Source organism: Helianthus annuus, chromosome 11 (genome assembly GCF_002127325.2).
Source record: "Helianthus annuus cultivar XRQ/B chromosome 11, HanXRQr2.0-SUNRISE, whole genome shotgun sequence".
NCBI classification, from domain to species: Eukaryota; Viridiplantae; Streptophyta; class Magnoliopsida; order Asterales; family Asteraceae; genus Helianthus; species Helianthus annuus.
In genome coordinates, this window is record NC_035443.2 from 173,449,381 (window position 1) to 173,521,469 (window position 72,089).

The window sequence follows — 72,089 nt, forward strand, 5'->3', positions numbered from 1 at the left end:
GTATAGTGACGTAGTTGGCATCATCATAGACAACAACACAAGATATAAATGCACAGCGGAAGCAAAGATAGATTCATTTCAACTTTAATAGAGTGTAATATCAAATATCACTAATTAGTTGAAACGGATCCACAGGCGGATCAAAATAAAAATAAGATATTGTTCAACAGATTTATTGTCATCCAAGCTTGCGAGACTTATTGTGGACGCTCTAGAAGACAGCCAGCCTATTACGTGTAGTACCTGCACTTAACCTTTTGGGAAAATACGTCAGTTTACACTGGTAAATACAATTTAACTGACTCATTTTGAAAAGGTTGAAAATTAATATAAATGCACATGGCATAAAACATTTTATAACTTGGAATAATTATGCAATATAATCTTGTAAGGGATTTACATGTTACTTATGCGTTCAGTAGCCCGATCCGTAGACCGGGTTAAAGATTAATAGACACACCACAATATAGAGTTATACACTGACGGGTGTACGCCTACACCCCGTGCTCAGGTCGTGGCCATCTCGTAAGATGATGCCAAGGATATCCGGGACATGGTCATTAACCCCCCAAAGGCTTTAAGCAATAAAACACATTCAAAACAAGGCATCTCAATAAATTTAACCTCTATTCGATTAAAGAATTCGATGCCGGACCAAGCGGTATTTTATATACCGTATCCCAAGCCCGTATAGGGAAAATAAGTTAAAAGTATTTACCTTGGTAAGTATAAATCACAACTAGCAAGTGAAGGTAGCTTTTACTGGTTCTTCTATTCTGGAACAAAGGTTTATAATAACCTATTAGACTCCTAACGGATCTTTATTTAAGCCTAAGCTTAGACCGGTTAGTTTTAAGGACGATACGGTTCAAACGCACGATTAAGCGAAGACCGGATAGAACTTGATTTAGACCCGACAAGTTTGAATACTTGTATAATATGGGTATGCTAAATACATTATGGATTTTGAGACAAAACTGATAATGTTTGACCCGTTTCGGTCAATTTATGCAAACTAGTTACATAAACCGAACCGAACGCTAAAAGTGCGTTACGGGTCTCCATAAGAGTCATATGCAAGTTCCCTGAGATAATATGCTCTAAATATGTCATAATATCAGTAAGTTATGTTCTATTATGCCCCGAATGAATTTAAACTCAACTTATGCCTTATAAGGGCATTTTGGTTTTTTAAAGATTATAAAAGAGTTAAATTTGTGATCTGAGTTGTAGGTCTGATTCTTACAGTAAAAATACTTAATTTAACATATTATAACAGTAGGGTATGATCCATATATGAAACTTATCATTTAAATTCAAACTATGCACCTTAGGGGTATTTTGGTAATTTCACAAGGGCTAAAAGTGTCAAAACTGGAAACCTGAGTTCAAAAACATATACTTACTGTTATTTTATAAAAATATACTAAGAATATCAGTAGGTATCAACCTTATATGTTTAATATAGTTATAGTGCATACTAGGCGTTAAAAACGCTTAAATAGGCGATTTAGAGCCGTTTCCGGATTTTCAAAAGAAAGCTGATATTTTTATATTTCCAGAATGCTCAAAATAATTTATTTAACAAATGAAATCAGTGGAAAAAGGTTTGGGGTCAAAAAGATTTATAAAACTCATTTTATGGCTTAAAAGGGTAAATTCGGTATTTACCGAATTAAACTTAGAGACCTATGATACGATCAGCCAAAAATTAAACAAAAATCTCCAAAAATCCCAAAATATTATATAACATCAGTGGGTAAAAAGTTTTATATCAAAAAGTGGGTTTAAATAGGCTATACGCTAATTATGCCGTTTACTTAACATAAAGCTTTCAAATTACGATATTGAGCATAACTCTAAATCTGGACCTCAAACTGATATCAAATTTTTGGTGCAAGTTTTAAATCAGTAACAAACGTTTCTACTCTTTCACTTTTTCAAAAATCGCGTTTTATAGCAAAAAAGGGCAAAATAGTCATATTTAAGCATAAACCGGTAACATGCATATGAATCGGACAAGTGTAGAACTAAGTTGTAAAATCTCAGAGAGTTGTACATATATAAAGATGGTCCAAAATAAGCTCTAAGGCAGATCTCAAACATGCATGCACGGATCCGAATCGAGAGTCAAAGAAAAAGTCATTTTATAAGACTTTCGGTTCCGATCCGGGTTTAAACTGAAAATTGCCGAGTTGATCATGATGAAACATGTTCTTACATTAATTACAAAGTTATTTTGATGATCAAGCAGGTTGCATGTGACCTACATTACTGTTTGCTAAATTTTGCAAAAACACATTCTGTTGACTTTTTAAGAAAAGCTTTGACTCGACAATCATCATGCTTAGAGTGAGAATCTGAAAATACCCTTTTGAGGGTTTGTTACCTACATAAATACCAACTTGTAGGTACCTTCAATTCGAGAAATGACTGAGCCATTTTCGTTTAATCGAAAAGTCAAACTAAATCTACGACGGATTGACTTTCGGTTGATTAACTAAGCTAGAACGAATTTGAAAGAGTTATGAATACTTACAAGAGTCCTAATAACAAGTAGAAAGCCCTATGAACCCTTGATGATGACCAGAGAGCTCCAGAATTGCTCTTGTGAATTTTTGAAGATGAAAGTGTTCTTGGTTTTACTACTTCAAGACCCTTATATGCAGAATTTGATCTCATTAAAGGGTGCCACAGAAGTCTAGAGGTGTTGTAAGAAGGTTACAAGTGCCCCTAGATGCATGTAAGTTGATTGGTGAGGCTTTAGAGTGGGTAACAGCTGGTTACAACTCGGAATCAGGCCCTTAACTGCAATAATCCGTTTTCTGTCGCTGGGCAGGCCTCGCGTCACGCCTAGGGCCCTAGGTGTGACACCTAGCCCCATCTGATCCTCAAATCTCTTTTAATGTTGAAGTTTTGGTCCTTGGTCCTTTATTACGTGGTTTTGGCTATCAATCTTGCTCATTAGACCCTCAAACTTGATTTTTATGGACCTTGGGACATTTACAAACATGGTAAAGTCCTCGGTTAACTTTGCGCTCACCCGAAAAGTCATGAAATTCGATGTTGACGCATTTAGCCCTTCGTGCACGGTTTTGATCATAACTTTCTCATACGATCACGAAACTTCATGAAATTTTTACCACATATTCTAGTGAGTATATTTTAGCATTACAAAGCTTCGAGTTTGCCAAAAGATCACTCAGAGGTATAATTTCAACATGTTGACACGTTTAGCCCCTGTAGTTTGTAATTCCTCACTTTCTTACATTTTCCGCTTTGTATGATCCATGATTTAACCGTTTGAGACTATAAACATTATGTAGGGTTATTTTAGAGCCTATCTTTCCATTGTTGACACTTTGGACCCTTATAATTCCATAGTTTCACTGTTTGTCAACTCTAGTCCCTCTAAAGTATGTTTTCACATATCCAAAGGCTATGCCACGTGTCTATGCATTATTGGACGTAAATTTCCGAGGTGTTACACGAAGGCATGAGTGATTGTACCCATGATATTGCTAGATTCTCTTGTAGTGTACTACTACTGGGGTTTGAATTTGGATCCCAACCCTAAGGATTTGTACTCATTTTAATGTGTAAGAATGAAGATAAAAAGATTTGAAAACTTTTTAAGTGTTGCTACAATGGATAACACTAGTGTTCAAATTGTTCACTATTTCAACAAAGGTTGATTTAAAATGAGCGAAAGTAAATGTCTGGTGCGAAGATTAAATTTTGAAGGTTGTTTAACGAAGGTGGTTTCTGCATGCGAAGTGAATCCTACGAAGGTCACAATGAAGGTTAAAGTATGCTCCCACTCTCTGAAAATTTGCTCTCACAAGCATATATTACAAATGACATTTGACCTCTATATATACTAACAGACATTGTCTCAACGAAGGTGACCACGATCTATGCGAATGTCACCACGATCTATACGAAGGTCACTGTGATGGTCACTTATACCATGCGAAAGTCTTCATGTGTAATACCTCATATCAAGGAAAGCCGTGTGCATGGATTCCAAGCATAAGTGAATATTGTTTTGTTATAGGAGCCATACGAAGGTGACCTTTGAACTTCAAGGAAAGTGACTTCAAAACCAAGCGAAAGTGATGAGCTCCATTCCAAATGATAGATATGCATGTTGTATATTTCAAACAATGGTTCCATGCATAGTCTATATAATATTCACTTGTAGCTTGATCCTTGTTACTTGAGTCGAACTACGAGTCGGACCACGAATCGAACCGAGAGGCGAACTAAGAGTCGAACCGACGGTGGAGCGTCCTTCAACTATGGTCGCATATGAGCGGTTGCGAGCAAACGGTCATAACTGAACCGTCACTAGCGACATACAAAATATGCATCAACACATTCACTGGGCATTGCCCCTCTTCCCTACTCACACCCATAGGGCTTTGCCCCTTGCCCTTGCTTCACACCATGTAGTCTTATATTATATTATGTCAATGAATGTATAATTTGATCTAACGCATTTACTCAAATAGATAGCTATAAAAAACTACACTTTCTTGATTTTTTAGACCACACCTGCTAAACCATTTCAATGAAGTAGATTCCATTTATGATAAGTGTATCCACTTGGTGGCTATGATTATTTGACCATCTCGTGTTGTGTTGTAGTCACTTGGAAGCTGGACCAAGGGGTGTTGCGCCACTTTCATATATTACAAATGGTATTCTTCGTAAAATGATTGGTGAAATGTTACTTTAAAAGGCAGAATCTTATCCCTGCAACTTGGAAAGTTGTTTGGTGAAGGACTCAAAATGCTTAACAGACAAACATTCAAAAATTCAACTTTTAGAGAAAGTACAAAAATATCCTTCAACAAAAGGAATATTCCGGTGACTTCTCCGGTCAAACCCTTTGCCGAAAAAGTTGTCGAGCCAAAGTTTTGAAAGAAATTTCAAGAAAAACCGTATTTTAGCATGTTTCCATGTATTCTAACAAGGATTTTGTAAAAAATTTCAGCAAAACAACAAGATTTCTTAAGTTTTCAAACCATTTTCTAACAAAAACTCAAATATCTTGTTTCAAGCTCAAGAACACTTCCAAGATGCTTCACAACTTGTTCAAACAAACTACTATGCCTGGTTTTCAACAAGAAAGAGAGTCAAAGCTCTGATACCACTTGGAGGTCCACTTACAGGATCAAGAAACCTAGTTTCTTGTAGTTAGAACACAATTACAAGTGCGGAATCCTTGTAAGAATGCAACCAAAGCAAAGTAGAAAAGCACACAAGTAACCAAAGATGAGTACACTATCTTGATTAAATGGAAGAGAACAATTACAAACACATACACACAGTGTTTACAGACTCACCAAGCTCTCTTGTCTGTTCTGCAAAACATAAGCTGTCTTATATAGACCCCCCAGCCCAGTAACATCACATCACGAAGAATATTACTAGGCCCACGAAGAACCAAAGCCCACGAAGAACTAGGTTCTTCGTGAACCAAACTGTGCACGAAGAAGGTTCTTCGTGAAGGTCCTATCCCACAAAGAATAGGTTCTTTGTGGGAGACTGCAAGCAGCAAACATATGACAGACACAAGTGCAGAAACAGAAAGATAAGCCAAACAAACTTGCAGACATTCAAACATGCACTACATTACAACCAATACTATGTAACTATCGTACCAAGTCAAGATAGAAGGATATCTTGACTTGGTCGACTCGACCAAAAACGTACAGACTCGATAAACCAAAAGACCGTTCATTACATTACATCGTAAACATAATAATAACAAGCGACAGACACAAAAACTGCATCAACAGGTTCAGCCAGGGTTCAATACGCCTCTAGAAACACCAGGATTGAGCTCACTTGTCGTGCCCTTCGAAATCACGGGCTTTATGCGGAGTTCCTCCCCACACACCATCAAAGCAGCCACATTAACCATCAACGAAAGTAAACTAAATTATTACTTGATACTATAGCCCAGTGGTGTTGGTGAATTAGAAAAAGTTTGGGGTAGTAGGAAGTCATAGTCACTCCTCTTGATATGCAAATTTAGCTGTTAAAAAAAAAGGATTGGAACCCTTTTTAAGGAAGGGAATATGCATTAACGTGTGAACTAAAGTTAACTAGAACCGACTGGTTACTATAACTCTATAGGTTATGTGTTTGATTTAAGTCAATTTAACTTATCAACTTATTACTGAACTCTTCTTTCATGTCCCTTTTTGTCACACGCAATTCACTTTGCATGATAAAACGAATCTAACTTGCCATAAATTTAGCTATTAAACAAGTTATGTCACTTCTTTCATGTACTTTTTTGTCACACGCAATTCACTTTGCATGATAAAATGAATCTAACTTGCCATAAATTTAGCTATTAAACAAGTTATGTCACACAGGTGTCTTTACGGTAGCCTCGTGTAGAACTCTCCTATCCATTTCGGCTGTCCCATATTACCCGTTCCAGTGGGTTAAGTGGGTCCCGAAGAAGATAAACATCTTCGGTTGGCGCGCCGAACAAGATAGACTACCAACTCTTGTTGGCCTACAGAGGAGAAACATTTATTCCGGGTCCGCGTCATGCAGGTTATGTGGCGTCCATGAAGAAACTGCGGACCATTTGTTTACATCATGTTATGTTTCGGCAGTCGTTTGGAACAAAGTAAGCGAGTGGTGTAAAGTACCTCCTATTTTTGCTTTCTCTTTCAAGGACCTACTCAACATCCACAACAGTCTCGGGGTTCATCGTATAAAAAAAAAACTGATTCAGGCGATAATACTAGTAACTGTTTGGATCATTTGGAAGACCCGAAATGAGCTAATTTTTGCGGGTAAGCGGGTTCACTTGGATCGCATTGTCGGTGAAGTACAGGCCACTTCTTTTCTGTGGGTTAAAAATCGGGCGAAACAACATAATTTGGTGTGGGAGAATTGGCTTTCGTTTAGTGTTTAAATGCAATCTCTGTAATGGTAATCTGGGCGAGTAACAATGGGTGATCTTGTATGCATGCTGTGCTAATCGCTTTGATTGGTCTGCTGCACTGTATATATTTCTTGGTGTGATATGATAATTTGCCTTCCAAAAAAAAAAACAAGTTATGTCACAAATATAGATATCATCATCAAACAAGTTACATTTTGTCAACATTAATAAAACAATTAGGGACATCACTAGATAACGTAGAAAACATTAGAAATCAATATATAAATACGTTTAATAAGCATGAATGATGTATTGTTAAACATCACTCGATCAATTACGATATGTAAAACACATACACATCTTTAATAGTTTTTAAATCAGATTCCTATTTAAAAAGGTTCATTGTCAACTAGCTAGTTGGATTTATTTATTGTAGATCCAAATAGATGAGCCAATGAGCTAGTGGTGGAGTGGTAAGGGAGAGACCTTGTGTTCTAAGTGACCCAAGTTCAATTCCTACCCCTAGCATTTAGTTTCTGCGGCACCTGGTGATGATGGGAGACTAGGCGAGTAGGCGGCGATCGCTAGTTCGATCCTTGAACTGAGCGGGTTTTACCTCACCGCACTGTCGTGCCTTCGGGCGAGTGTTCACGGGCTTCGGCCCTAGGTGAGGGTTTTCCCCGGTTCGGAAGGCGAGTGTATCCCGATGTGGTGAATTTCGCCAGTAGCCCATTTGGAGGATTCGTTGGCCGTTCAAAAAAAAAGATCCAAATAGATGCGAACACTTTTAAACAACCAGATTAACTATATATATCATTAAATTAAGCAAATTCTATATTCATTCAATAATTCTCATTAAACTACACATTATATAACTATATATATATGACACGTCCATTGTTTATAGCCTTTTAAAGTAATAAAAAAAAGTTTCTTAAACAGTAACCATCTTGACAAGACTCGTTCAATTAACATTAAATAAGTCACCTATATTGAATTGAATCCATTGTTAATTAATTCGTTATAACCCATATGCCATATTTTAGTTTACGGATAATATTACATTTTGTCAACGTCCATAAAATAACAAGAAAGAAAAGATTAAATTTTTATTAACACACGTAATGGTGATGGATGGTTATATTGACTTGCAAGTTGGGTATTTTTATATAATAATGATCATAATTGCCAATCAAATAAAAAATAAAAAGATGTTTACTAAAAATTATTTATAATGTTTGTTCACCTGTAGCAGGTATATGAAATTTATTTTACGAACACGTAAAACTTGTTTTGTTTTTCTTTGATTGAACAAGTTACCTTTTGTTAACGTTAAGATATTTAGACCAAGTGGATTTAAACAGAAAAAAAAAGGAAACGAAAAGAAAAGAAAAGACTACAAAGAATTGTTTCTAAAACTTAGTTTTCGATTACTTAATATCTTAACCAAACAATCATTTAATTGCCTGGTTCAGGTAACATGGTTGCGGTTCAATTAATTTAAATTGGTTATTTGCCAACCCCTAGCTAGAAGGGTAAAAAATTTCACCCAAACCGATCTATTTTGTATATTATATAACGTATAATAGAAATATTTAATATGGGCAAAGCTTATTCGCTAAGCATTTGTTCCTGATCTCTATAGATATACAGTACAAAGTTTCCTTACCATCCATGATATAGGGCGAATAAACACTTGGCCATGATGTATCATAGTTGATACATAGATGTATCTTGTAAATATTACCAGACATAACATTCTAAACACATGTGCTAGCGAAAGATAACTGAAATCCAACACTTTACACTTTTTCTTTATTACGTTTTTACTTTGAGGTTTTTTTAATAAGGTTTTTCTTCAACGAGATAATTGATCTAGGAGCATCAATTTTTGTATTAGAGACCTCCGGCTATCGACTTCACCATGAAGAGAGTTGTTAACTGTGTAAAATAATATCAAATGATATATTTTGCGGGATGAAGAGTGTTGTTAACTGTTTAAAATAATATCAATGATATATTTCGCAGGAGAAAATCCGATCTACGTTCCTTTTCTCTTAGTTATGTTTTTGTCATACCGGGTTTTCTTGGAACGGATTTTAACGATGCAACATCACCATCGTATTTTTTCAGTCTTTTTTTTTTTTTTTGGTAATCACAACCATAAGGCTGGGGTATGTTTCTTTCTTAGTTCTTACATTGTAGTGCAAACACTTATGTCAGCGTTACATTAGATTTCTTTTAACAATGAGTCTTAGATTTTTTAAGATAAATACACTACGACCTGCATCCGGTAGAATTTAAACCCTTAACCTTTTGGTTGTGATACACAGATCTTAACAATCAGGATGTCTCATTAAGGTCTTTCACCAGAGACACGTTAGATGGGGCTTTGTGTTCACTAGAGAGGAGCGTGGTTCCAGATGACAATAATACATGCATCTATATTTTGAAGAGGAGGTGGTTGTATCTATATGCCATGCTTTGGTATGTTGCTGACACTTACTTTGCACTTTGTACAAGTGAGTGAAGCATTGGGTTCGTTCATATGCCAAGTTTTTGGAAAGCTAATATAGAAAGGTGTAACTGATGCATTACAAGGAGTAAAAATAGATTTTTGAGTGTGTCTCACTTGAGCCCGGCCTTGGTTTGTAATTTGAGAATGAACTTTGGTCTACTGGGCTCTTTAAGTAAAGATGGTCTCTTGAGCTTCGTTACATGTCTTTGCTTTAGGTTAGGCGATGTATTCTTGGCGTGACAACTATAATGCTTGGAAACACGCAACTAAAATTGCAGCCATGAATACTAGCCTGAGACTGACCATTACGCTTTAGTATTTATTTTAAAACTTTCACGCTTCCACCGCCACACAGAGGTCTTAATCATAATACTGGTTATGGGTTAAAAATATTTATAATAATATTTTTTTCGTTCGACTACTTCCTAACTGTACATTTCCAAAAGATATATTGATTTTTTAGCTTGTATATGGCTTCACATCATTTCCACACATGTGGAATTCCCCATGCATGCCATGGCCACGCCATAGGCGACATGGTTTGACATGTCGTTGCTCAAGGCCACGTCGGACCACACCCCACACCTCACTGTCTAAACTATAAGTTATTTAAAAAAAATAAATAAAGTCGAGACGTTTGAGCTCTTGGTATACTAAAAAAATTACCATAGTTTTTTTTTAATATGAAACGAGTTGTGAAGTAAAGAAAAGGTGTCACGCGGGATATTGGGATATTGGGATGAACCCAGTTCGACCCGACCCGACTAGCTTGTTCAATTTGCATTAAGCATTTCCATTTTATATATTTGAACAAATCAGACTTGCCATGATTTTAGCGATTAAACAAGTTATCTTTTTGTCAACGATATTAAAATAACTTGGGACTTAAATGAGAGCAGACGATGTATTAACATTTAATAAGTCACACTCTAATTAATGAGCAAAGAACGATTATATTTTATTGCAACTTGGCTAATTTCAATGATTCAATATGAAGCTTTCAGGGTGTGAAGGGGCACCCCAAAACCAACCCATGAAAACCTAATTAATCAACCATACACTTTATTCTAACCAAAAGTACCTAAGACTAGAAGGTATGGTTTGGCTCATCCCCATGGGGATGAGTCTCCACGTAGGCGCCACATATGCGGCTAGCATGGGATGAGCCAAAATTACATAACCTAAAAAATAAAAAATTACGCTACCTAAAATTTGAAAAAAAAAGACTAGATTTAAAAATTTAAAACAAACACACTACTCGTCTTCGTCTTCGTCTTCGGCTCCGTCATCGTCCACCATGTTAACGTTGTTACAAATATGTTCTACCAAATCTTGTTGAAGGTTTGCATGCGTGAAGTCGTTTGTTAGCGAGAACGAGTTTAAGTCCTGTTGTGGGGGATCAACCGGGACAGTGTTCCCCCAAGCTGCATTCTCATCATACTCACAAATCGCCCGGCCTTCGTCTTCAATAATCATGTTATGGAGCAAAATGCAAGCGTACATACAAAGACGCAGCCTTTTTGGGGTGAACGCACGTGCCGGTTGTGCAACGATGGCCCATTTTTTTTTGTAAGACACCAAAAGCACGTTCGATGTCTTTTCTTGCAGCTTCTTGACGCTTGGCAAATTTTTTCCGTTTTTCGTCCTCGGGATATGGAATAGTCTTCACAATTGTAGACCAAGACGGATATATCCCGTCAGCAAGATAATACCCACGTCTATACTCTACCCCAGAAACTGTAAAACGTGTGTCCGGTCCCGTTCCATTAACGACATCGGTAAAGATGGCCGATTGGTATAACACGTTGAGGTCGTTGAGTGAACCAGGGAGACCAAAGAAAGAATGCCATATCCACAAATCTTGTGATGCCACAACTTCAAGTATCACGGTTGGATATCCGTGATCACCTCGCGTATATTGGCCGCGCCACGCAGTCGGGCAATTATGCCACCCCCAATGCATACAATCAATGCTACCAAGCATTCCCGGAAACCCGTGCCTTGCTTCATGAGCTTGGTACAACTGTTGAACATCATACGCGTTTGGTTTCCGCAAATATTTTTTGCTATACAGTTTCACCACATTATGGCAAAACCGATACAAACATTCCCGCGTAGTTCTTGCCGACAAATAATCGTTCACCAATTTGTCGTGCGCTCCTGTCGTATATAATATATAAGTACGAGTTAAAAAAAATAAGAACAATGAAATTTTGTAATGAAAACCTTGGCGGTCTCTGTTAATGCGTATTCGTGTGGTAATAACATTTTCAGACGAGAATGTTGGTGCACTTGTGTCTGTACTTTGTCTGTATTCGGTCTGTATGTAAACGATGTCCTAAATCAGTCTGTAAGTTGACCAAGTCAACTATCCTCCTAGTTTGACTTGGACAACATGATGTTTGTCTGGATCGAAGGATAGCCTCGAAGGATACGCATCATCCTTCGAGGTGCTCGAAAGATATGGTTCGACCATTAGACATCGAAGGATGATCCTTCGATGTCCACGCTGATCGTTCGAGCTCCCTGTCATCGATAGATGATCCTTCGGACCATCTATCGATCCTTCGACCAAGACCTGCTGTGTATGGGTATAAATACCCATGCAGTGTGTTAGTGTTAGACAGATGCACATTTGGAGAGTTAGAGAAACTCTGCTGGAAAACACACACACACACACACTTTAGAGAGTTTGCAAACAGATTGTAAACCTTGTGCTTGTAACCGTAAACCTTCATACGTATTAATACAGTGGTGTTAATCGGTGAACTTTGTGTGTTCTTGTGTTTGTTCTTGCTTCATCCCGGTTTGCCTACTAGCTTGGATTCCGCACTCGCTAGTGGGTTAGTATAACAAGGTTTAGGTTGTTCTCGATCCTCCGAGAAAAGGGACCTACAAGTGGTATCAGAGCCTCGCTCTTTACCTTGTTTAAAACCGGTTTGTTCAAGTTGTTGGTGTGTTTGGACACTTGGTTTAGCACCCGTTTTTGGTAGTTTTCTGCATAAAAACGCGTACTAAACCTATCGGGAGTGTTCGGGGTCGGTTTGGGTAACATAAAAATTGTTTTTGTGAAACTTTGATTTTTCCGGCCGTGTTCCGATCATCTTTCCGGCGACTGGACTTGGGGATAAGGTTGCCATTTTGGGTAAACTTTTTGAAAGTCAAAAAGTTGGTGAAAAAGTTGTTGACAGAAACATCCTTTCTGCCGAAAGTTGGCTCACCAACCACATCAACTTTTCACCAACCTGTCGTACTTTGTGTCAGTGTGTCAGAGGATTCGAAAGATATCTTTCGACATCGAAAGATATCCTTCGACATCTTTCGATTGGAGACAGCTCGTAAGATTAGCATCCTTCGAGTAGTCTTTCGAAGTCTATAGGTTATCCTTCGTAGTTGGAATCTTTTCGAAAGTTGGTTGTCCGAAAGATAAGGATACATCTCGAAAGATAAGGATCTTTCATTGTGAATCTTTCGAGATCAGTATTCGAAAGATATAGATCTTTCGAACTGTGAATCTTTCGTGATAATCAGTCGAAAGATAAGGATCTTTCATTGAGAATCTTTCGAAGACTTTGCTCGAAACTCAACAGTAATCTTTCGATCACTGTTGATCCTTCGAACAAGTCTTGATCTTTCGATCAGATTGTATCTTTCAATTGTTGTCTGTTTGTTGCTAACAGTTTGTGGTGTGTAGGTGTGGTATATATATTATTGATCAAAATGAGTTGTACTAGCCCTTGGGATTGGAGTACGGATCCACAACCAGATCTGAAACAGATGTCGATGGCTGAATATATGACGAGTGCCATTCCAAAACAACAACAATCAATAAGTTCATGTCAATGGGCTTTGGTTTCCAATCAAAGTCAAAGTCTTCAGAATCTTCTGATTAGTGAAAGTGAAACAGGCAGTAACAATCGTCCACCAAAGCTGAACCACATGAACGATTTTCCGTCATGGAAAGGCCGCTTTCACACATATGTTCAAGGACAAAGCACCGACCTTTGGATGTGTTTTGTCAATGCATTCAACGAAAGTCTTGAAAGTAGAGCATCCACTTCAGAAGGTTACGCCAACATGCTTGAAAATGACAAGAAGGCTTATGAATTGGAGAAAAAGGCCTATGCCATACTTACTCAAGCACTCAACAAAGACATCTACCATCAGTTTTCATATTGCAAGACCACGAAAGCATTGTGGGATGCCTTAGTTGCTAGAGGAGAAGGCAATGCAGCTGCTCGAAAGTCTAGGCATGATTTGTTGAAGAAAGAGTTTGAATCCTTTCAGTTTTTGGAAAACGAGACTCTGAATGATATGACCACACGTTTCTATCATTTGATTAGTGAAATGTGTGCTTATGGGGTGGCAGCTACTCAACAAGACATGGTGAATAGGTTTGCTGACGCCCTACCCCCAAAATGGAGTTCGTTTATTGAGTTGTTGAAGCATACTAAAGCTCTAGATGAGATTAACATCTATGAGTTCATTCAGAAGCTGGAACATAAAAATGATGAAGAAATTAGGAAAGCAAGGCGTGCTCCAGCTCCTCAGAATACAGAAATGTATTTGCCTGGTTTTGGTCCTTCAGCTAGTTCTGTTCAGCAACCGAAGCTTCAAACTGCTTTTGTGTCCAATACGAGCTCCTTTCCATTTCCTCAATCAACAGCTGCTGCACCACAACCTCAATTCGATCCGAGGTCCTATATTCCTGTTCCAACACAGCCACAACCACAACCTCAACAACAACAACAGCAAGCTCACTATACAAGCAATCCTCAACCTCAGCCTCAAAGTCATCACACAATCCGAGTCGACAACTCAAATCTTTCACACCTTAGTATTGAAGTTGCTAAGGAACATATGGAAATTATCAACACCATGGTCAGTGCTTACTGTGGTTTGGTAGCTGGTCAGCTTGGAAACATCAACATGACCAATGAAGATTATGATCAGATCGACAAGGAAGAAATGGAGTTGATGGATATTAAATGGGCTTTTGCTAGTGCGGTTAGAAGGGCAAAAGATTTCATGGCACGAACTGGAAGAACTTCGTTGGAAGGAAAGAAAAACACGAAGTATGGGTTTGATATTAATGCCGTCACGTGCTTTAACTGTGGCGAGAAAGGGCACTTTAAACGTGAGTGCACTCGACCAACAAAACACGGCAATCACAACCCGTTCAGAAACCAGACTAATGTGAATGCCCAACAAGAAAACCGTGAACGGAGGATGGTGGCAGTGAATAACAATCAGGGACAGCCTGGAGCTACCAATCACAATCGGGCTTTGGCTGTTCAAGCTGATGAAGGATGTGACTGGTCAGTGCAGTTTGGTGAAGGAGATCAAGGAAGTGGAACTGCATTGTATGCTAAAGTCATCGAGCAGGTTCATAAAGAAGAATCTTCTGGGAGCGATGACAGTTCTGGTTATTCGGGCAGTTCGGATGAAGAAGGCTCTGTTTCTGGGGATAATCACTCAGAGCCTGATGTGAATGAAGAAGGAGATGATGATATACAGGAGCTACTGAATGAAGCTGATGAGCTTAAATGTCAGAAATCAATTCTGATTAGGAAGGCTGCTGCTACATCAATGGAAATGGAAAAGCTATTCTCTGAAGATGGAGCTTTTTCTTTTCAAACTGCCTTTATGGCAAATGGTTCAGCCTCTACTAGTCAGGTAACTTCTGAACCTCCTGCTCCTAGTATTTGTAAATCATGTGCAGAGATGAAGCTTGAATCAGAAAAGCTTCATAGTCATAATCAGAATTTGGTTATTGAACTGTCAAAATGCCAAGAGGCAAACATGGCTTTAACCCGGAATGAAAAAGAATTTAAATCTGTAATAGAAACATTAAAGAAAAATGTGTCCGAGGTTAACAAAGTAGTTTACCACAAACAAGTAAGTATAAACGAATACATTAACCTTGTGGAAGAAACTAAGAAGCAATTAGCCATGGCCCAATGCAAGCATGATGCGATCAAACAGAAATTGGATAGTTATTCTAACTCCCGATTTGTGCTTGATCACATCATAGACGTTCAACAACTGAAAGGTAACGTGAAAGGTGTAGGGTATAAGGCGTGTCCACCCCCTTTGATGGACAACTATACCAAGATGCCCGATGAAGAGGAAATGCCTCGGTATGAACCCAGTGTGCCTTTGAACTTTGAGGAATTTTCTACTGGCCTAGGGTTCAAACCGGACAATTCTTCAAACACAGCCTCTAAGGAACAAGAAGCTTCACCATCCATGAAACAAAGTCCTCCAATTATTGAGGACTATGAGACATCGGATGATGAATCAGAAGTGGCTGTAAGTGACCAGGATAAATCACTTAGCAAGATGAAAGGAGTAGATATTCCACGAGAGAATCACATTCTTTGTGATCCTGATACTCCTGAGGTTCCATCTGTTGAGAAGCAAGTGATTGATCCTGTCAAGGTTGATAAGACAGGTGTGTCTACTGTTAAAAGCAGTAATGTGTTGTACACTTTGGTTGGAGATAATTAAATCTACTCAGATCATGTTTTTCCAATTAAAAATGTAAATAAATCTTTGATTGACAAAGTCTTTGAAGAAAATACAAACAGATTTTTGGGAAAAACACTTCCAGGAATTGTGGTAACACAATGTGATCCAATTCCTAAGGCTGATGTTAGGAAACAGTTTGGCAATCAAAAATCTCCAACCACTCAACAACCGACTGCTTCTAAGGGTAAACAACCACAACGAGCTCCAAAGCCAAAGGCTAAAGTTGAATCAAAAGGAGCTCGTTACATGAAGAAAGGAAAAGATGTTAAGTTTGTAGCATCAAGAGGTACAGATAAAATTGAGACTTTTGAAAACAAATCAAACACTGATTTTGTACAACAAGTCAAAATTTTGAAACGAAACAGTGATAACAATTACACCCAACACACAAACGGGTGTGATGAAAAAGCAAGTACCTCAGGTTCTACAAGCTCAACATCTGGTAGTCGATCAAGTTCTCCTAAGTCTGTTGAAAGGAGAACTTGTTTCAAATGTGGAGAAATTGGGCACATTATCAGAAATTGCCCAAATGCTCCAAAGAAGAAACTTGTTGAGAAAACTCCACCTGAAACAGTTCACCCTCAACGTCGGTCAGTTTCACCTAAACAAGATAAACGAACTGTAAAAGAACAAGAAACTAAACAACGACGTAAGAACATTAAAACTGTTGAAAAAGCTTTAAAATCTGAAGTTAAAACAGTTCAGAAGGAACCAAGAGTGTCACAACCTGTAAAACCAGAATCTTCAAAAACTGGTAGGCACAGACAAACTTGGTTACCTAAGTCGGGTGACAATTCAGGGGGAGCAGTTGTTCTTGAAAACCATCAAGAGATAGAGCTTACATATCGTGATGCCAAGGGAAGACCCAAGACCACTAAGGCTTGGGTCCCCATTCTCAACTGATGTGTTTATTTGACATGTGCAGGATGTTCTAGGAGGAACTATTAATAGTCATTGGATTGTTGATAGTGGAGCATCCAGGCACATGACTGGCGACTTACGGCTCCTATATGACGTGAGAAATATCAGAGGAGGGTATGTTGCCTTTGCGGGTGATAAAGGGGGGTACATCACTGGAGAAGGAAGTATCTCCAATGGCATCGTGTGTTTTGACAAGATCAATTATGTGAAGCAAATTGATCACAATCTTCTCAGTGTCTCGCAAATCTGCGATAAAAAGTTCTCAGTAATTTTTGATGATGCTGGCTGCTATGTGCTGAAACCTGGATTCAAAATTCCACAAGAATGGATTCTCTTATCGGCTCCGAGAGTTAATGATCTTTATATTCTCGACATGAGCCAGGCAATTACAACATCTGCACAAGTTACTTGTTTTGTCTCAAAAGCCACAGAAAAGGAGTCTATATCTTGGCACAGAAGAATGGGACACATTCACTTGAGAAAGATGAACCATTTGGTGAAAAATAATCTTGTGAATGGTGTGCCTGTAAGAAGTTTTCATTTGCAAGATATCTGTGTCTCGTGCCAAAAGGGAAAGCAAACAAAGAAGTCTCACCCCTTGAAGAAAATCAACACTGTTAGCATGCCTCTCGAACGTCTTCATATGGACCTTTTTGGACCTATGAAACACAAGACAACGTTTGGTGATGCTTATTGTTTAGTAGTTACTGATGACTACTCTAGATTTTCTTGGGTATCTTTTATGGCACACAAAAGTGAAACTCCTGGCATCCTCAAGGATCTTCTTACAATGTTAGAAAATCTCTATACGTTGAAAGTGAAAAGGATCCGAAGCGACAATGGAACTGAATTCAAGAATCAAGTTATGGATGAGTTTTGTACTTCTAAAGGCATTCTTCATGAGTACAGTTCTCGTTATACTCCACAACAAAATGGTGTCGCTGAGAGGAAGAATCGGACTATTATTGAAACTGCAAGAACAATGTTAGTAGAGTCGGAACTCCCTATTCAATTCTGGGGGGAGGCGGTATCGGCTGCATGCTACACGTTGAACAGAGTTCTTACAGTTAAGAGACATGGCAAGACTTGCTTCGAACTCCTTCAGAGAAGGAAACCGGATCTTTCTTACCTTGAACCATTTGGTGCTCCTTGTACTATGATTGAGCCGGATGGAAAGTTTGGTGCACGAGCTATCGAGGGTTTCTTCCTTGGATATGCAACTCCGAATTTTCGTGTTTGGAATCTAGCTACCAAAAAGATTGAGCTATGGAGTGAAGTTAGGGTTCAAAGGTACACGAGTCCTGTTAGGGCTCCGGGTGATCCGTGGATGTTCGATTATGATGGGCTATTTGACTCCTTTAATCTGCCAACCTTTGACGAAGAATCAGCAGCGGCTCGGATGTTGTTGGAAAGTGACAACGCTGCTGTCTCGCCTTTGGTTAGACCAATTGTTGTTGACCCTCAAGCTTCTACGTCTGTCAACAATATGGTTCAAAATGAGGTTTATGAAGATGCTGCTGATTATAATGACTCTTCTGAAGATGATGAATATCATGATGCAGCCGAAGGATCTTCAGCTCCAGCTGCTCCTGTTCAAGGTGCCTCTGGTGATACACCTCATACGCAGAATGTAGATACTGCTGAAGGGAATGCATCCACCTCTACACACATTCCTGGTGTGGAGTTGGTTGTTGATCTTAATCTGAATAATTTGGGTATCAATGCTCGTGTACCGGATAATCCTGAAATGAGGATTCATGATACCCATCCCCAGCAGAATATCATAGGAGATGTCCATCGCGGGGTGCAGACGCGTAATCAGCTGAGAAACAACCGGAATGCTGGTTTGTATTCAGCTATAAGAGAATCTGGTCAACAGAATGACTGGTCCTTCGCGTGTTACGTGTCACAAGAAGAACCAAAGTCGTGGAAAGAAGCATTGAAAGACAGTGCCTGGGTTGAAGCCATGCAGGAAGAATTACAGCAATTTCACAAGCTTGGTGTTTGGAAGCTTGTTGAAAAGCCTGAGAACTACAAGAAGATTGGCACTCGATGGGTCTTCAAATGCAAGAAAGACGACCGTGGAGTGGTTATTCGAAACAAAGCTCGTTTAGTCGTTCAAGGTTTTCGTCAGATAGAAGGGATCGACTACAACGAAGTCTATGCACCTGTTGCACGTCTGGAAGCTATTCGGATCTTTCTGGCCTATGCCTCATTCAAAGGATTCAAGGTTTACCAGATGGACGTCAAAAGTGCATTCTTACATGGTGTGGTTGAAGAAGAGGTATATGTCGAACAGCCTCCAGGTTTTGAAGATCCTGTTCATCCTGATCGAGTTTGGTTGCTAAACAAAGCTCTCTATGGTCTTCATCAAGCGCCACGAGCTTGGTATGCAACCTTATCTACATATCTGCTGGAGAACGGTTTTCGAAGAGGTCTTATCGATTGTACTCTCTTCATCAAAGAACAAGATGGAGATCTTCTTCTGGTTCAGGTATATGTTGATGATATTATTTTTGGTTCTACTAATGATGTTTTGTGTAGGAATTTCGAGCGCATCATGCAGGATAAGTTCGAGATGAGTGCTATGGGGGAAATGAATTTCTTTTTGGGCCTACAAGTGCAACAAACGGAGTCTGGGATATTCATCCATCAGACTAAATATGTTGGAGACATCTTGAGCCGGTTCCAGATGTCCGATGCAACGCCCATTGGTACCCCACTGCCAACTAATCACGGAATAACTCCTGACGTGAAGGGTGAACCTGTTAGCCCTTCATACTATCGCGCGATGATCGGATCCCTTATGTATCTCACAGCATCAAGGCCAGATATAATGTACCCAACATGCCTACTTGCCAGATATCAAGTTAACCCGAAGGCCTCACATCTTGCTGCTGTCAAAAGGATTTTTCGTTATTTGAAGGCTTACCCCGACACCGGTCTGTGGTATCCTAGGGATAATAACTTTGACTTGGTCGCATTCAGTGATTCTGATTTTGGCGGATGTAAAATCGACGGCAAATCCACAACGGCTGGATGTCAGTTTTTAGGAAATCGCCTAGTCACCTGGCAGTGCAAGAAGCAGACGTGTGTCGCTACATCAACATGCGAAGCTGAATACATTGCTGCCTCAAGTTGTTGTTCACAAGTTCTTTGGATCCAACAACAATTGCGGGACTACGGTTTTGAATTCCTAACTACTCCTATATACGTTGATAATTCTGCTGCTTTAGATATCACTAAAAATCCTGTGCAGCATTCAAAGACCAAACACATCGAAATCAAATATCACTTCATACGTGATTGCTTTGAGAAAAGGCTAATCGATGTTGTTAAGGTCCACACCGATGACCAACGTGCCGACTTATTTACCAAAGCTTTTGACAAATCTAGATTTGACTTCTTATTATTGGTAAATGGCATTAAGGTCAAGCAAGAGTAAACCAACATCGGAAAATCATTTTTGTAAATATCTTTGTGTGTTTTTAAATTTATCTTAGTTTGTTGATTTTAGGGGGAGTAAATCCAAAAATCGGAAAATTCAAAAACATCGAAAAATTTCAAAAACACAAAAACAATAGAAAAACAAAAATGAGTTTCCTGGCGAGTAAAAGAGAAAATGATAGTACATCAGTGGTCTATCCAAACCTCTTTAAACTTTAAATGCAAAACGATAAGCAGCTCTATATAAGATGTATCGGTAGGCTCACAATCATTTTAAAGTGTGCAGGGTGATATAAATCTTAATCGACTGAAGATCAGGTGGGAACCATTCATTGGCATATGGTCTTAGTACCGAAATTTCGTTTGATAGATTGCCGAGGTTCTGAGATATTCGGTCTTTATGCTGCTTATCATCTGGGTATCTTGGTTGTATCTTTTACCGAAAAATAACGGGGACGCAAGTCTAGATCTTCCATGATACTATACATACGTGTACATATTACATACTGCATTCGACCTCAATAAGTGATAAACAATCACATGTCCAAATCAAATAAGTGATAAAAATATCACATTTATCCGGGTGTCAAGTTCGTCTCTCTGCTGTACGGAAGTACTGACCTGTTCACGGACTTGCACCTGTGCCCTCATGCATACGAAAATCAAGTTCCTCATCAATAAGTGATTATATCACATAGGACTTGTTTTCAATTCAAAATAAGTGAGTATCTCACATTTTATACGGTCAAACAGATGATAATCGGTATACTCACCGGTAAGATGAACTCTCGTGCATACCTTGATACGGGAATGTGTCGTGATGTGGATGAACACCGGTCGGTAAGTATAAATCATACATTAACGTATCCTCTAAACATGATTACATCTGATAAGTTGAGCTTTAGTGGACAACAATACCGATAATTGTTATAGGATGCTTATTTTAATGTTAACTAACTGAACAACAAGAGTGTTTTGGCATGACCGTACACTGATATGATTCTCTTACCCTCGAAACTCGCAAAAAGAATGTTTGTATATATTTATTTATTTACTGCTTAACTTTTATTGTTGTTCTTTTTAAACAGTTTCGTCGTTTGGTGCATATCAGCACGACATTAGCGGTGATGTCGTTTGATAACACTCAAAGGATTTTAAATTGTTGTCTTTTACTTTCAAAAATACCAAAAAGATTTTAGGTGTGTTTTAATATAAACTTTATAAAAGCCAAAAAGATTTTATTTCTACTTTATTTTCGATCGTACGATGTTGGAGCTCGAGTCTTCGTTACCTGAAACCTGAACGAAAACCGAATTGACTAAATCTTCATAAACGGTCGAAATTTGCATGTTTTGAAAGTTAAAGGCTAAAATTGACAAATTTATTAAACTTTCAAACTGTCGGACGGTGTTTGATTGTGACATGGTCATACGTGTGTCATTTGTTAATACTATATTCCAAGCAGTTGTTCTCATTACGCGTTTAGATTTCTTGCATGTGCAGATTCTAAAGGCTAGGAGAACATGGTCGATGACAAGCTTTGGAATGAAGACGACGAGAAGGCGCTCAACTGATAAAGGTGATCGAGTAGCCGCTGGCCATCATCAACACCACAAGGATCTCACTTCATAAAGTTAAAGTATTTCACGAGCATAACTCAAGGGGGAGCTTATGTTAAGGGGGAGTTTGTTAACACACTGCCTACATGATACGGGTAGTTTGTTGATACACTCTCTGCTTTCAAGACGTGAAGACTTTGAAGATCCTCCGACATTGAAGATTTGAAAGGACATCAGAGTTTTGGTAACTCGAAGACCAAAGACCGTCGAAGTTCAAGACGAGTCTGCAACTATAGAAGATAAAGACAAAGCTACAGCCAAGGGGGAGTTTGTTGGTGCACTTGTGTCTGTACTTTGTCTGTATTCGGTCTGTATGTAAACGATGTCCTAAATCAGTCTGTAAGTTGACCAAGTCAACTATCCTCCTAGTTTGACTTGGACAACATGATGTTTGTCTGGATCGAAGGATAGCCTCGAAGGATACGCATCATCCTTCGAGGTGCTCGAAAGATATGGTTCGACCATTAGACATCGAAGGATGATCCTTCGATGTCCACGCTGATCGTTCGAGCTCCCTGTCATCGATAGATGATCCTTCGGACCATCTATCGATCCTTCGACCAAGACCTGCTGTGTATGGGTATAAATACCCATGCAGTGTGTTAGTGTTAGACAGATGCACATTTGGAGAGTTAGAGAAACTCTGCTGGAAAACACACACACACACACACTTTAGAGAGTTTGCAAACAGATTGTAAACCTTGTGCTTGTAACCGTAAACCTTCATACGTATTAATACAGTGGTGTTAATCGGTGAACTTTGTGTGTTCTTGTGTTTGTTCTTGCTTCATCCCGGTTTGCCTACTAGCTTGGATTCCGCACTCGCTAGTGGGTTAGTATAACAAGGTTTAGGTTGTTCTCGATCCTCCGAGAAAAGGGACCTACAGAGAATTCTTCCTCTTCCTCTTACTCTTCCTCTTCGATTAAAATATGTCCCGCCCGTAGTACAGCGTTTGCGAAAAACATCTCCTCTTCGTCATCCGAAGACGAGGGCCACCAAGGATTAGAAGTCATTGTGGGTAAAAAGATATTTTTTTTTTTATAAAAGTAGGGAGAAATTGGTATAAAAGTGAGAGGGTTTTGGGTTGAAAGTGGGGAAATAATATTGAAAGTGGGTGATTTTATAGAAAAAAATGAATTTTTTTTTTAAATAAATATAGCAGTTTAACGGCTATTTTTTTGAAACTTGGAGCGGCACACCCGGCGGTGGGTGGCCGTTTGTGACGGAAGCCGGGCCAGGGGGGCGGTGTGGGGGTCCGGCGCCGGGCCAAGCCGGCCACCATACCTTCTAGTCTAAAGAAACCCATGTTTCCGATTTACCCACCCGATGAGCCCCAACGCAATTTCCAACCCTTTTCCAAGTTCTTCTTTGGAGTCACAAACTTAATTTTCTTACCTGATTCCACTACCATAGGACTTTATGGCCGTGTACTTGAAGTACCCGAATTACCTCCATGGAGATAGAGTTTCCCGATTATGCACACCCTTAAACCATAAATTATTAGGTATACATATTTGTAGGCAGTTTTTAACTTACATTAATAACTCATAAATAATTACACAAATTACTTTTAAAACGGTACTTGATAAAGTTAAAACCGTACTTCATACTAAACATTAACTGATTTTAAAGAAAAAATTTTACTTTCTGTGCTCTATAAATGCCAAACATGAGTACATTGGTTTTAGTGATATGGTACGCTGTCTCAATAACAACGATTTTATTTAAACGTATTATTATTTTTACACGATTGTTTTTACATTTATTTTTATGATGATTTATGGTATTTCATGATGACTTTGACAATCTTGCTACCTGACTTCACGAGCCTCATGTATTAATTAAAATCGAAAGTTTTGAAAGATTAAAAAGTAAATGGAAGTGAACAATAGCCTCATCAACATTTCTAGTAGAGGTGTATAAGACAGTTGATACGGTCCGTTGATCCCAACTCCATCTCGGGACCGGGCAATCCGACCCATCATCACATACCCACGTCCATTAAGTTAATTAGGATGCATATTCATTTAGTTATATAGCATGCATATGTTTACTCTTTCCTGTTACCCACGTTTACATTAGTTAGTTTGCATGTTAAACCACACTCCACGTTTCCATGTTTAGCATATCTCCATGTTTACATGTTTCAATTTGCATCTTGTATTTAACACTCATTTTGAGTTTAATGAAGTAGGAAGAAAAATTAGCAAAGTCTTGTTTCTATCTCTAATTCTTGGAGTCTAACCCGCTTAAGGGTCTATCTTGGAGTCTAACCCGCTCAAAGGGTTTCTATCAACAGTTCAGATCAAGTCAACGAAAATCAAAACCCGAAGATCCCAAGCCAGTTCGGCTTGAAACCGGTTTTTAAAAGAAAATGGTTTGGTTTTACGAATTTGCACTAAGAAGTAAGAAGTACCTATTTTCATATAATAACGTTTTGTCACATTATGGAATCATATAACAACGAATCAAACTTATCAATGAAGGACATGATCGACCAGATCACAGAGAAAATATATTTACCATAGTTAAATACCAATTCACAAAAGGAAAATTAAGAGAGGGAGGTTGCGCAAATCTAACACCTATATATGCACACATAACACAGGCAAGCAGCAAACCTTCCTTCACATTCATTCATTTGTAGCCCTCTCTCTCTTTCTCTTTCACACACACACACACTTTATAAACACAAATCATGTCTTCTTTTAACCAACAGTTTGATCACCGAAAAATTCCCCTCAAAGACATACAAACCGCTACCAGCAATTTTGCTGATAAAAACATAGTCAGACGAGATGGATTTGGAAACGAGTACAAGGGGCAACTTCTCTTAAGCTCCGGAAATTTGATCGATATTATTGCACGGAGGTTAGATACCTCGATCAGTGGGCACGGATCAGAAGAGTTTCAGACAGAGATCAAGATGCTGCATAGTCTTAAGCATCAAAATCTGGTCTCTATTGTTGGGTTTTGTGATGAAAATGATGAGAAGATTATCGTAAACAAGTTTGAGGCTAGGCTAAGTCTTGCCCGATACCTAAGTGACCCGGTTACACTCACGTGGACACAAAGATTGAAGATATGTCTTGGTATTGCACGTGCACTCAGTTACATCCACTATGATGAGGGACGCGATTTTAGCGTCATACACCGTGATATTAAAAGCTATAAGATTTTATTAGATGTCAAGTGGGAAGGAAAAATATCTGGTTTTGAGCTATCCACGATGCAACCCGCAGCTCGAAGGGATGATCTTCTCTCTGATCTACCATGTGGCTCGACTGGGTATGTTGACCCAACTTATGTCAAGTCTGAAAGGGTAACCCACAAGTCGGACGTGTACTCGTTTGGCGTGGTTTTATTTGAAGTCCTCAGTGGCAAGAAAGCATATATCCCAGACAACAAAGGGGTGTTCTTAGTTAAATTGGCCCGATCACATTATGAAAATGGAACACTCAGTGATATCATCGATTCGGGTCTTCAGAACCAAATGGACTCACAAGCATTAAAAGTATTCTCAGAAACCGCATATAGCTGCTTGAAAGAGCAACACTCACAACGCCCAAATATAGATCAGGTTATCTTTGCACTTGAGCAAGCATTGAATCTTCAACTCGCCTATAACATCCCTGTAAGGATTTTTTTTTCCCTTTTTAATCATTTTTCTCTTTTGAGATTTTCTTTTCAAGTAGTGTTGTTTACGTGACAGTTTTGTTCTAAAAATACTTACCAAATATGCGTTTCTAAAACGTTTTCTCTCCCTTCAAATTTCATGGAGTAAAAGCAAAAATGATGATTTTTTTAGAGTATTCACAATCACATCCCTTCTTTTAAATTGTTTGACAAAGGTGTTTTAAATTATAAAAAATGATCGTAAGTGATTGTTAGTAGAAAAAAAAATGTTATTGTTTTTATCTCTATATTTAAGAGGATATTGTTCACCCTGTATAATTTTTTAATATATTTTTAAAATAATGAAAGAGAACAATAATGATAAAGGTATAAAAATTATTATTTCATTGAAAGTATAGAGAAAATGTACTTGTTTTTAGTTTAATTTTTTTGAACGAAAAATTTCTTTTATTCACGTCGGCTGTGAGATTTAAACCCAAGACCTCTCTCTCTCCTAAAGTTTTTAAATGTTTTATAGTTTTTAAATGTTTTACCTTTCCAATTGTACATTAACCATATTTGTAGCATTGTAATCTTATTATATAGTGATCAATACAATGAGCAGAGGCAGCGAGCCTTTTACTATATTTCATAAGTCTTCATGGTACAGAACACTAGGCGTAACCCTAGCCGCTGATATCCATCTCCCCTCTTCATCCTCACTCACATCTTCGATATCTCCCGCTTCTCCTACATCATGTTCTTATGGAATCCAAACTCCATCCCGCCACAACTGTTAACAACATTAAAAGCCTAATCCCAATAACCCTAGAAATGGAGTATGGCCAATACTCGTCTTGGAGCGAGCTATTCAAGAATCAGTGCCGAGCATACATGGTGATCGATCACCTATCTCCCAAACCTCTTCCCGCAACATCTGCTTCCAAAACAGTCGACAAAAATACTGCACCAAAACCAACCAAAGAAGACTCGTGGGAGCGCCTAGACGCCGTTGTTTTACAATGGATTTACCGCACGATCTCGAATGATCTTCTCCCTACCATCCTAAAGCCGAACACGACTGCACATGATGCATAGGCGATTCTTGAAACATCTTTCAAGACAATAAAAGCTTTCCTGCAATCTATCTCGGTCATAAATTTTCCAATACCCGTCTTGACGCCTTTCCCTCAGTCTCCGCTTACTGCTAAGAACTCAAAGATCAGTGCACCCGTGAATAATGATAGTCTGGTCCTCGAGCTTATCTTCGGCCTTAACGAACAGTACGAAGGCATCACTACGATTCTTCAGCAACAAGAACCATTACCAACCTTTTACACGACACGATCGAAACTGGTCCTAGTAGAAAGCCGCAAAGCTGAGACTGCCCTACAAGCTGCTCGAACAGAAGGTACCGCACTACATACAAACGCTCCAACCAACCCTACATCCAACGACTTACGTAACAGATAAGATAATGACCGACACCATGGTCGTGGAGGCAGGCGTAGTAGAGGTAGGGGGCGCGGTTAGTGGGGCCATGGTGGACGACAAAACAATAACAATACAGGACAATCTTGGTCCCCTTGGCCAACCCACGCAACTCCCACCCACAGTGGAATGGCCCAACTACACAACAAAACTGGGTTGGCCCAACACCTCAGTAGCCGTGGCATTCCTGGCCTTCGCGACCATATCCTTACCTGACAACATCTGCTAGGCCCAACAACACTACCCTACTTGTGGCAACGGTCTCCTTAGGCCCAGGCCCAATCAGGCATACAACACATCCTATATGACAACGGAAATCGAGCAGGCTCTATATAACATGTCAATATCTCAGCCGGATCCGACTTTCTATATGGACACCGGCGCCACTAGCAACATCTCACATGGGCAAGGTATCCTAAAACCTTCTTTTAATAATTGTATAAATCAAAATATTATTGTCAGTGATGTTTCAACCACCTTTCCCCCACTTATCCTAAAAAATGTCCTTTTTGCACCCAAACTACTCAAAAATTTAATTTCGGTCTGTCGGTTTACCACCGACAATTCCATTTCTGTTGAATTCGACCCGTTTGGTTTTCTTGTGAAGGACTACAAGACCCGGACTCCTATCCTCAGGCAACCTTCTTTTAATAATTGTATAAATCAAAATATTATTGTCGGTGATGTTTCAACCACCTTTCCCCCCACTTATCCAAAAAAATGTCCTTTTTGCACCCAAACTACTCAAAAATTTAATTTCGGTCCGTCGGTTTACCACCGACAATTCCATTTCTGTTGAATTTGACCCGTTTGGCTTTCTTGTGAAGAACTACAAGACCCGGACTCCTATCCTCAGGTGCAACAGCAACGGTGATCTCTATCCACTGGTTCTCGGATCAGACACCACCACACCATCCACATTCGCTGCAATTTCGTCTCAACTATGGCACTAACGCCTTGGTCATCCAGGGCGCCCTACTTTGAACTCATTACAACAATCTCATTCTATTAATGTTGAAACTTTGAAGAAACATGTTTGTCATTCATGTGTGTTAGGTAAAAGTGTACGTTTACCGTTTAATGCTTCTCATACTCATACGTCTAAACCTTTTGACATCGTACATAGTGACTTGTGGACATCACCAATCCTAAGCACGGCCAGTCATCGATACTACATCTTATTTTTGGATGACCTAACCGACTTTCTTTGGACTTACACATTTCCAAAAGTCACAAGTCTACTCAATTTTTTGTTATCTACCTAAACAAATTGAAACGCAATTTGAAACACGTATCAAAACATTTCGATGTGACAACAGTAAAGAATATATAAATTCTGCATTTCAAACCTTTTTTACTGAAAATGGAATGTTGTTTCGTCTTTCTTGCCCTCACACTTCTAGCCAAAACGGCAAGGCCAAACGTAAAATCCGAACTATTAATAATATGCTTCGGACCATACTTGCTCAAGCACTTTTACCTAACACATTTTGGCACCATGCCTTAGAAACCATAACCTATCTTCTAAACATACTACCAAACAAAACCAACAAGACCCCAACAGAACACTTTTACAACTGAACCCCTTCCTACGACCACCTACGTGTATTCGGGTGCCTTTGTTACCCCTTCATACCTTCTACCACCATCCATAAGTTAGATCACCAGTCTCATCCGTACGTCTTCTTAGGATACCCACCAACACACCATGGTTACAAATGCTTCGACCTTAGCACCTGACAAATAATAAGCTCCCGACACGTTGCCTTCGATGAAACAACATTTCCGTTAAATTATAGCATTCACCCTTCACCATCCTATGACTTCCTAACAGATGCATTCCCCTCCCATCTTTGGCCTTTGGTCCACACTCCAACCCCAACTCCACAACCGAACTACAAAACCCCATCCTCACAGCCTACCTCGGCCCAACAACACCCCTCCACACCACCCTCGGCCCAACAAAACTCGCCAACCCACACCCCACTAAAACCAGGCCCATCCCTTACTCATCTGCCATCTCCCACAACCCACACACCTATACAACCCAGCCTTGTTCGAACCCATCTGCTATCTTACAGCAGCCCAACCAACCCCATCACTTCTCCTCGGCCCAACTCCTCTACAATCCCTTATACACCAACCCACTCCACTCAACAACCGACACACAACCCATCCTTACCAACTACAACACCTCCACCACCTCCGGTCATTACTGCCACTCAACCTACTCGAACCATGCGTACACGCGCAATGGACTGAATTATCAAACACAAGCATCCTCTTAATCTTAACACTTCCACCACCATAATACCAATACCCAAAACCCAACCATTGCTTTGTCTATACCAGAATGGCACGGAGCCATGACCAACAAATATAATGCCCTTATTAAAAATAACACTTGGGAGCTCGTATCGCGACACCCACAGATGAACATTATATGCAGTATGTGGTTATTTAAACACAAGTTCAAATCCGATGGCACTTTGGAGCGTTATAAGGCACGTTTGGTGTGTGATGTTCATTTGCAACAGGTAGGTGTCGATTGTGGAGACATCTTTAATCCGGTAGTGAAGTCGGCCACTATTCACACAGTACTATCAATAGGACTTTCAAAGTCTTGGTCGGTTCATCAGCTTGATGTTACCAACGCCTTCTTACACGGTCATCATCACGAAATGGTATACATGTATCAACTAATGGGATTTCGGAACAAGAATTTTTCGGATCATGTTTGTCGTCTCAAAAAGTATCTCTACGGTCTAAAGCAAGCGTCGTGGGCGTGGTATCAAAGGTTCACTGACTATGTTTTAACTTTGGGATTCGTCAAAGTAAATGTGACTCTTCCTTGTTTACGTTTCACTATGGTCGAGACACGGCATTTCTTCTTCTATATGTCGATGACATCTTGCTAGTTACATCATCTGACCAACTCCGTCACTAACTCATGGCCCATCTTGCTAGTGAATTCGCAATGAAAGATCTCGGTCCCCTAAGTTTTTTTCTTGGTATCTCGGTTCAGAAACACAGCAACACTATGTTCCTATCGCAACATTCGTATGCATCGGACATCATAGACCGCGCTGGAATGAAATCGTGCAATCCGGTCACAACGCCTGTTGATACACATACGAAACTTAGCGCATCCAGGGAGCCCTTTGACAATCTGACACTTTATCGAAGCCTCGCGGGCGCACTGCAGTACCTCACGTTCAACCGCCCGGATATATGTTACGCGGTTTAACAAATATACATGCACCAACGACGGCACATTGGCATGCCCTCAAAATAATTATCCGGTATATACAGGGAACTATCTCTTAGAGTCTAACCATTGGTTACTCTGTCGACCCGTCGTTAATGACGTCCACTGATGCGGATTGGGCGGGCTGCCTAGACACGATTCGTTCTACTAGTGGTTTTTGTGTGTACCTCGGGGATAACCTGATTTATGGTCATCAAAATGTCAAGCTACAATCTCTCGCTCTAGTGTTGAGGCTGAATATGGCGGCGTTACGAATGTAGTAGCCGAGATTTGTTGGCTTTGAAAACTACTCTTAGAACTACAACAACCGCTATCCCGTGCGACACTTGTATACTGTGAACTACAACAACCGCTATCTCGTGCGACACTCGCAGGCGCCATCTACCTATCGGGCAATCCCGTTCAACATCAACGAACCAAACATATTGAACTCGACATTCACTTTGTCCGAACAAGTTCAACGTGGTCAGGTTCGTATTCTGCATGTGCCATCAAGATACCAGATAGCTGACATCTTCACAAAGGGTCTACCTTGGGTACTCTTCGACTACGTCCGCTCCAGTCTCAGTATTCGGCCACCTCTCGCTTCGACTGCGGAGGAAAATATCTCTCCATCCAGTTATGCATTTACCATATTTGTAGCATTGTAATCTTATTATATATTAGTCAATACAATGAGCAGAGGCAACAAGCCTTTTACCATATTACATAAGTCTTCGTAATCCTTCGTTTTCAAAGCCTCCAACTTCGAAGTTGTAGGTCCACTTGTGGAGGATCGAGGAACCTTATCCTTGTGATACGAACACACCCGGTTGTGCGAAATCCAACCGAGTATGCAAACCAGCCGAGAACACAATATACAATGTTTACAAGAAGATGATAATATAGAAACTGCACTTAAACTCACTGTTTGTTCTCTCCTTCTCTATTCTGTGTTCTGTGGTGTGTGTCTACTTTTACTTGTTCAGCAGGCTGCTACATATAGTCCAAGCAAACCAGCACCTCCAGGAAGAGTTAGATTGGGCCACGAACTGTAAGGGAGCCCACGAAGAGTCACTCTTCATGGCTTTGACTCTTCATCCACAAAGGAAAGGAGCCTTCGTCGCAGGGAGAAGGACGAACTCTTTGAGGGTTCGTTGATGAGACCCTTCGTGAGGAACCTTAAGGGTTCGCCATGCATAGAGGGTTCGTCCAACATGGAGACTTCTCCTCGTCATATGTGATCCCAACGAACAGTCAGTCTTCGTCCATATGAGTCTTTGTTGATAATAGGCCCAACAAAACAAAGTAAATAGCCCAATATGTATTAGATAACCTTTGAAATGCATGGCAAGTTATTAAACGATAATTCATGCATTCATTTTACAAGTTATCACATGGCATCATCATGCCATCATCATGGTGATGTCATGGGGATAACGGTTCGCGGCTATTCATGCTTCGTGTGTGTCGGTCTCTAGGGCACACGACGGAGGAATATCATGATGTTAGTCTTGAGCCGAACCAAATCGAGCCGAATCCACATATATGTCTCAACAGAAGTCTTCGTCTACTTCTTCTTCTTCTTCTTCGGAGTCATCTTAGTCGTCGCCTTGGTGTCTAATGGTGCGAATCACCCAAGGATGCTCGTTTAAATTCGCCTTTAATGTGTTATGTAACTCCCTGGAACGCAATAGTTGGTCGGTTTAAGATATTCTCCTCCATTGTCGCTTGCGTTCCTTCAACAACATCTTAAAATAGTTTTGGCATATTATTTTTCCTTCGTCTTTTAAAATCATATTATGCATTCTTTTAAAATCATATTATGCATTCTGATACAAGCATACATCACCATTCTAGTTCTTTCTTTATCCCACATACGACAAGGAATTCTAATAAAATTCCAGCGTTGTTGAAGGACCCCAAAACACCCCTCGATGTCATTTCGCGAAGAGTCTTGTAGTTTCTTAAAATATTGTCTTTTCATATCGAGCGTTTCAGAAAACGTTTTCACTATATTTGAATACTTCGGGTACATACCATCGCCCAAATGGTATCCATGCTTGTAGTCATTCACATTTGCATGAAACCTTGCTTTCGGTATCGTACCTGAAATATAACCCTCTAGCAATGGTGAAAACTCGAAAGTATTAATGTCGTTCATACACCCAACGAGACCAAAGAAGGCCGACGAAACCCAAAGGTCGTAAGAGGCAACCGCTTGTAAAGCCAACGTTGGCCCTTTCTGGTCACCGCGTGTACGTTGACCTCGCCATGCGGTTGGTTAATTATACCAACGCCATTGATGACAGTCCAAGCTACCAATCATGTCGGGTATTCCATGTTTTCCTAAATGCACCTCATATGTATATTTGTTGAAGGTCTTTCTCAAATAACGTTTTCCATATGATTGGCAAATACCTAAAAATAAAAAAATTATAATCGTCTTTATCGTTTTAAAACTTTATGGGAGTAAGTAAAAATATACCGTAGCAGATAGTCTAAGGTGTCGCGTCTCCGCCGTCTTCAAGTACTCGCCGTTGATGTCATACGTGTTTCCGTAGGCGAGTACACGTAACGCGAATGTTACCTTTTGAATAGAAGCGAATCCTAGATATCCTCTCGCGTCGATTCTTTGCTTGGAGTAGTCATACTTACCTTCCAAATCATCGTTAATGCGCAAAATAACATTTTGCTCATCCTAAATCGGTGCCTAAAAACATTGGGGCCATGAACCGGTGTAGGATCAAAATAATCTTTCATTAAACGCTCATTTGCGGCTTCACGATCTCGCATAACATATGTCCTCCTCAATATCGGGTGCAAAGGAGAACGGTTAACTTGTTGCATGGCTTGAACTGCTAGGACACACGCACTCATAACTGCTTCCTCCTCCTTCGCGGTTGGAAAAAATATTTCGTAGAGATTGATGAACGAGTCTTCCGATGGAGGCGAAGACATTGCAATGAGTATTTTTTGTGAGTTTTTTGGATGTAGGATGGTTAGTATGTGTGATTGTTGGAGGTAGAATGGTTTGTATATGAGGGTTTTTTTTGTGTGTATATATATAGATTTAGGAATTTTTTAATTAAAGTTACCGTTGTTCAAACTATTTTATGGAAAGAATAAACAAGTTAGCCGTTATAATTTTCGCGAGCAAGACCTAAAACCGGGATATGCATGGTGCCCCCTTGGGAGGTGTTTGCCGACGCCATAAGGGACTATGGCGGGGGGTCGCGCTATACCACCTACGACTTCGGAAGGATTAAGAACCGTATTTATGCTACAATAACTTGCCCCCTAAGTTCCTAAGCTACCATAACCTTTTATAACTAGGAACTTTCCAGCTAGATGAAAATACAAAATAACAGGGCCGTTTCAACGTTTTTGGAGGCCCTAAGCGAAATATAATTTAGGTGCCTTTTCGAAATCTCATTGTTATTAAACCTCCTTTATCCGTGATTCCCTGCTAAGATAAGACGCTCTAAAATGTGGTTGAAGTCGAATTCATTGTTATTATTAAAAAAAAAAAAAAAAAAAAAACCCCAGATTTGTTTTGAATTCTTTCGGTGACCACAAGTTCCATGGGCTTTTCAAATCTTATATTCAAGTTCAGAAATCTTACCTTTCCTATTGAAATGAAATTTTAAACTAGTTCAGGTTATTTGGCTTGTGTGTATATATTGGTTTTCTTTCTTTTAAACAAACACACTTCTAACATAATGAAATAAATGTAACTGAAAGAATAAGTTTCCATGGAAACCCCATGGTGCAGGGAAAAAAATGAAATGATTACGGAAACCTGAGAAAATTAGGCAAAATCAACATACAGCACCAGAAAAATCAAAAAGCAAAATCAATTAATTTTAAGTTTTTAACTCTTAGAAAAACCAGTGAACCACTAACTTCATAAGATTATAAAAATCAAAAGAACAAGAAAAATAAGCAAAGATAAACACAATTACCTTCCGGAGATTACAGAACAAAGAACTATCGATGAGTAATTATAGAAGGCAGAAGAGATGAAGTGATCATCGAAAATTTTACGTAACTGATGAACATTGAACCAATCTACGGACTTATGGATTAAATACTCAGATTGTAGAAGCAAAGCGATGAACATAGAAGTCATTGGCGAACTGGATAGAAGGGGCAATTAATAAGATTAAGATACACACCGATGATTTCTCCATCTAATTGAGGATTTTCCGCTTCATTGATCAAGATTCAAGAGAGGACGCCTCGATTCTACAATTTTTTTTCTTGAAAAATCACTTTCGAGCCTAAAATTAATTAACCGCGCTACTGCATGTCCATTTTTCTGATATGCCCTATTTCTTCTAGTTTCCTTTAGTGCATTGGCCCAATATCAAACAACCCAAGCCCAATATTATGTATAAAAAAGATTGTTAATATGGAGGCCCTTAACAAACAACCCAAGCCCAATATTATGTATAAAAATGATTGTTAATATGGACGCCCTTAAAAAGTAGAGGCCCTAAGCGATTGCTAGGTCCATTAGCCTGTTGGGCCGGCCATGCAAAATAAACGAAGAAACACTAAAAAAACATTAACCAAATAAACAATAAAGCGACGGTATATAGACTTTGCTTAAGAAAAACTCAACACCTATCTTAATCAAATATTATTCCTTTTTTTTCTGCACTCCCCGTTTCAACCCTGTAACTTTCTTCACTTTGAGAAAACTAATCCTTTAACAAAGAAGATTAACAACCTATAGTTTTTGGCTTGCATTAGATGCTTACCCCTTGTAGTGTCTGTTAAAAAACTCTAAAATATAATTATGAACACAACTTATAATTAAACTTCAATATTTAAAGAAATACACAGCTTATTCCCGGATAGAATTGAACTGCAATCGCATCCTTAATGCAAATTCTACTTTTCATTTGACATATATATAACGTTGCAGGCTAGAAATTTGGAAAATTTGAAGATTCCATTTCATGCTATACAGCTGGCCACAGAGAATTTTTCTCGAAAATATTATATGGGGCAAGACAGGTATAGTTTTGTGTACAAAGCGGAACTTGATCATTTTGATTCATTTGCAATGAAAGGCAATAAAACATTAGAACTGCCTAGGAGACGTAGCACTGTAACTATAAAACACATTCTCAGTAGAGAGGACACAGAAGGACAACAGAGTTTCCTTTCAAAAATTGAACCACTTACTAGAAATATACATCCCAACATAGTGTCTCTTCTTGGCTTCTGTGATGAACATGATCATATGATCCTTGTCTACGAGTATGTATCTAATGGAAACCTTGGTGATTACTTGAGTCGCAAAGAAAAAGGGGCTAATCTTACTTGGGTGCAACGCATAAAGCTATGCATTGATATTGCACGTGGGCTGGAGTACTTGCACAGTACTACGGACGACAAAAAAAAATTAATTCACCGGGACATCAGAAGTGACAATATTCTATTAGGTGAGAACTTTAAGGCAAAGATTGCTAACTTTGGACTCACTAGATTCTACCCACGTGGTGATGAGGAGAGCACTATCTACGAAACCAAAGTTACAGGCACATCTGGGTATATGGATCCGGAATATATGTGGACAGGTAAGTTGACAGCAGAAACGGATCTTTACTCTTTTGGGGTGGTTCTATTTGAGATCCTAACCGGGAGATTGGCTTACGATTCGGTTTACACCAAAGAAAATGAAGGGGGTCTTGCACCCATTGTGAGACAACATTTCAAGAGAGGAACATTAAAGGAACTAGTAGATCCTGAGTTAAAGAAAGAAAGAGATGGAAAAAATTTCACACCAAGAGAAGGACTGAATGAAGATTCTTTGAATACATTTTATGTAATCGGGTATCGTTGTCTGGCAGAACAGCAAGCCCAACGTCCATCAATAAAAGACGTCATCCACGAACTTTATAGAGCATTATACTTTCAGGTAAAGTCGAGGTTCTTGTAATAGTGTGATCCTTGTTTTGTTTAAATAAAACGTGGGTATATATCATGTATGAGAATGTCATCTCAAAATAATGAAGGAATAAAAGGGTGTCCACAAATTTTTAACTAATAGTGTTATCTACAAACAAACTTTTTGATTTATTATTAAATTTAAGGTAACATGTCGTGAGTTGTCAAAAATTCATCTAAAGTTTTTGGCAACCAGCTTTACGGTTTATTGTTTTTGAAACACACACACATCAAAATGATTGTTTTATGATACACAGGAATTTCCCGACAGCCTCCATATACCATTTGAAGACATAAGAAGGGCTACGGGAGACTTCAGTCTTACAAACTTAGTTGGGAAAGGAGGGTTTGGGAGGGCATACAAAGGAGATATGTCACTTAATGAAGAACTTTCTCACATTGTTGCAAAGCGGAATGATGCAGGTTTAGGGCAAGGGGAAGATGAATTTTTTACAGAGATCGAAATTCTTTTTGAGCATAAGCACGAGAATGTTATTAGTCTTTTAGGCTACTGTAAAAATGAAAATGAGAGAATCTTAGTTTATGAATATGCCTCAAACGGAAGTCTGGATAGGCATCTGAAACATGCTAGCCTTACCTGGACGAAACGGCTTAATATATGCATTGAGGTTGCGATGGGGTTAGATTTTCTTCACCGCGGTGGTTCAACACAAGCTCCTGTGATACATAGGGATCTAAAATCCACCAACATTCTGCTAAATGGTAATTGGATGGCTAAAATTGGTGACTTTGGGCTGTCGATAATAACTCCAGGAAATGACGAATTTGACTCTATGTTCGATACTGCTTGTGGCACATATGGCTACGTTGACCCATTGTACCTTAAACGGGGCTTGTTATCGAGGGAATCCGATATCTATTCACTTGGTGTGGTTTTATTAGAGATAATGTGTGGAAGACTTCAGGACCCACATAAGAATCTTGTGGATTTGGTTAAACAATATCATAAAGAAGGAAAAGTTGTTGAGTTGGTGTTTGAGGGTATAAGGGATAAAATCTTGCCAAAATCGTTAATCGCCTTCGTAAATATTGCATGCGAATGCTTGCATGATGAGCGAGAGAAACGGCCATCGGCAAGTAAGGTGGTATTACAACTAAAGGAAGCATTGAAATTCCAAGTAAGTTTTCATTTACATTATACAAACATACACCTACTGGTACTTTTTTCCTAATAAAGTAACAAGAATATTCAAAAAAGAAATAGTGAATCAAGAAACCGTATACAAATTAAGAAAGAAATATTAATTAATTTGTTTTTTAAAGCTATTTTATTGTTAGATATAGTTTTATATGGTTTTTCATGATGGAAAATTCCATGATCACATTCCAAAATGAAAATGAACTGATTTATATATAATATTTAATTGTATAATGTGAGGATATTGAAATATGGAAGGCCAAAGATCATATTACTCTTAACATATCAACAAAGATCTCTACGGCTTGTTATCCAAAGAAATCCTCTGTCAAAGGGCAAACTGTGTTAAAAGTACCCTTTCAAATGTGTAAATATAATGTTTGAAGGGTTACTAATTCGAAATGTTTGTATTGTTTGTGCTTAATTGTAGTTGGATGGCTAATGTTGGAAACTTGGAGAAACCTGAAGGGCTAAAAGGGTGCTTTTTGGAAGTTGAAGGTTGTTGGTGTCTCTTGATTAGTCAGCTGGATGCAGTTGGTGTTGTTGTGTGCATAGAGTTTAGATCATAATCGTTGTTGTTTTGGATTATTGTATGCAACAAATTAAGAGTTTTAATCATTGGAATTAAGAATTTTAAGAAATTTGTTCAAAAAACCATAAACACAGATTGCATTTCATTTGTTTTGTTTTGTACAATAGAGCTTATCAGTAAGCAAGCTGTAATGGATAAATAAATGAAATGGTATCAACGACAATGTTTTCGTATGAAAACCACAACTTACGTAAGCGGAGATCTAAGGTACGTAAGTTTCGGTTGGTTTATTGATACATGTCAAGTTAGTTACTTGTATTGGTTAAAACCACTCGTTTTAAAAGGTAGCAATTTGGTTCTGGGCAAATTAGATTCTGACCAAAACAATATGGGTCACCTTGAAATGATCGTTTAGGAAAAAAAAAAACATATTAAAAAGAGATAACCACCATATTTGCTTGTGGATTGCAAAGGCATTGACAACATTGGTAGATATGATAGTGGTGGCTGAGGCGGGATAAGTTTTGGTAGTCTCATAATTTTGAATTCCTATACGCGTCTTGTACTCATCACACGGCTATGTGAGTCTCAAATGGTCTCCCTTGTGGGGATGTCGAATTTTGGGTTAACTGAATTGGGTTTTTCAATGTTTAAGATATTAAAACTATATCCAAATTCGGCTAAAATTCAACTAAAATTCGAATGGTTCAGGGAGGTTTTGAATCACTCTCCACGGAGAGTGGGGATTGCTACGTAACTACCTGCTGATTTTAGTGAATTTGAATGGCTGGGATAAATGGTCAGGACTCATGAGTAGCCTAAAAAACAGTTAAGATTAATAAGAACAAAAAAAATATATAATATTCAAGACATCATAACACCAATCAAGAGCTCACATAATCAGATGGTAAACACTTTTTTTTTTTTTTGGAACGGCCAACAAATAATATTCATTTATTCAAAGGGCCAACCATTTGTTAGCCCAAACCAATTACACACACCAATTAAACCAAAATCATACTACAAACATTTACTCGAGACGTCAAAATTACACCACTCCTCCCATGACACTTCCTTTAATCGCGACCGGTTACCGACCCATAAAAAACTTTAATGTTTGATATCATTTACCATTTGCTCCCGGTTTATTTGTTTATCGTTGAACGTCACCTCGTTTCTGCTTCGCCAAATCACCCAAATTGCCACTTGCATAATAGCATATACTAATTTCCTCCACATTGCATTTCCTTGAACATTCTTATGCCAATCCAACAGGTCCTTCACTGTGAAGGCAAAGATGCTCGAAATTCTGCACCAATTGGATACGAAATCCCAAACATACTGTGCAACCTCACAGCTAACAAACAAATGATCCGAATCCTCGTCATATTGCTCACACAACCTACATCCCATCTGGCCGACATGGACATTTCTGTGGGCTAACGCAACTAGCGTTGGTACCCGGTCCAAAGACACCCTCCACGCCAAGAAATTAATCTTTATAGAGACCCAATTATTCCACTCAAAGTTATTGCCCAGATCTGAAAATCTAGCATGTTGAAGGGCAGCTTTTATACTTTTCACCGAAAACATGCCTGAGCCATCCAGTTCCCAAAGCCACCTATCAGATCCATTTTCCCTAGCAGCCCCAATCACCACTTCGGATAGACTTTGAGCATTTTCCACTTCTTTAGTCTATATCAATTGTCTTACCCAGGAGAAGTTCAAGATCATCGCGCCATTTACGATCTTCACCCGTTCCGCAACGGACACATTTTTAATTCTTTCCAGCTCAAACAACATAGGGAACATATTTTGCAAAGTTTCATTACCAGCCCACTTATCTTTCCAAAATGCAACCGCATCACCCACTCCGGGGATGACCTGAAAGCAATCAGCCAAATTTAACCCATATTTTCCTATATCCTTCGACAGTTTACCAATTTGTTTCCACGGCCCGGCTATCGTCATCTTTCCGGGAATCGGATTCCATGATCTTTCATTCTTGTGTATGCTCCAAATCACCTTACGCCACAAACTATTAGGGTCCGTTTTGAACCTCCACCACCATTTAGCAAGCATTGCTAAATTTGCGTCTTTTAGCGATCTTTTGGTGTCATTACGTTTTCCCACGCAACCAATCAGATGGTAAACACTACAAGATATGATACCAACCTATTTCTTAGCATTAATTGTAAACACATAAAAAACCTCATTACACGTTCCCAATTTAAACTTCCCATGCGATAGTCAAAACGGGCCATGGTATTGAAAATATGTGGGGTTATTTATAAAGTAGCCCATTTACAATACAAAATCAACCACAAAGGCACAAATGTCTTTGCTCTGTCAGGCTAGTAACTCCTGCATCCTACTAGAGGTGAAAAATTTACGAATACGACGACAATGATAAGTATAAAAAAAATGTGTTCACGATTTTTATTAACGAATTTAGGTATTGTTATGCTGTGTTCCAGAGATCCACTTAACAGGGGGAGGGGAGGGGAGGGGAGGGAAAATGGGGTTTTTTTTGCCTGATAATAGTCTTTCCAATTTGGAAAGACATGGAGGGGAGGGGAGGGATGGGGAGGGATTTTTAACTCGGGAACACACTTTTAGTTTTAAAATTTCAAAAACAGATAAAAAAATGATTTCAACTCGTGGGTTGGTCCGTTAAAAGAATCTTTATTTTAACAGATTTAGTATCTTATTGAACTTTCTAAATTAAAAAAAAAAAAACAAGTTTTTATCTGATTTTCAGTTAACTGGTGATGGTATACCCTGTTCGATTCCACATGTTATAATTCTCAAAACCGGTTTTGAGCAAATTTGGAAAAAACCTGTTTGGTTCTTCTTTAAAGGGAAGTGTGCACCTCTACATACGATGTAGATATCAACATGCAAACGACTTGCAAAACATAAAGGTTCAATAAGTTTATACCAATTTAGTCCGAATCAAAAGGCGTCTCCGAATTTATCTTTTCATGTATAATAACTCTATTTTCTCTATGGGTGAAAGACCTACAAACCTTGAATTTAGTGACACAATTTGCAAAATGACTCCTGTGGTTTGGGCATTTTTGTCACTTTAGACATGACAATTTATTTTTCTTTTTTTTTTCTTTTGTTTTGCCAAAATGGCCCCTGAAAGATTTTAAACTGCCAAAATCACCCATCTTTTGATAGACTCTTAACTGTGGTCGTTTTCACTCAAGGGCAAAATCGTCCATTCAATTATTATTATATTATTCCTGTATTTGAAACCTCTATTTAACCTCCTTCGTCCCATTTGAATGTTATGAACCCTAATTTCCAATTTATCCCCAAATCAGGCATCATCTCTAAATTCAAAGCATGGTGTGTTGCAATTGTAGAGCTTTGACAATAATTCATATGCCATTGACTTCAGCAAACCTAGGACGTCGGTTTTTCTACTGCAATAGGAATGGTCAAAGATGTGGATTCGTATGCTTGGTTGAGCCACCTTTGGGTGACAAAATGATACCTAGCTTGCGGAATCTACTAAAAAGAAAAACCACTTTAGAGGAAACGGACCAGAAATCTTAAAAGTTTTTATTGGTGAGTTGGTTGTTAATCATCATATATTGTAGCCTTCATTTATATAGAACATGACCCATTACATTTAAGTCTTCTATCTAATATTATCTATCAACTGACATATTAAAATGATAGAATCATGCCAAAAGACTGATTTACTTTCAAACTGACCCATTACATTAAAGTCTTTAACAGTCAAATAGTTGATTCCAAATTCAGTAAAATACATGCCCAAAAACCAATATAACAGCCAAATACATAATTAGTTGTAACCTAATTACATATAGTCCAGCGCATCAACAAAAGAATGGTTCAGAATACATAATGTCCGATGCATCACCAAAAATTAAGCCTCAGCTTGTTCAGCATCTGCTTGACTTCCATTTTCACCACCTACTTGACTTCCGTGTCCATCACCTGCTTGTGCACCACCTGCTTGCGTTCCCATGTTTTCTTTGCAAGTCCTTCTGTTATCTCCAGTTTTCTTGCACCATAAACATGTAACAATTACACCCTTTCTTGGCATTGTCCCAGTTTTTTCAATGGCTTTACCCAACTCTCTAATTTGATCCATCTCTACTTTAGATTTCTTTCTTTTCTTTCTGGGTCTGCCAATAGGCTTGTGATACTTAGGAGTTATCAAGGTGGTAGGGCATGGAAATGATTCCCACATATTGTTCCCAATAATTGCATATATGGTATGAGCATACATATGCTTCTAAGTTTGTAGCCAATATGCTTTGTGGACGTATGTTTCTGGGACACCATTACCCATCCCATGCATACACATGTTCCAAATACAAGCTACAGCATGCATGCATGGCATGCCTATCAGGTCCCACCTCCTACAAGCACAACTCCCTTCATTTATGTTAACAACCATCACTTCATATTCTAGACCAATAGGCTATTAATGTAAACAACATGACAAGATCAGTAAACACACTTGATGTAAAACAGACTAGATATTGCATGTTATACTTACTTTATACTTCCCAGATCTAGACCAAATGGCAGTATATTGGGATGCATCTATTTTACTCTAGTCAAACACGTCTGCTACTTTTGGTGTTAAGAGGCCAGTTGACTTGGAAATTATTTTCTGAACAAGCATTAGTCTCATCAAGAAATACTCCCTAATAAACTCTAAGGCATGTGATGATGGGTTTAGCCCTACCTAGTACCAGTTGCTTATTTGTAACGCCTAGCATTTTTCATATTTCTATTTATGGAAAGTTGTAACAACATTACTTTTGAAACTTATACTTGTATTTTCTTTCCACATCTTGTAATCCAAGACTTTGATCATAATGGAAATTCTCTTTTATACATATACGTGTTACATTCATACTTGTGTTATACGCGATCAATCATTGAATACGTGTTTATACGCGAAACCGTGACCTGAAACACTTTGGAAATATCAATCATACATGCATCATACTCATCCGATACGTAGATATACTTTGAATACCTAAAAGCAAGCTAAAGTACAAGAAAACGGCAGAAAATAACCTAAAAACAAAGTGCGGGGACTAAAACAGGGCAAAACACAAAAGTTTAGGGAAACATAACCCGTCGCACCACGCAATAGGAAGTGTTGTAACTGGTCACGTGGCGCAACCAGTATCGATCCGCAGCCTCCCCCATTTCAGCTCGTGGGTTGGTCTTTTTTTTTTGCCACCTTTTCCACCCCCTAACACCTTCCAAGCTAGTTTTAACTGAAACCCTAATTACCGTATTATTATACCTCTCATCTCCATCTCTCTAACATTTTTCCACCTCAAATCCAATCCCCAAACACTCATACTCTCTTAAGAATTCTTTAGATTCGTGTAGAATACCTTTGGGTACAAAAGTGAGGTTCTAGCTCATTTTTCCTACTGTTTTTTCATGTTTTCTTCTTTTATTCTCCTTGGACAACCTCTAGGGACATTACCCAAAGTTCACCAAGGTGTAACAAGGTGGTTTGTCTTCTCATTTGAGATCCAAAGTGTAACACCCCAAATTTCTTATGTGACGAGTTTTAATGCTTCATCACAAAACATTGACGAAAAGAAAGGGTAAATATGAAATCTAGAATATTATTAAGATTTATACCATTTAACAAATCAAAAACCCCATATATGCATTAAGTTACCAAGTTAGTAAATTAGAAATGAGTAAAGTGTATAGGGCTTAAAAGATGGGGGACTAGATATGTAAAAATGGGGTTAAAATATGACAAAAAAAAAAGAAACCAGACAAGTCTGGTGTGGTCTGCGATCGTGAGAAGCCAGGAGGGGACTCCTTCCCTCACAAAACCCTAAATCACTAAATTCCCTCAATTGAGAGCTAGATTATTGAAGAAATCGAATGCATGACCCAAGTATCTTGATTATCTAAGTGTTCTTGATCTCAAGTAAGTCAATTTTTGTGATTTGATGATGTTCGATTAAGTGGGTTTTGTGTAATTCGTGAATGTAATACAAAATTGGGTAAGATTAATGGTTGTTAGGAAGGTCTAGATATCATTAGATGCTAAAATTCGAATATGAACAAGATTAGGGCAAAACCCACTTGCATGTGAAGTAATGTTTAAAAATTGTGAAGTTTTGTATGTTAATTTGATGGTTGATTTATGAAATTGTTATGAATATTGATTTAGAACTGTATGCTCTTGATTTGAATGATAGATTTTAACATAGTAGAATGTTTATGTTACTCAAGGAGTGAACTAGGGAAGTTGTGCTTATAATGCTTGTACATTATGCTAGTCTAGTGATATGCACACCATGTGTTTGACAAAATGCCTAAGTGAGTTTAGTTATGGCTTTTGCATGAATACTTGTTAAGATGATGCAACTTTCTCATGATAATGATGTATGTGACTAGTAAACGCCATAACATATTATAAGGATTGTGAAATTAATGTTAAAAGAAAGCTAAAGTACGAGATTATGACATATAGGCACAAAGAAGGAAGAAGGCGCAAGTCACTCAAAGGCACAAGCATCACAAGATCGCGGTAAGTTCATATGAGCTTTGTTTATCTTAAATGTAATTTTATGAATAGTGGTATTTGGTACTATGGATTGTTGTAAATGTTCATAACGGGTCAAATGATGTAAATATATTGAAAAGCATGTTATGTAGCGATTCATTACGAATGGGTCGAAAGGTGATAAGTTGGATGTTTCAAATGGAAGTAAAGATGTTAATAAGGTAACATGTTATGTTAACGGGTCGAACAATGATAGGTAATTAAAGGATTCTAAATTACTATGTATTATGAACTAACAATGTTGTTGTTATGAATGTTAGGTAAATCCATTGCTTGATGCGGCGAACTCGGACCGAACACACACACGTTATGTCAATCTTATGCGCTTCCGGTCCAAGTTGTTGTTGTTTTGATGGGTTAACTTACCTTTTTGTCTAGTAAAATGTTAATTAGTAAGTGTCTAGTGTTAGTAAGAAGTTTGAATACTAAATTTTTGTGTAGTTTGTACAAAGTGTTCATGGTGAACCTTATATGGTCTTAACCTTTGCTTTGTTGGGAAGTATCATAGTATTAATTATGTTGGTAATGTTAAAACAGGGAGAAAAGTACTCGTTACGAACGGGTCATGTCAAAATTTTGTAAAATTGTAAGAAATTTTATGTTGTTGGTCGAATGGGATTTTTGAGCGTTACAAGTTGGTATCAGAGCCTGGGTTTGAGGGATTTAAGCATCAAGTGCTTGAACTCAAACCGAAAGCTCGGGAGAAGTGTCTGTTCGATCCGTGGCGCAAAGCAAGTAAGTGTTTTAAACGATTACGATATGAAATGATTTTGCATTACAATATGAATTATTGCGGAACGTTATGAAATAATTACAAGAGGTAGTGGAAGATATAGGATGAAGCAGATCAGTTTGGGGGTTAATACGGGTCAAAAATGGGTAGAAAAAACATGAAAAATCAATAAAAGTACGCTGGGCACTACTGTAAGTTACGGTGGTACCGTAGCTTACGGTAGCACCTGGGAGTTGGATGGCTACCGTAAAACAGTAGCCCAGGACCGTAAGGAAAAGGGGCCACCGTAAGCTACGGTAGCCACCGTAGCTTACGGTGGAGGTCATTTTCAGCCCATTTCAAAATATGTTGTTCTGTTTATTGTTTTATTCATACGGAAGGTATTAAGAACGATATAATGCGATCCTAATGGTTAAGAAAAGTAATATCAAGGTATAAGAGAGAAGGAATACTATGATGTAGATCGTCGGAAACGTTAAGTTTCCAAAGAAAGTTTAAGTATGATTTAGTCACGAGTGATTTCTTTTACATATTGGAAGGAATGGGAGCTACGTATTATTAACTTAGTTATGACAGAAAGAATGAATGAATGTCTGAAGTAAGAATGACACGATATGATCGTCAATGACGACAAGGCATGAAGTATGAATAATGAATGGAATGTGTCATGATAAAATGATGTTAAAACATAATGGTGACTAGTATGAAATGAAATCTAATGAATGCAACGAATGTTTTATGTAGATGGCTGATATGGTGAATGTGAATGAGGACGACGAAGCACGTCGAAATGAAATAAGAGCTATGATTGTGGAAGAAGTAAAGAAAGCAATAGAGGCTAGTGTACCCCGACTAGCTCAAGAAGTCGAAGGACAAGTATTGGAGATAGTTAATACCTCGGTAACTTCCAAGGTGGAAGAATTGAAAGAAATGATTAGTGAATTGCAAGTGAAGAAAAGCTTTCGGCGATGCACGTACAAAGAGTTCATGGCATGTAACCCCTTACCATAAAAAGGGGAAGTTGATCCGATAGCTTGTCAAAGGTGGATTTCAAGTACCGAAGCCGTGTTTACACGAAGTAGATGTGAAGTGGAGGATCAAGTAATGTTTGCCACGGGCCTCCTACAACTTTGAGCAAAAGATTGGTGGGACGCATACTCGAAGGAATTGGGGGATGATAAAGTACAGTCGTTAACATGGCAAGAATTCAAGGAGTCATTTCTGAAATATTATAGTCCACAATCCGCAATTGATAAGATTCAGGAAGACTTCTTACGTCTCAGACAGAAGGATGAAACGATTGACGAGATAACAAACAAGTTCCTTGAGAGGGTGAAGTTCTGTGAGGAGATAGCGGGGACTGAGAGGCAAAGGATTATACGTTACCATGCTATGTTAAAGGCTGAATATCGGGAATTTGTAAATCCCTCCAAGTGTGCAACGTTAAATGAACTAATTGAATGGGCAAGAGACAAAGAAATTGAGATAAAAAGGCAGGTTGAACGGGGAGAGAAAAGGGTAGCGGAGAAGCCTACCAATGCAAGCCCATCGAAAAAGGCAAGATATCAAGACCAAAGCAAGAAAGGGAAAGCAAGTAGTGAAATTCCGACTTGCAAGACGTGTGGGAAGCATCATTCAGGTGAATGTTTATCGGGAAAGAAGGGATGCTACAAATGCGGACGTGAGGGACATCCGTTTTATAGGTGCCCCGAAAACTCAAAGGCGTGTTATAATTGCAATGAAACGGGGCACATTAAAGCGGAATGTCCGAAACTCCAACAAGGTGCAAAGAGAGATGGAAAGAAGGATGAGCCCCCCAAGGCTCGCGGGAGGATGTTTCAGTTAACCTCGGATGAAGCCAAAGCTAGCCCGGACGTGGTTTCAGGTATATTCTTGGTTAATTCTATGCCTATGAATGTTTTATTTGATTCCGGGGCTAGTAGGTTGTTCATTTCTAATGAATTGTTAGCTCACCCATCGTTTAAGCTTGAAAAGATGTCAATACCCTTAGAGGTCGAAGTTGCTGATAATAAAAGCTATTTGTTGCATGATATTTGCAAAAACTGTAAGATAGTAATCGAGGATGAGGAATTTAGTATAGACCTAGTTCCAATGTACATGGGGGAATTTAAAGTGGTTGTAGGAATGGATTGGCTAGCCCAAAACCACGCTGAAATTCAATGTGAAAAGAAAGTCATTCATGTAGTAACCTCGGGGGGGAAACGGGTAAGTGTTCAAGGGGAAAGGGTCATCAAACCGAAATTTTGCTCTATAATCAAAGCTGTCAAACACGTGAGGAACGGGGGTAGAGCTTATCTATCTTATGTGATTGACACTAATCGAGGTGTCCCAAGGCTTGAAGATGTGAACGTGGTGAATGAATATCCGGATGTGTTTCCGGAAGACCTACCAGGGCTCCCACCTGAACGAGAAGTAGAATTCAAAATAGAGCTTAACCCGGGTGCAAAACCGGTGGCTAAAGCTCCTTATCGGTTGGCCCCAACCGAAATGAAAGAATTGATGACGCAACTTCAGGAGTTGCTCGATAAGGGTTTTATTAAACCAAGTGTTTCACCACGGGGAGCACCCGTATTATTTGTGAAGAAGAAAGATGGTTCGATGCGAATGTGCATCGACTATCGAGAGTTGAACAAGTTAACGGTGAAGAATCGATACCCATTGCCCAGAATTGATGACCTATTTGACCAGCTACAAGGGGCGAGTTGGTTTTCAAAAATTGATTTGCGGTCGGGATATCACCAACTGCGTGTGCGAGAAGAAGATGTGCCGAAAACCGTGTTTCGAACACGGTACGGGCATTACGAGTTTTTAGTAATGTCCTTTGGGCTGACGAACGCACCAGCTGCGTTTATGGATTTAATGAATCGGGTGTGCCGACATATGCTTGATAAGTATGTAATCGTTTTCATCGACGATATTCTAATATACTCCCGCAGTGAAGCAGAGCATGTTTCCCATTTACGTGATGTATTGGAGACGCTTCGCAAGGAAAAGTTATATGCAAAGTTCTCAAAGTGTGCCTTTTGGCTTAGAGAGGTACAATTTTTGGGTCATGTGATCGATGCGGACGGTGTTCATGTGGATCCGTCCAAGGTAGATGCGGTAATGAATTGGGTACCCCCGAAGAATCCAAGCGAAATAAAAAGTTTTCTAGGCTTGGCTGGGTACTACAGGAGATTTATCCAAGATTTCTCCAAGATAGCCGCTCCTATGACGAAGTTAACAAAGAAGAATGAAAAGTTTATATGGGGTGAAGAACAAGAAAAAGCATTTCAGACTTTAAAAGAAAAGCTCTCAAATTCTCCGGTGTTGACACTACCGGATGGAACGGATGAATTAGTAGTATATACTGACGCCTCCCACCAAGGTCTAGGTTGCGTATTAATGCAAAAGGGTAAGGTCATTGCTTATGCCTCAAGACAACTCAAGCAGCATGAAAACAATTACCCAACTCATGATCTAGAATTGGCGGCAGTCGTGTTTGCTTTGAAAATATGGAGGCATTACCTTTATGGGGTGAAATGTACTATCTTCTCGGATCATAAAAGCCTCATTTATTTTTTCGAACAGAAAGATCTCAATATGAGGCAACGAAGATGGTTGGAACTCATTAAGGATTACGATTGTGACATCCATTACCATCCCGGGAAGGCTAATATAGTGGCAGACGCACTTAGTCGAAAGGAATACCCACCCCCGATTCGGGTAAAATCCATGAAGATGGTAGTCACTCCTAAACTCCTTGATGAGATTCGAGACGCTCAAACAAAATCTTTAAAAGCTGTCGACTCAAAGAAAGAAAGGACGAAAGGGTTTATTCATGAATTGGAAGAGAATGCAAATGGTATGAAAACGAGGTACAATCGAATTTGGATACCTCGGTATTGTGAGGTGAAATAATTACTATTGAATGAGGCTCACAAGTCTCGATACTCCGTCCATCCGGGGGCCACAAAGATGTATCGAGACTTGAGAATGAATTATTGGTGGCCGGGGATGAAGAGAGACATTGTCAAATATGTTGCGAAATGTTTAAAATGTTCTCAAGTAAAGGCCGAACACCAAAAGCCGTATGGAAAATTGCAACCCTTGGAGATTCCGGTGTGGAAGTGGGAGCATATAACAATGGATTTGGTGACTAAGCTTCCCAAGACAAAAAAGGGGCATGATGCAATATGGGTGGTCGTTGACCGACTGACCAAAAGCGCACATTTCCTACCCATTCGGGAAAATTATAACTCAGAAAAGATGGCGGAAGTCTATATGAACGAGATTATATCCCGACATGGGGTTCCGGTGTCTATAGTATCCGATCGGGACACCCGGTTCACATCGCGCTATTGGAGGAAGTTTCATGAAGAATTAGGGACCCATTTACGTATTAGCACCGCTTACCATCCGCAAACCGATGTTCACTGAGAATGAACAATTCAAACATTAATTGATATGTTAAGCGCGTATGTTATGGATTTCGGAGGAAGCTGGGATGATCATCTACCTTTGGTAGAGTTCTCATATAATAATAGTTATCATAACAGCATAAAAATGGCCCCCTACGAAATGCTTTATGGAAGGAAATGTAGGACCCCAGTTTGTTGGGGGGAAGTGGGCCAACGAGAGATCGCGTCAAAAGAAGTAGTGACCAAGACGAATGAAAAGATTGATATGGTTAGGTCAAGATTAAAAGCAGCGCAAGATAGACAAAAGTCTTATACGGATCGACGAAAGCGACCAATAGAATTTCAAGTGGGAGATCATGTGTTATTAAAGGTCTCTCCATGGAAAGGAATAATCCGTTTTCGTAAACGCGGGAAGCTAGGTCCTCGATACATTGGGCCATTCAAAATACTCGCCCGGGTTGGGGCGGTGGCATATCGGTTAGAATTACCACCCGCGTTGGATGGGATTCATAACACCTTTCACGTGTCGCAGTTGCGAAAATGCCTCGCAGATGAGACTGCATATGTGCCTTTAGACGATATTGAAGTAGATGAAAAATTGAATTATGTTGAAAGGCCTGTAGCGATAAAAGATTTCAAAGTAAAACAACTCCGCAACAAATCCGTTCGACAAGTGTTGGTTCAATGGCAACATCGGAAGGGATCGGATCTCACATGGGAAGCGGAGGATGATATGCTAAAGCACTACCCAGAGTTATTCGGTATGTATTCTGGTTTCGGGGACGAGACCATCCTAAGGGGGGTAGACTTGTAACACCCCAAATTTCTTATGTGACGAGTTTTAATGCTTCATCACAAAACATTGACGAAAAGAAAGGGTAAATATGAAATCTAGAATATTATTAAGATTTATACCATTTAACAAATCAAAAACCCCATATATGCATTAAGTTACCAAGTTAGTAAATTAGAAATGAGTAAAGTGTATAGGGCTTAAAAGATGGGGGACTAGATATGTAAAAATGGGGTTAAAATATGACAAAAAAAAAAAAAGAAACTAGACAAGTCTGGTGTGGTCTGCGATCGTGAGAAGCCAGGAGGGGACTCCTTCCCTCACAAAACCCTAAATCACTAAATTCCCTCAATTGAGAGCTAGATTATTGAAGAAATCGAATGCATGACCCAAATATCTTGATTATCTAAGTGTTCTTGATCTCAAGTAAGTCAATTTTTGTGATTTGATGATGTTCGATTAAGTGGGTTTTGTGTAATTCGTGAATGTAATACAAAATTGTGTAAGATTAATGGTTGTTAGGAAGGTCTAGATGTCATTAGATGCTAAAATTCGAATATGAACAAGATTAGGGCAAAACCCACTTGCATGTCAAGTAATGTTTAAAAATTGTGAAGTTTTGTATGTTAATTTGATGGTTGATTTATGAAATTGTTATGAATATTGATTTAGAACTGTATGCTCTTGATTTGAATGATAGATTTTAACATAGTAGAATGTTTATGTTACTCAAGGAGTGAACTAGGGAAGTTGTGCTTATAATGCTTGTACATTATGCTAGTCTAGTGATATGCACACCATGTGTTTGACAAAATGCCTAAGTGAGTTTAGTTATGGCTTTTGCATGAATACTTGTTAAGATGATGCAACTTTCTCATGATAATGATGTATGTGACTAGTAAACGCCATAACATACTATAAGCATTGTGAAATTAATGTTAAAAGAAAGCTAAAGTACGAGATTATGACATATAGGCACAACGAAGGAAGAAGGCGCAAGTCACTCAAAGGCACAAGCATCACAAGATCGCGGTAAGTTCATATGAGCTTTGTTTATCTTAAATGTAATTTTATGAATAGTGGTATTTGGTACTATGGATTGTTGTAAATGTTCATAACGGGTCAAAGGATGTAAATATATTGAAAAGCATGTTATGTAGCGATTCATTACGAATGGGTCGAAAGGTGATAAGTTGGATGTTTCAAATGGAAGTAAAGATGTTAATAAGGTAACATGTTATGTTAACGGGTTGAACAATGATAGGTAATTAAAGGATTCTAAATTACTATGTATTATGAACTAACAATGTTGTTGTTATGAATGTTAGGTAAATCCATTGCTTGATGCGGCGCACTCGGACCGAACACACACACGTTATGTCAATCTTATGCGCTTCCGGTCCAAGTTGTTGTTGTTTTGATGGGTTAACTTACCTTTTTGTCTAGTAAAATGTTAATTAGTAAGTGTCTAGTGTTAGTAAGAAGTTTGAATACTAATTTTTTGTGTAGTTTGTACAAAGTGTTCATGGTGAACCTTATATGGTCTTAACCTTTGCTTTGTTGGGAAGTATCGTAGTATTAATTATGTTGGTAATGTTAAAACAGGGAGAAAAGTACTCGTTACGAACGGGTCATGTCAAAATTTTGTAAAATTGTAAGAAATTTTATGTTGTTGGTCGAATGGGATTTTTGAGCGTTACACAAAGGCATAATATTTTTTGTTTTCATCTAAACTTTCACAAACTTGTTGTTTTTCTTGAACATCCTTGTGGAAACTTTTACCAACCTTGTCCCCAACTAAATTCTTTTGTCGGCCGTGTGTTAAGGTAGTTTTCCATAAGTTATGAGGTTCAAAACCTCCAAAACCTTCTGCCCTAAAGGTCCCAAGAGAGCTACAATGTGTTGAACAACCCAAGTCTTCAACCTTCAATGTTGAAATACTTGTGATTGTTTAGGTATGAACAATGGGAGCCTTGGCATTCCAACCAAGTCTCTACCTACTTCACTTGTTAGTTTATAAGTTCAACTAATCCAAGAATCCAAAGTGAGCTAACCCCACCTCGTCCCCGACATTTACCATGTCGAGTATGCACACGTCCGGGTTGTTCTCATTTGGCTACTTATTAGTACTAATTACTTGTACATTCATTATTCTTATTCATTGAACAACTGAAATCATCAACAAAGTTGATGATTTTGCGTTTTGGTGAATCTTATAATGAGGTTTAGTAGATGGAAAATCATCCTACCTCCTTGCTCCTCCTTGCTTGACTATACATGATACCTATTCCATTTTAGATAGGACTGGTATATATACATACATACATATATATACATACATACATACATATATATATATATATACACACCTTGGAACTGAATCATAACATCAAGCAAACTAGTGGACCCTTAATTATCACCTTGATGGGAATTTCACATTCGCCATTCTAGTGGACCCTTACCAGGAGTCGGAATTATTTCCTTATCTCGGTTGGTAAGTACTAACCACATTTAGGGAACGGAATTATCAAGTTAGGAGTGATATCCATATTTTGATAACTAGTCCCACTCCTCGATTTTCAATTCCGCCAAAGTCTCAAACTTTCGATTAACTAGGGACATGTAGTAACCGGAAGAGTAAATACCGTTAACCGAAAATTCGGCGAGAGTATTCTACCGACTAGGCCAAAGCATATTTCCCGACCTCAAAAGAATTTTTGATCCTTTGGAATAGTTTCGTTCCGAGGCACTCCAAGGTTTTACATTGAATCTCTTTTGTGTTATATCAATTTTATTGTGTTTTATATTTGATACCTTTTTCATTTTGAAAGTCGAAGTTCCGAATCGCACTATACTTGCAATCTAAAACAATAATAGTAGTCAATAACAAAATAAATTTACAATCCTTTCGCCTTTATTTGATTATATTCAAAGTGAATTCATGCTATGCTTATGTGAACAACTTAGAAACATACGTGCTACGTGACATACTACCATGGTACAACTTGTAAATTACTTTCAAACACCTTATAGATGTCTTCAAACCATCTCTCAAACCCCGTTTTGCGAACAAGTATTTTGTATATGATCAAACGAGTAAACAACGAGTAAGATAGCTAGTTTAAATATGAGGTATCTAGATAAGTCTTGGCTATTATAGGAGAGTATTTAATAATAATTTTAAAATATATTATACTTGACCATACTCTTTTTTTACCGAAACTTAGGTTAAACCATAGAGAAAAATGAACTTATTCTAGCGGCATATTCATAATAATATAAAACGCTATATTCTGAAGGTTACAAGAGAAAACAAGTTGAGCAACTAAATTAATTATATTATAATAATATACAATTAAAAATAAATCACTAAGGCTGCATGGTACAGTGGTCGTCCCCAGCCCGTCGCCGGCGGCAACACCATTTCCCCCCACCCCCACCCCCGCTTCGTCCCCAACGTCGCCCTTAAGACGTTTGCGACGTTCGCTACATGACAAAACCCCCACCCCCTTCTTTTCACACACACATATACATACAACTCATATATATATATATATATATATATATATATATATTAGGCTCATCCTCCATTTCCATAGTTTCATCCTCTTTGCCCCATCCTCATACCCATCGTACGTGACATTTACATAACGAGTCATCTTCCAATGATGATCCTCAATCATACTGTCTAGCCTAACTCTACACGTGTGTGCATGTAATATTAAAATGAAAGGTAAATACTTCCTAAAACTTAATGTTGAAGTTTCTTCAAAATAAATACCGACATAATAAAAGGCGGTCAATGTGTCGCTCAAGATTCAATATAAATAGAGATCAATATCGTTTGTAAAACTTACTCAAGAGTCTCAACCTTCTCACCTATATAAGCAGGTTAGTATTTGTTTAATTTAGATATTAATTGTCTTTAAATTTAATTGATATTTAGATTTTATTAGTTAGTTATGTTTATAACATTATTAACAGAGTTTAGATTCATAGTCATGTTAGGTGTTGGGTGACATCACCCTAATTTACCTATGGACTGTTCAACCATGCTTAAACTATGGAGGGTTATAAAGAGCTTACCATGGTAATGACTAGCTAGTACCCCCCACTCTTTATTTAACTAGCATCTAAGATTGCCTTGCTCCTGATCAGGATACAAAGTTTGGATTGATTATAGTAAAACGTCCATAGAGCAAAGGTAAGTTTTATAAATGCTTTTCAAATGTGAAAATGCTTGTCCTAAACCGTAATAATATGGCAAGGATGTTGTATGCATGTACATAACCTGTGCACTCATACACATGATATTTGTGGTCCCTTACACGTGCTACTACGGCATGATTTGTCTAGTTTACACCTGTGGTGTAGAGGACATTAATTGTAGGATGATGTGTCACGTGTTGACGCTGGGTTATGATGATATGGGCGGGTACAAATTCATGGTGAAATAATGTGCTTTACAACTCGTGTATATTCATGAACTCATCGAATAGCTGGGCTTTTAAGCATGTGTCACAGGTGATGGCGCGTGATCATTGCTCATAATCCCAGACTTGTGATAGTGTGGTAGAAATGTATATCCCAGATCGGTGTGATCTGGTGGAAGTGTTGTTACGTCAGGCTAGACTTAGTCAGATTAGATGTTATAATTTGAGTTTCCAACAGTTGTACTATATGTTTATTATCAATAAGATAAGCACTTTCAGTATCAACCGTGTTAAAAGCATCCTTACCGGGTGGAGTGTCGCATGTGAACCCAATCTGACAGGACTTAGCTTATATACCATATTTTAGTTTACAGATAATATTACATTATGTCAATGACCTTTACATAACTAAGTAACGTCTTCTAAAAATAGGAAGTCAGATATTGAACTTATTCAAATGGCATTGGAATCGTCTTGCAAACTCTATGAAATGAGATTTTAGGTTTTTCACTTTTGATTTTTAACTTGATGATTTTAGAATTTATGTTTAGATCGTTGTGTCTTTTTATTTAATATTGCATCTTTTTCTTTGTTTGTGTCATTCTTTTGGCAACTCATCATGTCTTTTTTCATCAACATTGTGTCATATTTCTCGATGTTGTGTTATATATTGCGATCCACTGTGTTTTTATCATTAAAAGATTTTATAAGATAATTTTACCTTAATCTAACTGGATTGAAAAACCCAAGTAATGACGATAATGGTTATATTCAATTGCATGTTGAATATTTATATTAAATATTGACCATAAGGGCCAACCAAATAAAAGGTACACTAAAAACTATTTATAATATTTCTTCCCATATAGAAGATACTAGTGAAATTCGCCGTACTACGTGGCGGGGAATTCAAACGTTATCGATTCGTTTCGTTTTGTAACAGGATAAGCATGGTATCCGTTCGATTCGTTACTTACCGTTACTTACAGGTGTTTTACCCGTAAATACAGGTACCATACCGGTTGGTTATAAAAATTACAAATTTAGAAGCAGAGAAAACAATATAAAAGTGGAAAAGAAGAAGGAATAAATCACGGAAAATATTATTAAGAATGATAGATACTCAAACTTTTATTTAGCAGTAGTTAATAAAAAAATTTCTTTCCAATGAAGCGCTTCGAACCCGAGACACTCACTATATTTGAATGTTCATATAACCAACTGAGTTGCGAAATTTTTTCTTAATAGTTTCGCGCAATAATAACTATAATATATACATAAAGCAGAAAAGGTAAAAAAAAAAAAGAAGCAACAAAGCAAAGAAAAACGATGACAAAAATGTAAATTTAAATTGAGGGCAAAATCGTAATTTGGCTGGGAGGAGAAAAACAAAACTAATTACAAAACTATAAATTTAAACAGGGCAAAATTGTAATTTTGAACCGAGGGCAAAATTGTATTTTTTAGTTGTGGGTAAAAGCATAATTTTATTTTGAACTGGGATAAAAACGTAATTTTGAACTAATGGCAAAATCGTAATTTTAAAGCGGGAATAAAATCGTAAATTGGTTGGGCCCATGGGGGAGTTCCAGGCAATTGCCTCGCACTATGCCCCCATCTTGTGTCTGTAGTTATACAGTGGCTGCAAAATCGTAATTTGACTGGGAAAGCAAACAAAACTGATGACAAAAATGTAAATTTAAATTGAGGGTAAAATCGTAATTTACCTGGGAGGAAGAAAACAAAACTAATGGCGAAACTGTGAATTTAAACGGGGCAAAATCGTAAATTTGAACCGAAGGGAAAATTGTAATTTTTCACAGGGGCAAAAGCATAATTTTATTTTGAACCGGAAGTAAAAAAGTAAATTTAAACTGATGGCAAAATCGTTATTTTAAAGCAGCGCAAAATTGTAATTTGACTGGGAAAACAAACAAAACCGATGACAAAAATGTAAATTTAAATTGATGGCAAAATCGTAACTTACTTGGGAGGAAGAAAACAAAACTAATGGCGAAACTTTAAATTTAAACGGGGCAAAATCGTAATTTTGAGCCGAGGGCAAAAGTGTAATTTTCACTAGGAGCAAAAACATAATTTTATTTTAAACCGCAGATAAAAACATAATTTTAAACTGATGGCAAAAACGTAATTTTAAAGTAGGACAAAATCATAAATTGAAAATTTAATAACTAAGGACATACTTGTAATTTCGAACTTTAAAATATTATATATCTACTGTTGATCCAACTTCGAAATTGTTATAGAGTTAATTTGAATTTTTTTGAACCAACAAGTAGAATTTTTTATGGTTTTTTTATTGAACAAGTTACCTTTTGTGAACATTAAGATATTTACACCACCCGTTGTGGGCGTCTTTTTTTTTCAAAATTTCCCCCCAATAACGTCCAATTCCGCCCCATCCCCACCCCTCTCGGCGTTTTTGGGCGTGTTTGAGCCTGGATTTTGTTTTGGCGTGTTTTGAAACACGCTGAAGGAACGATGATTTAACCAATAGGACCGTTTGCAAAGGTCATAAACGGCTAGAAAACCCAAATCATTATATTTGGTAGAATACTAGAATGTATATTATGTAACCTAAATCAAATCATTATATAGATCAAATTAAAAGCCCACCCTATCAAAAAAAAAACCCAAATTTGTTTACTTTGGGACATCGACCAGAAGAACAAAAGCCACAAGCCAGAACTACAGAAGGAGGGGGCGACGCAGGTTCCAGAACTGTTCGACTTCAGCTTCTTGTTCAAGAACAAAAGCCAAATCACTGCTCGTTGTTGTGGTCTTTTACTCTTGTTTGACTTCTTCAATATTTATAAGGTTAAAGGTATGTGTTTTTTATCTTTAGGTTTAATTTAGGGCTCCAAGTTATGTGATTTAGCTTGAAATTAGGGATGAAATCGGTCCGAATTTTTGCCCTAAACTTGTTGAATCTTTCTGTAACTATGTCTAAGTTTATTTGTTTAATCTTATTGTGATTTGTTTTTGATAGAAATTAGAGTTTGAAATTTAGGATGATTTGTTAACTTGTTTTGTTATTAGATTATGCTATGTGGAAGAATAAAATGATAACTTATTTTTTAGTGTTTGAGAATGTTTTTTATTTGATATTAATGTTTGACCCGACCGACGCGAATCGAATCACCGACGTCCGACCCGAACATACACCTCGAAACTACGCGATAGAAATTTTTTTTAGGTCTGTTACTTTCCGACCCCCGAACTTTTTTTTCAAGCTTCGCCACTGATGGAGAGTGTGAAACCCGTGCCTTAAAGTGAATTTTATTACATGTTTATGGCCGTTTAGTTGATTATACGCCTTGAATATGTTAACTACGAGTGTTGATGGTTTTACAGGTAAATCACTTAATTCGGTGAAGTTAGAGTGGTTAGAGATGAAGTGGAACGATCGAAATTGATAAACATAGTAAATTGTGTTGTTCGGGATTGGTTTCGGATCAAATGCTAGCTTGGAGTTGCGAGACATATAAAAGTTTGAAGGGGAGAATAAAAAAAAGATATTATATCATCATAATGAGTGGAAACAAAGAAGACATGATTGATTATTCTTTATTCAAGGAGTTACGTGTGGAGGTGGATATATTTTGAGAACAATAATATTATACATCTTCAGACAGTGTGCAAATGAACAGAAAGTAGGGACCGTAACCTACGGTCTTAAAACCGTAGGATACGGCTGAAGATAAAAGGGCAGCGTACACATGTATTGTGATGGGAGCATTTAATGTGTCAAGCAAAAATCATGAGCACATGAGGTTTTATAAGAAAAGAATCAATGAATCATTCTTTTGGGAGGATCGATATATGTATAAAGAGAGGGCAGCCGCCATTTTTTAGAGATAATCTACAAACAAACATCATCATTGGGGAGCAACATAATTGGCGGCAGGCTTTAGGAGTTGGTTTTTAATATTATATTCTATCAAAACAAAAATCACTTTTAATCAATATACATATCGCCTTCTCTTGAATTCCAGTGCTTTCGGGGTGTCCGACAAGGGACCCTCTTTCGCCCTTTATCTTCATTCTCGCCATGGAAGCTCTAACGGGGTTCATGAACAAGGCTAGGGATTTGGGGTTAGTAAAAGGTATTTCCTTACCTAACGAAGGCCCGACATTAACCCACTTGATGTATGCGGATGATGTCGTATTTATGGGAGATTGGGAGGAGATGTCTATCCGTAATATAATACGCCTAATGAGGTGCTTTTATTACATTTCGGGCCTGAAAATTAGTTACAAAAAAACAAATCTTTTCGGGATTGGGGTGGGGGAAAATGTTTTAAATCAAATGGCTACATTAATAAATTGTAAAGCCGGAAAGTTTCCATGCAAATATCTCGGTGTACTTGTGGGGGCTAACATGAACCAAATTAAACATTGGAAAGGTATCATCGATTGTTTCAAAACCCGGTTGTCACTTTGGAAATCTAAAACACTCTCGTCGGGAGGAAGCTTAACACTCTTAAAAGCTACTCTTGATTGTCTTCCGCTTTATTTCTTCTCGCTTTTCAAAGCGCCGCAAGGCGTTTTGGACAAGCTTGAAAGCATTCGAAGAAGGTTCTTTTGGGGGGGGGGGGGTAATGAGGATAAATCCAAAACGGCTTGGGTATGTTGGGATAGGGTCATTGGACCGATGGATAAGGGGGGCCTAGGGTTGGGTGCTCTTAAAAATATGAATCTTAGTTTGTTGTCAAAATGGTGGTGGCGTCTCAAACATGAAAAGAATTCCCTTTGGGGGAGAGTTATTATGGCAATCCATTTGCATACATATTCCGCATCGTACCTTCCTGTTAGGGAAGGCATTTCCGGAATTTGGAACAACATTGTTCGAGCGGGGAAAGAATTTCACAATTACAACTTGCCGGTACAAAACATGATAAAAGGGGTGGTGGGTAATGGAAGAGAGGTTCGTTTCTGGTTGGATTGGTGGACTGGAGATGGCCCGCTGAAGGATAGTTTCCCGGAATTGTTCAGTTTGGAAAGACATAAGCACGCCTCTGTTGAAGACCGTTTAAACATGTGGGAGTGGAGATTTATGCCTAACACAAATGCACTGTTAGACCAACTGCAACAACTCGAGGCAGTGAGAAGCACAACCCAACTGGAAACCAGGAATGATAAGTGGATATGGACCTACTCGGGTGACGGAGTCTTCTCGGTTTCATCAACGAAAGAAATGCTAAACAGGTTTGCTACACCATTCTATCCTTATGATTGGTCTAAATGGGTCCCTAAAAAGGTAAACATATTCGGGTGGCGCGGGGTACAAGACCGCTTGTCAACGATGGTCGGTTTAAAGAAGAGGGGTTTGCTAGCTACCGATCCGGTCTGCACATTATGTGGGGAAAGAGATGAAGACGCGGATCATTTATTTATCGGTTGTTACATAGCAGCGGTGTTGTGGCATAAAGTAAGTAATTGGTGTAAAGTTCAGCAGATTTTTGCACACTCAATAAAAGACCTGTTCGAATTCTACAAATTTGCGCATTTAGACGAACCAAAAAGAGTGTATCTACAATCGATTATATTAGCAACGTGTTGGGCCATTTGGAAGGCAAGGAACGAGAAGATTTTCAAAGGAAAACACGTGAACATAGAAGGGATCTTTGGTGAGATGCAGACTATGACTTTCCTGTGGATAAAAAATAGAGCAAAGAAATCAGCGCTAGAATGGAGAGATTGGGTGCGTTTCAAGATAGGAAACTAAGTTCTTGTTTTGTTACGATTCCTCGTGGTGATGTAATAGGTGTTTTTAAATATGGGTGGTTGGCTTAGTAGTTTACTAACTATTTGGTGTGTCTGTAAAAACTTTTTAGTGATCGAATAAAGTGTTTGTTGTTTGCCGTTCAAAAAAAAAATCAATATACATACACACGAGACATCTTGGACTTGTGAAGACTAAGTGGGCCGCACGTGGATTTGTGGAGTCATTGGGCCGCCATATAGGTTTGAGGGTTTGGACTTTGGACGGCTGACTTGGTGGACTTCATACACGCATGTGAAGGGGGCACCAATGAATCTAAAAAAAGACATCATCATCACAATCTTCGACGGCAGAGAGAGGGTTTTTTCAACCGGGGACCGAAGCTGTTGAAGATCAACTACCGAGATGAGCGGCTAAATCTCTCGTGAACACTTTGGGTGAATGATTGTGTAAGACGCTTTTAATTCTAGTTTCTGTTTTGTATTAAGATTTGGATTTGTAGTCGGGTGACAGCCGACTATTTGCATGATTATATAATTTGTGTGACAGACAAATCCTGAGTAACAGTCAGAGTTATAATTATGTGTTGAATCCAATTATGCTTTTGTTGATTGAATGATTCCTATGTATGCTTGTTTTAATATTTATCTGACCAATTAATATTAAGATTTTGAACTGCATAGGTAATTGGTAGATGTGACAGATTTGCTATTCAATCAATAGCATCCAATAAAATCAGAACTGGGTTATTAGTAATTACAGAATCTGAATCACGGGGTGATCACCTTTTCTCATCATTGTTTTTACAATCTCAAAGTTATTGTTTATAGTTTTCTAGCAAGTTCTCAAAGTAATTCAAATATTTAAAAACAAATAATAATTAGCATTGACCACAGACTCCTCTGGATTCGATACCCTGCTTACCCTAGCTACCTAGGTTAATTAGGTTTTTGCATGTCACTAACGACAGACATCAGCCACTGCTTATGGGACCTTACTACACATGACCTTACAATGGTCCGTAGAACACATCCAACATCGTGTAGTAGTTGTCCAATGGTGTGTAACAATACGTATAAACAAGTTATAGCGGTGGATTTAAATTAATTACAACGGTTCGTATAATGTAACATTGAATAGATCAATGTCTTCTTCATAAAAAAAAATGTAGGAAAAATGGTGCTCCCATAAATAAGATTTTAGAGGTGTTAAAAAATAGAAGTATAATGATTAATGCGGCTGGTTGCGTCTTCTATGACAATGTGGTGGAGGATGCGGACTGTATGTTTACCGGGCGTATAGTAGCTTCTGGCAGTGGGTGAGTGACTGGTGTCAGATTCCATTCATCTTTGCTTTTACTTTAAGGGGTCTTTGGGAGTTCCACAACCATATATTGCGAGCGAGTTCAAAAGGAATCTGGTTCATGGTATTATTATAGTTAGCTGTTGGTGCATTTGCAAGGCAACACGCGCGAAGTTGTTTGCTAACAAAAATTGGAAGGTTAAATACATAAAGAATAGTATTAAAGCTTTTGGCTTTCTTTTGCTTAAAAATTGAACTAGGCTCAAGTCCGTTACATAAAAGAATTGGTGTAAATTTGATTTCTTGTAGTTCGTTATTTTTCTGTAGCATTTGCCTGTTGGTAGGTGGTATCTGTGAAGGAAATTTTTCTTTCTGAAAAACAAAAGTAAGATTTTAACATTTGTGATTTCTCTTTTGGAAAAGATCTCAAAACGAGTATAATCCAAATAAAATAATAACATTATTTTGACATGACGTAAATTAGAATTAATTAGTATAGTTTAGAAGTAAAAGTAGAGTAGCATTTTCCGTTAAAAAGGTAATATTCTTCTATGTAGTAAATAACATTTGAATAGATTAAACACTCACATAGTTAATTAATAACACTTTAACAAATTTGAATAGATTAAACACTCACATAGTTAATTAATAACAGTTTTACAAATACTACTTCATTGTATTCAAAAGTCAACACAAGAATTCGGTGACTTTGAAAACAAATTATTTACGTAAAATAATAGCACAAGATTCTCAACACATGAGAGTACTAGAAATCAAACACGGCTAGAAAGAAACAGACACAACGACAACTGATTACAGACCATGAAAACGGCCGGAATATTCAATTGTTGTCACCACGAGTAAGACCTTGAAAGGAGGTTGGGTTAGCAGCAGGGGTGGTTCCAACGGTCTGGGTGTTTGATGTTCGTGCACGCGGATCCACGGTTGAAACCGATGGAGCCTTTTGTTGTTGGTCTATGGAGCGTTGGAACGATACCGGTCTAGTAGTACCGGAGGACGTCGAAGAAGAGCGAGCCCTCGCCGCGGCTGCTGAGATGTTTGGAGCTTCAGACATTGTAAAACAAAGAGATAGATGTTGAATGTGTTTCCAAACATGATGGTGTATTTATTTATAGGAGGGATTAATACATACACATCTACCTAACGTGACCGATGACCCACACGTTATGGGATAGAAATGTTATTAATTTTTTAATAAAAGGAAATTAATAAAAATGTATTTTAAGTCTTTATGCTTGTAAAACTCCATAACTGAAATCGTGCATCAAATTTATAAAAAAAAAAAAAAAAAAAAAAAAAACAATTCAAAAAGAATAAGAAACAATTTTGTTTAGAAAATCACAGTCACGTTTAAAAAGTAAAAACAGTGTTGGATAAATGTTTTATTTCCTTTTTAAGACACTTGTTCAGCAAATTATTTGAACACAATGGGAATAAAAGTGTAAGGGTGTTAGGAGCGGTAGCGGTAAAGGGTTCGGCAAGCGGTTTTGCCGCGAGTGCCTAGAATATTTTTGCGACACGGTTTGCAAAATATACGGTCCCGAGTTCTTATGTAGACCGACAAGCCACGACATGGCACTTTTATACCAAGCTCATGAGGAAAAACATCACCTTCCAGGTATGTTCGGTAGCCTTGATTGCACCCATTTCGTTTGGCGATATTGACTGACAGAGTATCGAGGCAAATTTATGCGAGGAGATCACCGATACCCAACTGTTATGCTCGAAGCGGTTGCTTCTCAAGACTTATGGTTTTAGCATGCTTTTGCCGGTCCACCGGGTTCTCAAAACGATATCAATGTGCTACAACAATCTCCTTTATTTTTAACGGAACGAAATGGAACCGCGCCAAAATATCCATTTTATTTTAACAACCATTTATACAAACGTGGTTATTTGCTCGTGGATGGAATTTACCCTTCGTGGTTCGTGTTTGTGAAGTCGATCCCTTACCCTCACGAAGTAGACCAAAAGAAATTCAAGAGGCAACATGAGGCGGCAAGAAAAGACGTCGAATGGGCTTTTGGTGTTTTGAAGGCGAAATGGGGTGTTAGTCGACCGATGCGAGCAAGATCCGTTAAAAAATTAGGAGTGTCGTGTACACGTGTATTATTTTACACAACATAATTTTGAAAGATGAAGGAAAGGCGATAGCACCGGTGCACATTCGGGATCCTCCGGTCAAGCCCGCTCTAGACGATACGGTTTTGGGCGAGTTAATGGATGAAGACACGCATTGAAGACTAAAACACGATCTCATAGATCATCTCGCAAGTCAAGATTTACCCCACCTTTTGGTCGATTCTGACGAAGAGTAGTTTAATTTATTTCAAGTTAATGTAATTTTATTGTTTTTTAATTTAGTGTAATTTTGATGTTTTTAATTTAATTTATTAAAGTAAATTGTTTTATAATTTAATGTATTTATTAACTTAAATATTAAATAAACAAGTTAATTTTACATGCTACAATAAATTCATTACAGGAAAGGACAAAAAAGAAAGCAAAATAAGTTGTTGTGTATATAAAACCTCATTCAAACAAAACTGTGTGTATGAAAAGTAATCCAAACAGTGCAATTACTTGCATTGTTGCGTTGATACAGAATTTGATGAGCTCGGTACCAACCGGTACCGAAAATACCGTTACCGAAATCCCCAAAAATGGGTACCGGTACCGGATATACCTGGTACGGTTCGGTACCGGTCGGTATTGGTACGACACTGGTATTTGAGGGTAAAAACCGATGAACACCGGTGCCGAACTGGTACCGAAAATACACTGGTTTGATAAATTTAGTACCGGTACCAATACCCGATACCATTTGCTTGTCTGTTAGCGATGTTACTATTCATTCCATTGTAATTTTAATATATAGGTAACTAGTGCACAAAAAAATTAATAAAAAAAGTTTACCACTTCAGCAAGTGTTTAAATTATTGCCAACACTTTTCAGCAAAGTTTAAACACTTTTGACTGATTGACATGACGCGCTCTAATTGGTCGTTTTTTTGGTTTGTCACTCTAAAGTGTTTAACCACTCCTAACATCCTAAGAACGTATATTTCAAACTTTTTTAAAGTACCAATACATCTAATGTGTGTAACATTTAAATTCGTTTATCTTCATTAGTTTAAGTTCATCATTTATATATTCTTTTAGGTTTTTTAGTTTTTTTTTAACTGTTTAGTTTTTTTTATTTTTTTTACTGTGAAAGATTTCATTAAAGTCGGGTTAACAGGGAGTTGTAAAACCCAAAACAACTACTTTAGAAAATTATATCCCTTATATTGAAATCACAACATCTTTCTCATTCTAGGCTATTAAATTTTGACCGACTTTTAACGCACCAAATCAAAAACAATTTAATTTCCTCCACTGTTTTGACTGTCGGTATGAAGTTGGAGCTAAATTCCTTTTCGTTCTTCGCCTTTCATATATGTCAATATTTAGAAAGAACGGCTGCACTTACGGTCTTTTTCCATAACTCGGATCCAGTTAGGGAGTTTACCCAAAAAGAAGTTGTTTGCACGACATATTTGCCTCCCGGATAGGTAGTCAAACGAAGATGTGCCACCATATTGAACGAGCCCATAAGCAACCTAGTAACAGATGCTCTGTCATCTCCTACTCAATGCCACATCTAGAAGTCTGGAACACGTCATCTCATCGCCTTACACTCCTTGTCTACTTAAAGCCGATTGGGAAGCAATCTTACCCGAGCAGGCCCGCTTTAGCCACATGGCTCAAATTGAAATCAGTTGTGAATTATGACCCCTCCCATTGTTTGATTGTGGGGATGACTGTTTCCTTGCCTTTGATGTGTTGGATAGGATTCTTGATTATAAAAAAAAATATAAAAGATATTGTACTTTTAAAAACCAATACTTCGAACCAATTTTACAGTGGATTGATTTTTCAATTGTTGAGGGATCATTTTATTCATAGACCTCAAATCTTATCCATACTTTTGTTCTCACTCTATTCCTCTCTGTGTATATCTACGTATATATAGAGAGATATAGAGTGAAAGGGTGTATCAATATCAACATCTTTGTTGAGTGGTTTCTGGATTATTTTTTTTTATTTCCATAGGACTTTTTTTCTATAAATTTGATAAAAAAGTGTTACTACTCATCGATTTGTATATAATTTAAAAAATAGTAGTAGAATATTGTAACACCCGAATTTTATATGCTCAATAATCTCACTCAAAACATTATGGCCACAAAATAGTGTTACTACTCATCGATATTCAGTAGCAACTTACTGTTGATATAATTTGCAAGTTATGAGTCAAGTTGTTGCCGACTATAATTATCACTAACTTTTAGTAATAACTTACTACTGATAATAAGTCTTTACTCATGATCGTTTCCATTCTACTTTTCTTATATGCATCATACAGCGAGACCCTAACCAGACGCAAAATATACTTTACAACACAAAACAATTTTGTTTATAGTTTGTGATAAGATTTTTATAATGATATCTACATAGAAGTTAATACGTGATGACAAAAATATTAAAACTGTAAAATAGAAAAGGTTTAAGAGCATTTAATAGGACTCAGACTCATGATGTCATCATCTCTAGAAGGTTACTTCCCAACTTGCAAGCAAGACTTTGACTATCAATGGCTCAAGTCGTTGTTTAGTGTTTATGGTGGGGCCTATAACTAAGAGCAAATTACCTAACTAGTCCCTGTACTATTTAAGTTTCTCACTCTATGCGTCTACAATATAAAAATGCTTTCAATATTCTCAAAACATTTGATTTGTATATTATTTAAAAGATGGTGATTTCATTATAAAAATGTTTTCCTTTAATTAACCATTTTCTTATATTGGTATGTTATATGTCAGGTTAATCGTGTCTTTTAAAGATAGTTGATTTCATAATATAAAATATTTGATTTGTATATTATTTAAAAAATTATTAGCATTCAGTCCACATTATATACATACATACAATTAGCAACTTAAAATATCTTTAACCAAACCATTACATCTTTTCACCTCAGGCACCGTTTCATTCAAGTTTATTCTATGTACATGCTTAATATCATTGCAAATATTAACTAGAGTTAAATGTTCGGATAGTCCATGTGTTTTGCCATTTTTTCACTTTTAATCCCTAACTTTCTAACATTACAGCTATAGTCCCCAGCTGTAAGACCCTAACACGCTTTAACTGAAAAGACGCTGCGAAAATACGTACCATAAAATTTCTTTCATTATAAACATTTTGACTTACTTGAAAGTTCATTTTAAAATAACTCTTTTACAATATATGCATCCTTCGTACTCATTTAATAAAATAAAAGCATAACTTACGTTTATCAAATTACATACTCAAACATTCACGTATAATCTATCTTGTGACTCGATCTTTGATCGCTACTCCTCGTGATGATAATCTGTGATTCGTACAACCTGCACCCACCACATACATTCGCAACATTAGCATACATTATATACAAACAAGATTCTCAATCATGTAGTCTCGTTACGTTCTATCCACATATACTTTCCATCTCGGTATCTTTCTAGATTTAATCATTTCATCCGGGTGTCTAATCCTTGGCGAAACTTCAATAATGTACCTGCATTACATTACATTCTCGAGACACACTGTTAATAAGGTCAATACTTAAATGTATTGAAACCACGTATACAATACATACATAACTACGTACATACATACATACCTTTACTTGCATACATACCCATCTACTTACACACATACATGATTACGTCTTCACATACGTACTTACATACATATCACATTCACTTATTGTAAGTTGAGCCTTGTCTATAAACATATCAACACAAATCAATGCAATTACAAACAAACATAACCGACTAACTTCCAACAAACATGATGAACATTCCATTAACATGATGAACATTTCAGTAACATGATGAACATTTCAGTAACATGATGAACATTCAGCAACATAATGAACATTCCATTAACAGGTGAACATTAAGCAACATAATGAACATTCTATTAACACGGTGAACATTCAGCAACATAATGAACATTACATTAACACGGTGAACATTCAGCAACATAATGAACATTCTATTAACATGATGAACATTCAACAACATAATGAACATTCCATTAACACATTGAACATTCAGCAACATAATGAACATTATATTAACACGATGAACATTCAGCAACATAACGAACATTCTATTAACACGATGAACATTCAGCAACATAATGAACATTCTATTAACATGGTGAACTTTCAGCAACATAATGAACATTCCATTAATACGGTGAACATTCAACAACATAATGAACATTCTATTAACACGATGAACATTCAGCAACATAATGAACATTCTATTAACACGGTGAACATTCAGCAACATAATGAACATTCTATTAACACGATGAACATTCAGCAACATAATGAACATTCCATTAACACGATGAACATTCAGCAACAAAATGCACACTCCCTTAACACGATGAACATTCAGCAACATAATGCACAGTCCATTAACACAATGAACATTCAGCAAGATAATGCACATTCCATTAACACAATGAACATTCAACAACATAATGCACATTCCATTAACACGATAAAACTATCATCTTAATTTACATCAAGGATAGACGAAGTTCATATGAACTTACCTTGGTAGTTACCCTTACCCGTAAATTCTTACTTGGTTTCCCTATATACAACATACCAAACTTCATTTATAAATAAGAAGTGATTTCGGAAATCACTTACCTCGAGTGCCCGTTTCGTACATGCTTCCTCATATCCTTTCCGTTAGCCTTCCATGCTTTCCCCCATCTTGACATGATCCTATACTTTCATGTCATCATGGTTACCACTTCATTAGTATAAATGCACATTCTAATATTGCATTCATTTCACATTCATATCCAACATTAAACTTTACTCGTCAAATTCCAACAACACAAAGTATAAGCTAGAAGTCGCATCTTTTCATTCCACATAATTCTTCATGTCGTCATAAATACACATATTGATATATAGCTTGTACTTAATGATTTCTCTAACATAACACTTGTGACAAAAGCCTTATTACATTATTTATGCACAGTTAACTTTCATAAAGTCAACTGTCTATCTTATGAATTATCAATTTAATCTCGTACATCCACATCATTATAGTCGATTATACTACGGACATCATATACATTTCATACTCTCATAGCAATACACATATATCTACATGATCATCTAGTTGTATGCACACAAAACATAATCAATTTATTCCATACTAGTAATATCATGATTTTACAATTAACAACATAGTCCAAGCTTAGTTAACACACATAGCTTCCCAACCTTTCTCCTTACTAATATACGCACTTTCTACACACATAACACCAAATCACATTTGATTTCATCTAAGCATAAGTAAATCAACACATAATGTACATCATATTACCCAAGCATTGAGTACAACTTCTAATGCATACTATTTACCAAATCATATAATTAACCAAAAATCATAGATGTATTCCATCGAAAATACATTTCTTATGTTCAACTACCACAAAATACATGACATCCTCATATTATTCATTTTCATCCATTACTTGCATGCGATCCCATCTAGTAATCTCTCATAGACATTTCATCAAACACTTGGTGTGCGTACACCATTTAATGCACAATTTACAACCAATTCATGCATAATCTTCCAAGTTCTTACTTTCAATCACCAACACAACCAAACATCAAACTAACTTCATACCATATTCAACCTAACTTGGAAGAGTTCATCATATTTAACATAATACATCAAGAATTGCATAAATATTGAACATGGATGATTCACTCACTTCATCTTCCTCACCACTACAAGTGGGTTTCACCCCCAAACATCAAATTAATCAAAATCATGGATAACACGTGTTCTATATGATGATTCTAACCCTTATACATGATCAATTTCATATTAACTCACGGATTATAACATAACCCACTTCCTACATGATCACCAATCTTAGTTTTGAAACATACCTTATGATCCCCTCGTGTTAGTGATCATTAATCCATGCTTGGTTATGGATTTAGGCTTCATCTTGCCTTTTGATTTGATGATCTTCATGATTAGGGTTTGTAGAGCTCTCATGGAGCTCCTGGCTCCTTCTCGAACACACACGATGTGTGTGTTTATTTGTGTGTTGATTTCTTTTAATTAGTAAATCAACTTTCATCTTATCCACTTTAACCCCTCGAGTTTACTTCTAACACATATTTGGGACCACTCTTCTCTTTTAATAGATTTTACCATGCACTTAACTAGGTTAAATAGTCTAGTTATTTATTTCATAATATAACGCGTAAGGACATATCTCGAATATATAAAGTTTGGATTTTGGGGCGTTACAAGTCTACCCACCTTAAACGAGGTTTCGTCCCCGAAGTCTTTCTTACCTTCATTTAACACTAATTATCTCTTCTCTATGTCCCCTTGACACGACCGCTAGCCCATCACGATGACTATCCCCCATTTTTCAAGAACCCGTCCCAGAGTTCTTATTAATGTCACTTCACCAAATAGTGCTTGCTGCTAACGCCCTTCATAGCTAGCTGTTCATTCATCATTTTGTTTGCTGGAAGAAATTCCAACTTCCTATTACTAACATTCCTTTATGTTTATTTCGATATTCATATCGTTTTCTTCGACTATACGATCTTACTTTGCAATTTATGCATACTCATATATGCTTAACTCTAACAGGTACACCATAAAAATTGGTGACTATTCATTCTTGATTCATAAATTATTCAAATAATTGACTTCTTCCTAATAAATCAATACTTTCCTTATCATACTTTCACATATCATTTTCATTTCCTTGACATGTCGACAACGGGCCAATACACATGCTCCTTCAACTTGTAATCAGACATACATTTGTATGACCCGTTCTTAAAGGATCTAATATCTTTATCTCATTAAAAAAAATTACATTCTCTACATGCACTATATAACATTTAACTTTTGTTTTGTTACCATAACAAAACTACTATTACATAATCCACCTACGTGCTTAACTCCAACGTTAACCTCATTCTATGTTTTCTATGGTTACTTGTACCTTGCATACCTTTACATTACTTTTAAATCATTTCGTTCATTTCACATTACTATTGCTTTCACTTCATGTTGTATTACTTAATCTACACAACTAAGCGTGTCGTGCAAGTTAATCATACGAGAGTTTAATCAGTACTCAGAACTTTCACTCACAACTTTTGAGATTTACTTCTTAATGACATCGTTCTCTTCTTACATCAACTATTAAAAGTCATACATTCCATACCCTACCATACCTATTCCATTATTCATCTCGTTGGTCGCTTTTAAATTTACTAATCCATATCTATCCGGTATGAGTTAAAACTTTATACTTACTTTGATTTCATTTCGTGCTTCTGCGATCCGTAAACCAGATCGATCCGCTCCTTCGCGTGTACTAACCGTACCAGGCCAGATTTCATTCATCCTTGTACTGAGCTTTTACTCGTGCACATTCATTCACCAATTCGTTAGGTTTCATCACATTGAGAGTTCTACCATTGACATCTAAAAAATTAGCGGTTAGCACTTTTCATTCAAACATTCATTATACTAGGTGATTACTCACCTATAATTCTTTTACAATTTCCTACGTACACGCTATAACATTTTCCACACTTCATTCCTTACATGCAATTCTTTTATTTTGGTTACTTATTTTGTCGACCTTTGCAGTTTGACTTTTCAAGGTCAAACCGACATTTCTTACTTACCGTAGATGTAAAGAGGTACACATTCGTACGTCTTTCCCTTCATGTTTACCTGCAAGGACCTTCATTACATCATTTCGGTATTCTTAACAAAACTCACCCTTCTCATTCATACTTAAATTATTGTCTGGGTCGTAGCCCGTCATTTATTATGACTCTTAAGAGTCGATTTCTAACACATTTAACACATAACTTGTTTGAAACTTCTTCCTTTCGTTTAAAATTTAGGTTTGCATGCCAATCATGGTCATTCTTTCATTCAGTTACTTTATATTT

At 37.8% G+C, this 72,089-nt stretch overlaps 2 protein-coding genes and 2 long non-coding RNA genes across 4 annotated transcripts; 2 read left to right on the plus strand and 2 right to left on the minus strand.

Annotated features, from left to right (window-relative positions):
• Nucleotides 1-10,911: 10,911 nt before the first annotated feature.
• Nucleotides 10,912-22,966, minus strand: LOC110888779. The gene is made up of 2 exons (XM_035980169.1): nucleotides 22,863-22,966; nucleotides 10,912-11,500 (listed from the first exon to the last, which is right to left on the minus strand). The coding sequence occupies exons 1-2, from the start codon at nucleotides 22,964-22,966 to the stop codon at nucleotides 10,912-10,914; spliced, it is 693 nt and encodes a 230-aa protein (XP_035836062.1).
• Nucleotides 22,967-24,543: 1,577 nt separating this feature from the next.
• Nucleotides 24,544-38,080, plus strand: LOC110891078 (non-receptor tyrosine-protein kinase TYK2). Its single transcript, XM_035980098.1, has 4 exons — nucleotides 24,544-25,587; nucleotides 35,240-36,238; nucleotides 36,525-37,406; nucleotides 37,857-38,080. Exons 1-4 carry the CDS (start codon nucleotides 24,652-24,654, stop codon nucleotides 37,866-37,868), a joined length of 2,829 nt encoding a protein of 942 aa, XP_035835991.1. The 5' UTR covers nucleotides 24,544-24,651; the 3' UTR covers nucleotides 37,869-38,080.
• Nucleotides 38,081-50,796: 12,716 nt separating this feature from the next.
• LOC118484151 lies at nucleotides 50,797-52,073 on the plus strand. Its single transcript, XR_004872966.1, has 3 exons — nucleotides 50,797-50,932; nucleotides 51,482-51,538; nucleotides 51,835-52,073. It is a non-coding gene; the product is annotated as an uncharacterized LOC118484151 (long non-coding RNA).
• A 15,196-nt stretch (nucleotides 52,074-67,269) lies between these two features.
• LOC110887324 lies at nucleotides 67,270-70,164 on the minus strand. The gene is made up of 3 exons (XR_002563232.1): nucleotides 70,038-70,164; nucleotides 68,769-68,846; nucleotides 67,270-67,443 (listed from the first exon to the last, which is right to left on the minus strand). It is a non-coding gene; the product is annotated as an uncharacterized LOC110887324 (long non-coding RNA).
• Nucleotides 70,165-72,089: the final 1,925 nt, after the last annotated feature.

Coding starts and splice junctions, on each gene's coding strand:
- LOC110891078 (XM_035980098.1), top strand. CDS start 24,652: ATGTCTTCTTTTAACCAACAGTTTGATCACCGAAAAATTCCCCTCAAA. Junction 25,588..35,239: donor AACTCGCCTATAACATCCCT/GTAAGGATTTTT, acceptor ATAACGTTGCAG/GCTAGAAATTTGGAAAATTT. Junction 36,239..36,524: donor ATAGAGCATTATACTTTCAG/GTAAAGTCGAGG, acceptor TATGATACACAG/GAATTTCCCGACAGCCTCCA.
- LOC110888779 (XM_035980169.1), bottom strand. CDS start 22,966: ATGACTTCTAATCCTTGGTGGCCCTCGTCTTCGGATGACGAAGAGGAG. Junction 11,501..22,862: donor ATTTTAATCGAAGAGGAAGA/GTAAGAGGAAGA, acceptor GAAACTGTATAG/CAAAAAATATTTGCGGAAAC.